At 40.6% G+C, this 71,226-nt stretch overlaps 4 protein-coding genes across 7 annotated transcripts in view; 3 read left to right on the top strand and 1 right to left on the bottom strand.

The window, feature by feature from the left end:
* The window catches only part of DBT (dihydrolipoamide branched chain transacylase E2), a 19,739-nt gene extending 11,104 nt beyond the window's left edge, over positions 1-8,635 (top strand). For both annotated transcript variants that reach the window (XM_045028147.1, XM_045028148.1), the window contains 7 exons: positions 2,034-2,161; positions 2,629-2,872; positions 4,026-4,192; positions 4,619-4,696; positions 5,846-6,037; positions 6,242-6,313; positions 7,957-8,635. In XM_045028147.1, coding sequence (XP_044884082.1) covers positions 2,034-2,161; positions 2,629-2,872; positions 4,026-4,192; positions 4,619-4,696; positions 5,846-6,037; positions 6,242-6,313; positions 7,957-8,124 — 1,049 coding nt within the window. In that variant the 3' untranslated portion in view covers positions 8,125-8,635. The remainder of the gene's footprint in view (positions 1-2,033; positions 2,162-2,628; positions 2,873-4,025; positions 4,193-4,618; positions 4,697-5,845; positions 6,038-6,241; positions 6,314-7,956) is intronic.
* A 6,571-nt stretch (positions 8,636-15,206) lies between these two features.
* On the top strand, positions 15,207-26,496 carry LRRC39 (leucine rich repeat containing 39). Its single transcript, XM_045027370.1, has 8 exons — positions 15,207-15,346; positions 16,297-16,402; positions 19,206-19,362; positions 19,634-19,770; positions 21,701-21,846; positions 22,804-22,956; positions 24,489-24,628; positions 26,441-26,496. Exons 1-8 carry the CDS (start codon positions 15,222-15,224, stop codon positions 26,494-26,496), a joined length of 1,020 nt encoding a protein of 339 aa, XP_044883305.1. The 5' UTR covers positions 15,207-15,221.
* Positions 26,192-39,649, bottom strand: TRMT13 (tRNA methyltransferase 13 homolog). Of its 3 annotated transcripts, none has more exons than XM_045027368.1 (11): positions 39,449-39,649; positions 38,490-38,536; positions 38,342-38,408; positions 35,369-35,431; positions 35,213-35,282; positions 34,028-34,134; positions 32,421-32,588; positions 31,980-32,052; positions 29,753-29,827; positions 27,301-27,727; positions 26,192-26,998 (listed from the first exon to the last, which is right to left on the bottom strand). In XM_045027368.1, the coding sequence occupies exons 1-11, from the start codon at positions 39,590-39,592 to the stop codon at positions 26,803-26,805; spliced, it is 1,437 nt and encodes a 478-aa protein (XP_044883303.1). In that variant the 5' UTR covers positions 39,593-39,649; the 3' UTR covers positions 26,192-26,802. The 3 variants fall into 3 exon arrangements, with proteins under 3 accessions (XP_044883303.1, XP_044883302.1, XP_044883304.1); XM_045027367.1 differs by having other exon boundaries at positions 35,213-35,285; positions 39,449-39,647; XM_045027369.1 differs by lacking the exon at positions 35,369-35,431 and having other exon boundaries at positions 35,213-35,285; positions 39,449-39,648.
* Positions 39,350-70,454, top strand: SASS6 (SAS-6 centriolar assembly protein). Its single transcript, XM_045027366.1, has 17 exons — positions 39,350-39,710; positions 43,095-43,155; positions 44,757-44,836; positions 45,838-45,942; positions 46,606-46,777; positions 49,476-49,553; positions 50,701-50,820; positions 50,943-51,134; positions 51,401-51,595; positions 56,598-56,687; positions 56,780-56,959; positions 58,325-58,406; positions 60,654-60,787; positions 62,480-62,605; positions 64,824-64,918; positions 67,871-67,965; positions 68,082-70,454. Exons 1-17 carry the CDS (start codon positions 39,643-39,645, stop codon positions 68,189-68,191), a joined length of 1,983 nt encoding a protein of 660 aa, XP_044883301.1. The 5' UTR covers positions 39,350-39,642; the 3' UTR covers positions 68,192-70,454.
* Positions 70,455-71,226: the final 772 nt, after the last annotated feature.

Raw genomic sequence — 71,226 nt, 5'->3', positions numbered from 1 at the left:
TAAAAGCAGCAAAGAGTCCTGTGGCACCTTATAGACTAACAGGCTATTGGAGCATGAGCTTTCGTGGGATGCATCTGACGAAGTGGGTATTCACTCACGAAAGCTCATGCTCCAATACGTCTGTTAGTCTATAAGGTGCCACAGGACTCTTTGCTGCAATAAGTTCTGAGCAGAGCAATATTTCAGAGAAATGTAAACAACTGCACCTCTAAACTTCAACACTGGGGACAGTTTCAATTGTGGGAACTTTTGTTACCCGTCAGAACACACACACTTCTGAGCTATCTTTTAGGGAGTAAAATGTAAGGGACTAACTGGAATTTCAAATAAAATAATGACTGTTTAGTAATTTATTTAAATATCACATAGATACCTTAAATCTTTATTTGCAAATAAGCTTTTTTAACTTGATGTGGCATTAATCACTTTAATAATATTTAACACTGTTGTGTATTTTTCTGATCCACTTCTAAATGTATTAACATTAATTACATTTAAATTACTTCAGGTAAAGTGAAATACCCTAGTAGTAGTATTATTGCCAAAAGAAAAAAAAACGGTGTGTGTTTAAACACAATTTTATCTCCATAATCATTTAGTTTTTTACACTAGAGTGGGATTTTTTTTTACTGTTCATACAGTCAGAGATTAGAAAATCCATAATTTCTTGAGGTTAATTCTCTTCCTGACTGTGTTTAAAAAAAATGACAAAACTGCTTGATTTGATCTCGTGATTGTTTTTAAAAAGTCCCAAAATGGACAGTTTCTTATAAGGTTTCCTGTGATGTTTTGGGTTCCATCCAGACCAGTAAGGAGTTTTGTCACTGCCTACCTTGCAACTTGTGGGTGCCTTTGTACTGTGCAGCTATGGGTTCAATTCCCTGACACCAGCAGTCTGCCCACAAGCATAATGTCTTACCTTGGCTTTCACAAGTGTAGTTATTCTTTGCAGAGAAGATAACAACAGCCCTCCGGTCACAAGTCTCTCCAAATAAATCCTCCCTGAGTTCTGAATTACTAGGTGCTTGGACTGTTCCCCTCTGGTTCATCACCCTTGAAGCCATGAAACCATTCTTCCAGTTAGCTCACTATGGCATACACACTCCACACAGTTTGCACACCGGGCACCTGCTTGGGATGAAAATAAAGTTTATTCAATAGAAAAACCATAGATTCAGAGATGGAATAGTAAGGAACAGCAAACATATATACAAGTTATACAGAAAACAAACATAAAGAGACAACCTCAAGCTTTTTACTTTCATATCAGATAAAATCCCTTTTCTAATAAGAGTTACTTGTTGCCTTAAACCGTTTCCCAGCCTACCTGTAGGAGGGATCGAGACAGTCCTTCAAATTCTGGATGATCTTCAGTACAAACTCCTTCCATTTTAAAAGGGGTGGCAGTTTTTTTCTTCAGTCATTACAGATATTCAAAGTGGAGAAAACTCTCTTCTGTCTTAGTTTCTGAAGGCTGGGGTTTCTTTTCAGTTTCAAGCTGTTCCCATTTGCTTTGATGATTCCTCATTGTTTACTCCTGGGCTGGACAAGGGCCTGGTATATGCAGTGTAGTAGCCATGTCAGTCGCAGAGAGAGGATAAGGTGGATGAGGTAATATCTTTTATTGGACCAACTTCTGTTGGTGAGAGAGACAAGCTTTCAAACTACACAGAGCCCTGCCTCAGGTCTGAGAAAGGTAATCAGAATTGCACAGCTAAATACAAGATAAAACAGATCAAAATCTCTAGATCAAGACCATTCAAGGTGCTTGAAACCAGTCTCTTATGGTTGGGGAGATAGCCCCTTCCTTCATCACCCTGTTGTGAGGTGGTGCTGAAGTTGAACCAGAGTTACAATTACCGTTTATATTTCTATATCTCTGTATGTGTGTGTATAGATCTATATGTATATGTGTGTGTGTGTGTGTGTGTGTGTGTGTATATATATATATATATTCATTACCATAACCTGTTTTAATCAAAACCACTTTGAGCAATGTAGTAAAGTTAAAGCAGTTTTTATATTATTTTCAGATGTAGCCTCAGAAGAGGATGTTGTTGAGACACCTGCTGTGTCTCATGAAGAACACACACACCAAGAGATAAAAGGCCACAAAACACTGGCAACCCCTGCAGTCCGTCGCCTTGCCATGGAGAACAATGTAAGTTTGTGTTCTATTGACGCCAGCTCTGTTTTATATCCATTGCTTGTATATTAATCTGACTGTATCTGAGAAGGCAATAAAACTCTAATATTATTGAAAGCTGGTGGTGAATTGCCAGGGAACAACAATGAAAAAAGTTGTTGATAAATGGCTTGCTTCAAATGAATAGTGTTTCAGTGTTGAAGTTGTGAACTGCTTGTACATAATATTTCTCATCTAAGAAAAAAGTACCTTTTAAATAATCATTATTCTGCCTTAATATATATATGTAATTAAGGACACAGAGGGTCTTTCAGAAAGTTTAGATAGTGTTTGAGCAGATACTAAGTCACAAGAAGGTATTAACCTGAGGAATGTTACTCGAGTACCTGTAACATTTTCATATTTATAATCCAATTACAACATATAATTTCTCTACTTGTGCTATATAGCAAAAGTTCTATAGTGTGTTATATACTTTTCAGATTAAACTGAGTGAAGTTGTTGGAACAGGGAAAGATAACCGCATCCTTAAAGAAGATATTCTCAATTATTTGGCCAAGCAGACGGGAGCTATTTTACCTCCATCACCAAAACCTGAAATTATCCCACCATTACCAAAATCGGAGACTGCGCCAGCTGCTCCAAAGGACAAAGGAACTAAAATTCCTATACCCATTTCCAAGCCCATCGTGTTTGCAGGGAAAGATAAAACTGAGGCTGTGACAGGTAAAAACATAAATGCAATCATGAAGTAGCACTCATAGTTGATATAGCTTCTAAATAATTAGTCAGTGAATGATAACATTTAAATTGATTCTCCTGTTCCCATTGACGGCGAGCCAGCTTTTGTCTTGTAATCACACTAGTGTGGGGAGACAATGAGAATGAGAAAAGGTAAGTGTGCTTTGCAGAAAGGAGGAGTTTGAAATAATTTTTCAGATGGTGGTCAGACAGGGTTGTCAGTGTTCTTCTCTGGCACTGTGTGGTTTCATCATGTTCATGTTCTCTGCTAGTAGCATCGGACTGTGACTTGCACCTGTTCATTTTAAATTCTGTTTTTTTAACTGTGCATTATGAACATCTAAAAACATTTTGTGCAAAATTTTGGAAATAGGTACTCTGGAATTCTTCAAACAGTATTGCAAATACTATTCCTATAGAAATCATTATGTAATTTATTAGCAGGATCAATGAGTAGGATTGTTTATTTGTGATATAATCAGTCTTGCCATCTAGAGCTCCCAATCTAAGATGGACACAGATTAGACAAGATGCACTGGGAGAGCAAATTACATTTCTGTTTTCCTCAGTTACATAATATTTGGGCTAGAAAGGATGAAAAGATTGATGCAGCTTAATGTTTGTGGGCCTTGCACACAAGGTTAGCCTGTAGGAATGATCTAGAGGCAGATGCTAGGATACGGAAATAATTCCAAACATTTGGGACAGAATAAATTCTTTACTGAAGTTATCGGGTACCTGCTTCAGGTATATAACGAGTCTCCACATCAATATTTTCACACTCATGGTAAAATTCCTATTGTATACAAAGAGACAAGATGGGTGAGGTAGTGTCTTTTATTGGACCAGCTTCTGTTGGTGAGAGAGACAAGCTTTTGAGCTTACACGGAGCTACTCTTCTTCAGGTCCGGGAAAGGTACTCAGAGTGTCCAATTGTATCCAGTGCTATTTTAGTAGCTCTTGGTGTAGTACTAAAGTTACTTGGTGTCCAAGCAAGAATGATCATAAGTGGATTCTATCCCAACTTTTGAAATAAATATTTATAGTTTTTCAAACAAAACTGAACGTTAGAAACTGGCTAACTCTAAAGTTTCTAAAAGCTTTTTATTGGTAAAAGCACCCATTGAATATTTTTCAGGCTTTCACAAGGCAATGGTAAAGACCATGACTGCTGCACTGAAGATTCCTCACTTTGGTTATTGTGATGAGATTGACTTAACTCAGCTCGTTCAACTGAGAGAAGAATTGAAACCTCTAGCACAAGTTCGTGGAGTTAAACTCTCCTTTATGCCTTTCTTCATAAAGGTGAGTCATAGGTGCATTTCAGAACAGGATTCCTAATGGCATATACTGTTGACAGCAAAGGACATAGTGGGGAGGAAGGAAAAACTTGCTTTTCTTCTGCATTTTTTCATTTAGTTTCATCCAGCTCTTTTAATTGTCTTTTTATTTTATCCCTCTCATCATTACAATCATCAACACACAAAAACCCTCTTTAGGTCTACAGTGAGAACTCTTCTTGCTTACAGTAACCCATTCCCTTTACCTATCTAGGTACTTGTATGGATCTCCACAAAATAGAAATTAGAGTAACCTAGACAAACACTTGATTGCATTCTGGATATTACGAGCTGCCTGAGGTACACGCATCCTGCCCCTTCCTTTCTCCATTGGGTGATAAAAGTATTAAGAGAGCTCTTAGTGTTAATATTGTTTTTTTATGTTTAACAGGCAGCTTCTCTGGGATTACTGCATTATCCTATTCTTAATGCATCTGTGGATGAAAACTGTCAAAATATCACATACAAGGTTTGTGCAATTTTATGAAAATAGTCCTGTGCCAAAAAAGTAATGCTCCTCCAAGCATCTAATAATCAGGGCTCTTTTTCAGTACAAATAAATTAACTTTTTTTTAATGGAAAAGGTGGGGAAAAATTGAGCCCAAAGCAATTCTTAAGTACTGTGATGGAAAACGATCCATACACCACCACCTCTATCTAATATCAAAATGGAATGAATGGAGAGGGCTAGATTAATGCAATTGGTGCTATTTATATAGCACCTGCTAAGAAAGACATGCCACTGCTAGCCATATTAGCAACCCGCTCTCTTGCTCTTCTTTCTGACAAGGGGCTGAGCAGTCTCAAACCATAACCTATAAAAATTTAGGGGTAGAAATGTTTTGTTACTGTGGCAATGGTGACACTGTTCTATCAACCCTGATGTCTTAAATAAGTCACCTTTCTATTTAAAAAAAAAAAGGGGAGGGTGGATTTTCTTGGCATGACAGAAAGCAGAAGGCTTGACATGCAACATAGAAAACATAGGGAGTTTGTGGTCAGGGCTATGCAGAATACACGTTTTGCATGGATTTATGTTGCGCTTGTGAAAGATACTGGGTTGATGGTCCTGAGGACTGAACTCCTGTATTTACAGAAATGATGTAGCACAGTGGCAGCAATGCAAACTTCCCTTGCACTGTCTTACCCCACATCTCTGAGACTTACTCTTTCTGAATCACTTCAGAGGATGAAAGGGCAGTTCAGTCTCTGTTTCCTTTAAATTCATGGTCTCACTGCTGAGACTGACAGCATATTGTTACGATGTGTGCACAGATTTGTTAACAGAATAAAGAATTCATATTTCCAAGGGGATGTCGAACTCGGGATCCTAAATTTCCTAGATTTAAACTCCCCCAAAACAGTTTGGAGGTTGCCTTTACTGTTCCACAATTATATGGAGAGTACCAAAGAGACTTGTCTTTAAAAAATTCAAATCTGCGTAGAGTGTGGTTTATTCTGAACAGAAACTTCCTTAGTGGAAATACTGAAAACAATATTTTAGCACTTTAGTTTGAATAAAATAAAACTAATTCATATTTCCATTTTTTGCATTAACTTATATATAACGCATGGTTGGTTAGTGAAACTTACAGTATTGTAACTGAATATATTGTAGGCTTCTCACAACATTGGAGTTGCTATGGACACAGAACAAGGCTTGATTGTCCCTAATGTGAAAAATGTTCAGGTCTGTAGCGTGTTTGAGATTGCTTCTGAATTAAATCGCCTTCTGACCTTGGGCTCTGCAGGCCAGTTGGGAACAAATGACCTCACTGGGGGAACATTCACTCTCTCCAATATTGGCACAGTGAGTTAAAAAAAAAAAGTTTTTACATTGAAAAAATTGGTTTAAAAAATAACTACTACCTGTTACATTGATAAATATGTAATTGTTAGAAAAAAGTGTTTTCTATATCAAATATTACAGTACAGCATACAAGAAACATGTTGCTACTGCAAATGGGCACTCCTAGAATATTCTTGAGCTGATTTTCTTGGTTTCCCTTTTTAGATTGGTGGTACCTATGCCAAACCAGTGATACTACCTCCTGAAGTAGCTATTGGTGCTCTTGGAAAGATACAGGTACGTGTATGTTGATCCAACTACAAAGACACAGGTGTTTGTACTGTAGTAAGGCCATGTTCAATTAAAACTTTGCATTTCATCTACCTTCGATACAGTAGAACTTCAGAGTTACGAACACCTTGGAAATGGAGGTTGTTCGTAACTCTGAAATGTTCGTACCTCTGAACAAAACGTTATGGTTGTTCTTTCAAAAGTTTAGAGTTGAACATTGACTTAATACAGCTTTGAAACTTTACTATGCAGAAGAAAAATGCTGCTTTTAACTATCTTAAATGAAACAAGCACAGAACCAGTTTCCTTACATTGTCCATTTTTTAAAAAAAAAAACTTTCCCTTTATTTTTTTAGTAGTTTACATTTAACACAGTACTGAATTTTATTTGTTTTTGGGGTGGGGTGTTCGTCTCTACTGCTGCCTGATTGCATACTTCTGGTTCCAAACGAGATTGGTGGTTGACTGGTCAGTTTGTAGCTCTGGTGTTGCAACTCTGAGGTACATTGTTCTTACTGAAAGCATTTTTTCTACAAGATGTGGAAGAAGGACACCATGTAAACTTTGTAAATGAAATCTTACAATGTTTTTATAAGACTTAAAAGGCTGAGCACAGACAAAAAATATAAACAATCTTTTGTCTCTGGCTCGGGATTGTCTACCAGAAGCCCATTATATTCACCTCATGATGTTTTTATTTAACTTGTTGGCTTCTAGGTATAAAAGAAAAAAAATAGATTATATTCTGATATTTGTAGGGGTTTTATAATACCATCTTTGTTCAGAAAGAATACTTGCAGTGTTTCAAACCAGGAGAAGACTTGAAACAAATTGCTTCTGATATTTAAGTTTTGTTATGTGATCCAGAGATTTAAATCTAAGAACTTTGTACGGTCAGATAAATACATTTGTTAGTATAAAAGAGCAAAAAACCAAAACAGACCCTCCCCCTACATTTCTTAGTGGATAATACTTTTCCTATATTTCCCCTATGCCTTTTTGAGCTTCTAGGGAAGGTTTGGGAGGCATGTGTCACCTCAGCACCAAAGGTTCAGTCAACTTCTCTAGCACAGTGATCCCCAAACTTTTCAGAGTCATACCTCCCTTATCCCTGTCCGCACCTCCTGAGGCTGGGGGTGGGACTGCAGCTCCCCTGAGGGGCTGAAGGGGATGCGGATGAGGGTAAGGGGGCCAAGGCTTGGGCTGTAGCTCAGGGCAGATCTGGGGCCAGGACCAGGGCTAGGTGTCATGGCCAGGGGCTAAGGCTGGAGGAAGGGCCAGAGCAGAGCACGGAGTGGGGCTGGGTGGTGTTCCTTCCCTGCCCCACATGGGGGCTGGCCCAGACCCAGCCACACCCCCCAAATGTTCCTTCTTGATCCTGTAGGAAGCGCGCCCCACAGTTTGGGGACCTCTGGTCTAGCAGGATAATTTGGAGTCAGGGAGGAATTATGATAAACTCAGCAGGGTTGCTTAGGAGTGGTAGGTGCTAATTCTGTTTGAGACCCACTACATAAACAATTGGGGGAAAATCTGTATTCTCTTAATTGAAATATTGCTCTATATCTACTCTAGCAATTGTTAAGACAAGAATCATGTTTGTATTGTTTCTTTCATCAGCTTCCTATTTTCTTCCCTTCTCTTCTTTCTAGGTTCTTCCCCGATTTAATGGTAATGGGAAAGTATTTAAAGCACAGATAATGAATGTGAGCTGGTCAGCTGACCACAGAATTATTGATGGAGCTACAATGGCCCGTTTTTCTAACTTGTGGAAATCCTATTTGGAGAACCCTGCTTCCATGCTGCTAGATCTTAAATAAAGAACACTAATGCCAGAACACATCCTTAAACTTTGGGGGAATAAACTCAATAATTATAAAAGCTAGCTATGCTAGCATATGTCCGTTAGTACTTTTCTTATTATACAATTATATTATGTGGTTGAAAGGTCTCAAGAGCCTATATCAGTCTATTGATAACCTGTTCCATTCTTTTCAATTAAAATGGGTAGTTTTGTAGTTTATTCTATGGGAGGCTGTCATACTTAATAGGTCATGGTGTGACTTCTAAATGTGATGGGGGAAGTATTTAGTGCCTGACTCTGATAATATGTGCTGACTGCCACTGGCTGACATTACTGAAAGACAGATATCTACATGTCTGCAGTACTTTTAAACTGCTTATTCTGGATAGAAGGGAAGTTACGTCACAGTTATTCCTGGTTGAAAACAGGAATTTATTTTAACAAATCTAATGGAATATTTCCAAGTTCCTGAAAGAAATTATGCAGAAATAATGTACAAATAAAATGTCTTTACGATTATCTTTAAAGATGTCCAGTGGACTTTTTATTGTTTAATGGTGCTAATGTTTCCTCTAGTCCTTTTATACATAGAAAGTTCTTAGCACAGGTACTCAGTATCAGGTGACAATGGAAGATGACAATATCCCCCAAAATTTACTTCCTGCACAGTTTCAGAATATTTACTGGTATCCAACAACTCTTTGTAATAACAGTGTAGAACTGTCTTGCACCAAACTCTGATAGGCTGAAAGTATGTAGGATTGTTTACATACTCTTAGGCCTGGTCTACACTAAGGGGGGGGGGGTCGAACTAAGGTACGCGAATTCAGCTATGCGAATAGCGTAGCTGAAGTCGAAGTACCTTAGTTCGGGCTACTCACCCGTCCAGATGCCGCGGGAACGAAGTCCGCGGCTCCCCCGTCGACTCCGCCACCGCCGTTCGCGGTGGTGGAGTTCCGGAGTTGACGGGAGCGCGTCCGGAGTTCGAACTCCGAGAAGTCGAACGCCGCCCGTCGACCCGGCAGGTAAGTGTAGACCTACCCTTAGAGTTTTCTTCTAGGAAGCAACAGCCTGCAAAAGGATGCCATGACTAGGTTTTCCATTACTAAACAAATAACTGCGTACCACCATTGTTTATCATTACCATAACCTAGCAAACAGCTACTGTGCTCGAAAAGACTCTTCAGATACCAGGGTGTAACATCAATATTTGATATGAAATAGAATCTGTGTAAACAGAGCATAAGAATTAGATAAATCCTCTCTAAACTCATATGCAAGGCAGACAGTCAATAGGATTTAGGTTAGCACCCCCAGGACAAATAGCATATATGTTGTTTTAGGCTAAAACAATGGACAGTGGGAAGCTGGTTTGCAAATAAGATGCAAAGAAAAAACCATTGTGCGCATACACATTCCAGAGAACGCTGAGTTGCAAAACACTACAGGATCATTGTAATGTAACCAAACAATTTGGGGAAGACAGGCCCTATGGTGAGTAGATATAAGTAACCTGAAAGGTGTAACTGAGGGACCATGAGAAGGAAGGGAGGAAGATGCAAGACACTTGAGACTAGAGACCCAATCCCTGATGTGCTAACTGCTTAAGGGGTGAGGAAGAAACTCTCAAGCTGTGGGGAGAGGATATACACCAGAAATATAAGCTGCTACTCATGTTCCTATGAACAATGGTTTCTATCTGTATTAGCTTTTGCAATGTAAGACAAGATTCGTTTTAATCTGATTTTTCTATTAATAAAACTTATGACAAGCTTTGTGCTTTGGATCTTTTTATTTGGGAATTTCATGCAGACAATCCTGAACAGGAGAATAAATCTTCTACTTCCTATTTGAGATCACAAAGAAGGGGTGCTTGGAGTCTGCCTCTCATGACTTAGCAAAAGGACACGGACTAAAGGCCACTCACCTATCATTTGTGTTCCTGTAAGGGCTGCAATCCAAATGATGCATGTGAAAACCTTATGACCGTGGATGAGAACCAAATTGAAGGGCTGAAGGAATGATACAACATGATAGGTGCCTTAAATACCTTAGATAGATTAAACTACTCTGCCAGCAAAGGGAGCCAGATTTCTATTTTTGTCTGTCAAATCCTTAACAAAATGGGCAGTCTATCTTCTGCAATCATCTCTACTTATCTGAGTAGTTAATTAAATCAGGAAGGAAATTGGGTATTTGAGAAGTTTTCAATAACTAGATCAGAAAAAACTCAGATTGAAAAGTGAGTACAGTTGGTATCTATAAATGGATGTGGGAGGAACTAACATGGATCAGGGGGTTAGTGATGGATTATGGAGCCTTTTACCTTCACATGGAACCAGTTCTAATCTGGCCCAGGTTGGTAGTGACAGGAAATCATTGCCATTTGATGAGGATTTGACATAGTAGTTATGAATCCACATTACAAAAAACGTCTTCACAAGCAGCACTCTTGGGCAATGTCATAAAGAAGGACACAGTTTTACTGATTCTCTTTCAAGCAGTGATCTGTGATTTCTGTCCTGTTCTTCAGACAGCCCTCTCTTGGGATCCAATGTGCTGTTAGCAAGATCGGCATTGCTGGGGACTGGTTGCACAATTCCCTTAAACCCATTGGGAATCAGTGCAGGGGTTAGACTTCACAGGAGGTCCCAGGGATGCCTGAGGTTGGGACTGCTTTCAGGGAGCTCAAGGAGGTGGTCCCGTGAGCCAGTGCAGGGGCACAGAATCTCGGGGGATAGAGTTCTCCAGAAGCCATGGCTGAGATGTGCTCAGATCTTGGAGGATCCATGGGGTTGTGGCCTGTTTCTTTTTTGGGGTAGAGAGACAAACCCCACTTACCTAAAAGTTCACCTTTAATATTTATCAGATGGAATTGTCATGCAGAGAGGAGCCCAGACAAGTACTGCTTGGGTGGGAGTGTAGAAGGGAGGGCAGCAGCATCTCCTATGCAAGTTCCCCTTTCTCCTGATCCTGTGGAAACCTCTGTGCAAGTGCTCTGAGATGTTGGGATTTCTGACTGAAAAGGGAGTGGAGAGGGAGACCAGTCCCCAAAGCATCACATCCCTTTATTTCCACTGGGATTGTGAAGCCTAATATAGCGATGATCTTGGCATACTGGTTGTACACTGGTTTTCTCTTAACAATGACATCCCTATTTCCAGAGAGTGAGACCCCGTGGTCCCAGAGAATAGCAAAACTCTCCTGAGAGAACTATACTGCCTTGGGAAAAGCAGATAGTCATCAGAGAGCTGTGTGTCCTGTGATTCACACTGATTTCAACAAAGCCAGCATTTTAGAGGACCAAACTGCCTGTTCTAATGCAAGCTCCCATGATGGATCATACCTGCAAGATAAAACTCAGTTTCCTGTGCAGGTTTTTCCTGCATGGAGGACAATAGGGCCCTTTATAAAAGTTATTTACATTAAGATTCTGAAGAAGAAAAAAAAAACCCCACCAGCAAAAACAAAACATCTCAAATTCTTCCTTCTGCAGCCAGAAGCACTGAGTGAACTACTTCTTGGTTCATTACTATTGCTGTTCAGCTGGTACCCTGGACTTGATTGTGAAGAGAAAGAACTGCATAGCAGAGTGTCTGGGAATTTCACAAATGTTTAAATTTACTACAAGTGTTGCTGAGCAGAACAATACAAAGCAACTCTTTTCCAAAGACAGTGCATTTTAGGGTTTATTTTTGCTTTATAATACTTTTCACAGTAGGCAAATATTTAATATTTTTCTAAAACTGTTATTTGCAGCAAAACATTGCCAGTGTAAAGCAAACAATTGTCATTCTAAACTCTAATCTAGTTTGTGGTGTTTGGCATAGCAAATATATTAACTGGTTCTTTTTTATCACAAGTATTGATTTGTGTTTATTCCATAAACAGTTTACACAGGTTGTGTTCCAAAAAATGGCAAGACATTCAGTGGTAAATGCTCTGTGGCTTTGCAAAGTAGTCCCATGTGATATCCCAGCAATGTCATAGATTAAAATTAGAACTGGGCTGGCATTACATTTCACTTAATTGGAGTCTGTATCAGAGACAGACATTAGTAACACGGACAAGATTCATAACCTCGCTCTGCTCTTGCACAGAAATCAATGAGTCGTGGAAAATCTGTGAATACATCAAATGATTTAGGTAAGTTCTAAAATGCTTCCATATGTCTGGAAGTGAATCTGGGGAGGAAATCAAGGGCAGGAGCTCTGGTTACAAGATAGAACATTTGCAGTTATTTTACAGCTAAAATTGGGAATGCACTTCTGAATGGCTGGCAGTTCATGATTGCTATTGTATTATCCTGTCTACGAGAGAGAAGTATAAGGGGTGGGGTCACAATTTTCTACTTTCAGCTTTTCATAGTTTTCTCATTACATAGTTACATCTGTTTAAAACAAAAGCCTATACTTGGGGCCTCATGTGTTCCATGATTTCTGTAGCTGTGCAATTTACTGAAGAATTCACCCTCTGCCACAAAACAGTGGTCCAAAACCTAAGTTTTAATTTTAAAATAGATGGCCAACAAACCTTCAAATTTTTAGTATTACAAGTAGCATTAGAAACCCCAGTCAGGGGTTGAAGGTCCCATTATGTTAGGTATCATAGACACATAGCAAATACAGTTCCTGACATGACAAGCTTATAAAACAGGAATTTGAACTGAATGTCAACTGCTGGAATGTTGTTTTCCCAGTCTCCAAACCACCTAAAATAATAGCTATGAGAAGCAGGAACTGACTGAGCTGTCTCAATGAGAGTTAACTCTGAAGCCTACTAATAACAATTTAAATTCAGTTATGAATCATTTAACAGAAACCTTTAGCTAATGTGTTTAGTCATGTTGGGTGCAAAGGCAGATATTGGGATGAGGAGCAGTGCGTGGCTGGTTACTGGTAAGGGCTATAGGGGTGGGGAATTAATGCCTGAATATACATCAAGACGTTTGTGTTCATACCCACATGGGGCTGGGAGGGAGAAGAAGATGCATCCATTCTCCATTGCAAAAAAGCCTTAACCACTTTTTGGGAGCTCCAAAACGAAAGTACCTCTCATACCTTCCTGGGCACCAACAGCCCCAGCTGTCAAAACCTCCATCTTCCCCCTCAATAGCTTCTATTCTTACAGCATAGTTAAGAATTAGCAATGCAAAAATAGTTGGGCCAAATTCTCCTTTTTTACCTCAGCGTAGCTCCAGAGGAACGCCATTCTCCAGTCTATACTGTCTTTCCAATGAGGAGCCATGTTCAGTGTTCCTTTCTTCATACTTTTTCTACCTTTTTGTATTCTTCTAGATTGCTTTGATGTAAGTCCCCATATGCAATCTGGCTATTGGATACACCACTGCAATAATAAGAGAAAGGGAAAACATAGTAGGAATACTTATCAGCTTGGATGCAGAAATATCTAGCAAGTAGCCATCAAATACCAAATAGCCATCGTAGTGCAGCAGCTGGTTTGGCTCTGCCACATTTAAAAGGCCAGCTAAAAGAAAAGCATGCTGGGAAAGATGCCTTCAAACAAGTGACTCTACACTGGCCATTGGAAGAAAGATGCTTACAGGGAAAAGGTTGACATTCCACTTCCATTGTTGGAAAGCAAGCTGTCTGGCTGGCTGAAAAAACATTCTCAGATTGGAGCTGGGTGTTTGAGACAGTATTCCTTCTCTCTCTTCCACCAAGTAGTAGGCATTTATAATAAAAAATTTGATGCAATGTTTAATGTGGTCTTAGCATTACTACGTAGCCCTGCAAACCTATATGCCGACCCTGAACTCCAATCTAACCCTGCCCCAAACTTTGGGAGAGTTCAGCACCAGATCTGAACTTCACAGTTCTAGCCTATTGCTAGAATACAAAAACCCAGTACAAGAGTGGCTGAGAGGAGGCCTTCCAGACAGGAGCACAGGAATGACCAAGTGCCCTGCCTGCTGGGCACTAGTACCAGAATGTTCAGGAAGCCTTTGAACAGGCTATTATTAGTAGCCAGCCTATAGGGCAGCTTTCTTCCTAACCCCAGGCAATTAATGACTGACTGATCCCCTGATGCATAAAGGTTAACCCTTATATTTTTTATCTTGTTTTATGTCACTGTGGATGTTTTCACACTCTGTATTAGACTCTGACCTTTTTTGAATCCTACCAAGCTCTTAGACTCAATGATAGCTCATGGCAGTGAATTCCACAGGCTAATTCTGTGCTGAGTAGAATGTATGATCTTCTAGCTGTTTTTACCTTTTAACTTAATTGAATATTGGAATTGGAAAAGGGTCAGAAAATGTCAACAAAAATTATTAGGCGTATGGAATGGCTTCTGTATGAGGAGAGATTAATAAAACTGGGACTTTTCAGCTTGGAAAAGAGATGACTAAGGGGGGATATGCTAGAAGTCTATAAAATCATGACTGGTGTGGAGAAAGTAAATAAGGAAGTGTTATTTATACCTTCTCATAACACAAGAACTAGGGATCACCAAATGACATTAATAGGCAGCAGGTTTAAAACAAACAAAAGGAAGTATTTTTCCACACAACGCACAGTCAACCTGTGGACTCTTTGCCAGAGGCTGTTGTGAAGGCCAAGACTATAACAGGGTTCAAAAAAGAACTAGATAAGTTCATGGAAGATCAATCCATCAATGGCTATTAGCCAGGATGAGCAGGAATGGTGTCCCTAGCCGCTGTTTGCCAGAACCTGGGAATGGGCGGCAGAGGATGGAGTACTTGATGATCACCCATTCTGTTCATTCCCTCTGAGGCACCTGGCATTGGCCACTGTCGGAAGACAGGATACTGGGCTAGATGGACCTTTGGTCTGACCCAGTATGGCTGTTCTTAGGTCTTATCTCCTTATTCTAGTATTATGCGACGAGGTAACTAGGAACACATTATTAACTATTCTATATTTGTGACAGGAGTCAGTTGATGTGAGTCCCATCACAGCTCTGCTCACTGATTGATTGTGTTTAATTAATCAAACAGGCATATCATTTTTTTTACATTGATGTCTCCTTCTGGCATGTCCAGCTCATGTGTGGGATTATAATGATGATGGCAATCAGTGTGCTATTCAAAAGCAGTTACCTATGGCTGAACCCGAATGTGTAAGAACCATGACTGAAACTGCACCATGCATTGGATCGTTCTCTGCTGTTAAGACACTTTGGGAAGTGAGAATTCAGAAAATAAATGAAGAACTACGGAAGGAAAAGGAATTCAGACAGAGGGCTGTAGGCAGGTATGTCCCTAATCAGTTAGGAAGAAATGTGAAGCTAAACACAGGAGATATGGTTGGTCATTTCTGGAACATGCAAGATCCAATCCTGCAATCATTGCTCAGGTAAAATTCCCACTGAAAGAAATCTGATTGTAGACTCAGCTCTACCAGAGAATTATGTTCAACTGTAAACAGAAATTAGTGCATCCGCTGATTCTACTGGCATATATATCAAACTACAACAGCTTCAACTGTCTTCATAGCACTGCTATAGTGTAAAAGAAATTCTTCATGTTTTTATAGCACAAGTTAAGTGCCCTCCATTTAGAAACAGTCTCCACTTAATATTATTTTGATCTCTTATATTCACTGATTAGTCTATGATGACTTGCATGAACTTTATTTGAATTCAAGCTGACTTCATACATATGGATGTAAAGAAGTCAGTTCTCTTTTGTCTGTGACCAGATTGCTGTCTCTGGATGGATAATCTATGTTATAGCATCTAGAGGCTGTGGAAGTGAAAAGATTAAGGAAGTTTAGTGCTTCTCCCACCCATAAAAAAGCTAAATGTTTTCCTTAAAATGAATGGTCTTTGGGACAGTCCCCTTACATTATTTTTCCCACTGTTGTTCTTGGTGAAACATTATAAAACTCGATGGAAGTAGTTAGTTTATCTCTATAAAATAACTTACTTCATACAGATTTTAAAATATGATCTCACAGAATTACAAAACATTTGTACATTACTCAAAACATTAGAATGCCTGTAAATTCTCTAAGCTAATGAACTGCTACATTTCCAGCCCTCCCAAAGTGTATCTAGCATCCCATTAAGATAAATACTTGTCTGACCTCCATGAAGGCTTCTCCCCAAAAAGTTGCCTCTTTGCTATGTCAGACAATCAAAATAGGATAGTAAATGTTGTTCAGCATAGCTGCACAACTAAAAGGAGTTCTTTGTCTTGTAGACTGACGCTTGTCTGGGAGGAAAGAGTTAGTTTAGCCAAGCTCAAAGAAAAAGTTATCACTGAAGATGGAAGAGCTATATTAAGGATAGAACAAGAAGAATGGAAGGTAATATTAACAGGAAATTGTTTGGGTTACATGGTTAGTGAATTACAGAGTTAAGCTATTTTACATCTTTAGCCCAGCTACTAGTATTACTTTTCATCTAAGTGCCCACATTATGCTCAGCACTGTACACAGATGATCAGGGATGGAGAGTTGAATTATTGCTGTGAATGTAAATAAAACCTGATTGTATTGAAATTAAACTTGCTCACTCTAACAGTAGAATATTGAATGCTAAGTAATTTCACCACTAACCCACAGCCCAGAAAGTCTTCCCACATGAACAGGAAAACTTAATGGTATTTTATGTCTTATGCATTTAATTCAAGAAGTATTAATTTTGCTAACTACACAGACATAGATTGTAATGTGAAAGTCACATGTTGTAACTGTAACCCTTTGCCAGGCTGAATTGATAGCAGCAAGGGCCGGGTTCAATACATAGGGGTCCCTTCCCTACAATGTAATGCAAAACCAGCTCGAGCCCCCACCCAGTGACCTGGGAAAATCTTACACACACCCCTGGGCGCCTCGAAGAGGCAATACTTCCCCTCTCGCAAGAACAGAGTCTCGGTGTAGCAGAAAAGGTTTAATTACATGAGATAAACAAGCATTTAATTGGGAAAACACCTCAACTAGAGTTCATAGACCAAACCGTGAGCAAAGACCCACCCCAGGAAATTGGGCCGTGTCCTTTTCCCTGGGCTCTTGAGTCCAGCAACCCCCAAATCACCCCAAGAGTTCAAAGTCCAATACCCCAAATGTCCCTAGAGTCCAGCAACCCAAAGATCACCCACAGTCCCAAAAGTCCCACAATCCAAAAGTCTCTGTCCCAGGTCAGTGCAGCCCCAGAGTTCGAGAGTCTCTCTGCAGAGGTTCCCCCCCACCCCGGGTAGAAAGGGGCACCTTACGTGGTCCGGGGCCAACTGCCCTGCCTCTCCGTGGGGTTCTGCTTCTGCCTTCTCCACGAACTGCTCCGCTTTACCAGCCATTCCACTCTGCTCCTCCAGCCGTCCTCACAAACTGCTCCGCTCCGCCAGCTGCTCTGCTCCACCAGCCATCCCGTGATCCGCTCCAGCTGTCCCCACAAACTGCTCGGCTCCGCTCGCTGCTCCACCTGTCCCACAGCTGCTCCACTCTGCCAGCTGCTCTGCTCCACCAGCTGTCCCGTGATCCGCTCCAGCCGTCCCCACAAACTGCTCAGCTCCACTCACTCCGTGGCTCCACAAACTGCTCCACTCCGCTCTGCCAGCTGCTCTGCTGTACAGCTTCAGACTCCCCCACTAGTTAGCACAGTACTCAGTGCTCTCAGCTCAGCAGTTCCAGCTCTTTAGTGATTTCAGCTGACAGTAGGGAAGCCCCAGTGCTAGTGCACCATTAGCCCATAGTGAGTTCAGCTCAGTAACCTGTATCTAGATTCTTAAAGGAATAAAAAATCAACTCTGATGTTCCACAGTGGAGAGAGAGAAGTAGGTGGAACTGGTGCTTTTGGCTCACACAAGGCACCTACACCACCAGGTACAGATACCTGTCCCCAGCCTCTCTCAATTCACTGGGTTTTGGAACCCATGTCTAGCAAGTGCTATTTAGTTGATAGTGAAACCCTTTATCATAAAACAGTTTCATAGTTCCTCATTTACTTAATCAGGGTGACAACACTTTATTCCTCCTGCCCCAATAACAAAGAAATTGGGGATCCCACAGCTGTGAAAGTAACCATTTTAGGCTGCCGTGGGCTATGCTAGGCAGAGTGGGTGTGCCTATGCAAACACGATCAGCCTCTGAAATTCTTTTCCACACTCGCCATAATTCACCACCAGATGTCAGGGTAGAGCTCATCCTGACTCTGCTTACATAAACAAAATGAAAAGATTTCTTGGGGTTATTTATCTTCTCTTTCTAAGGGTGAAATTCATCCAATGGCATAGAGGCTCTCAGAACAGTGGGACCACTGTGGTTGCAGTGCATGGAAGGGGGGCAGCTGCAGAGTACATGGCAGGGTGGACCCTGCCAGTCCCTGCAGGTTGCAGAACTGGCTTTATGTTAGTTCCAGTGTCCACCATGAAGGAGAAGTTGAAGACAAGATGCCTGAGCCAATTTTAGTTTTAAGTCATTGGAAATCTTTCTATTGGCATTGATGGGAGTTGGATCAGGTACAGGCTGGTGAAAGTGTGACTTCAGCTTACACTGTAACAGCCATGGTGCCTACTCCAGTCCAGGGAGGTGATGTGTCTTACACAAGAGTTTGGGGAAGATTTAATTCCCTACAAACTGCAGTCCCTCCATCCCACACAAACCCTGTGTAACCACTCAGAGCAATGAATTTCAAACCAAATTACTAAATCTATTCTAGAATTATTTTATAGCAAGAAATTGTTTAGAAATGTTGTACAATCTTGGAAGTTATAGGTGGTCCTTTTTTAATATAAAACATATAAATACATTCTACAGTGCAGTTACGTAACATTGTCATTTTGTTTTGAACAGATGTTATAAAATCCACATGACAGACACTAAACATCATTTACGTTCAAACATTTTTGTTTGTTTTGGTTCTGGGATCTTGCATTGCTGAGTCTTGGCAGTGCAGGTGCCTAAGTTCTGGATGCAAACAAAAGGGCTGGTTATTCTTGAGGTGTAATGGGAATTAATTTCTGCATGTTGTATAGCTAGTGATGTTTCCTTCCTCTCTAACGTAATTCTGAATGTCCATGTTCCCAAAATCTTCCTACACTAACAATTAGTCCATTTTCATTCCATAAAATAAGTGGAATTTCCTTCTAATTTTATTTTTTATTATTTTTAGATGTTACCTTCTTGCTTACTGAAACTGAACCACCTCCACGAATGGCAGCTTCACAGAATTAGTTTGGTGAAAATTCCTGAATTCATTGGAAGGTTTCAAAATCTCATTGTGCTGGACCTATCCCGAAATGCCATTGAAAAGCTACCTAAAGAGATTGGTAAGTGGTATTTAAACACAACAACAAAAACAAGCCATTCTGTGTTACTCAGTTGGACCACTGCTTCTGGATTAAGCAGCCATCACACCAAATCCCATAATTTTCATTAACTGCATCTTTATTTCAATAAGCAGACCAAGAGCACTCACACAACACTAATGAGCCAATGCAATAAAGTAAGGTTTAACCTCAGTACTTCACAGCTGAAAGGTTTAATTTATTCCTCAGACCCAATATTCAGGTGGATTCTCTTTGATCATTGCCTTTGCAGGCCAGCTGCCTAACCTCCAAGAGCTCCTCCTCAGTTATAATAAAATTAAATCTGTTCCGAAAGAGCTAAGTAACTGCATCAGCCTCGGAAGACTGGAACTGGCTGTGAACAGGGATATCTGTGACCTTCCACTTCAGGTTTGAGAAAAACAAATCCTTTTATCTATAGGTCTATATTAAATGTTTTCACTAGCTAAAAAAATTATTCTCAGGAAAAAAATTTAACTTCTGGTTTCTTCTAGACTGTAAAATGACATAGTACATTTCCACTGGAAGGTCTTGCATGAACTGCCTAATAGATGGGTTGTTTTCACTTTATTTTTAAGACATTGATTTTACAAATATTTAAGAATATGCATAATCTTTGTTTATATGACTAGTTTCATGGGAGCCAGTGGGACTAATCACATGAGTAACAAAGTATTTGCAGGAACTGAGCCTAATTTTGCCCAGGCTTATAGGGGAGTATATAAATAATGGCTGGCTGTTTACGTGGTGTAAACTGGCATCAGGCCATTGATTTTAATTAAACCATGCTGTTTTACACCAGCTGAGGATCTGGCCCACTGGCTCAACTATGACCTTAGAGAAGTCACCTTTAAGGGTGAGAACATAGTTCAGGGTGGCCAAACTGAGGCTCATGAATCATATATGGCTCTTTTACAGTTAAAGTGTGGCTTGCAGACCCCCCCTTCTCTTCCCCCATTCTCTGCCTACCAGACTGGAGGGGGTGAGCTTGGGGCTTCTGCCCTGCGGCAGGGTGGTGGGGCTATGGGCTTCTGCCTCGGGCATGCCTGCCAGCGCTTGGGGCTTCCGCAGAAGCGGGGCTGAAGCCCTGAGCCCCAGCAGGCGCATCCCATCTCTCGAACTTCTGAAAATTGTCATATGCGGCTTGGAGGGTGAGTAAGTTTGGCCACTCTGGCATAGTTCATTACCTCCCCATTCAGCTAGCGGTCTCTCTACAAAGACTGCTGCTTCTGGTAGTGATTTGTGTGATGCAGCCAACTGCATGTGCACAAGGAAGTGAATTAACTCCTTTGACAGAGGACACAGAACAACTGAGTGTAATAACTTTTGCTCTCTACTTACCTGGGCTGAATCGTAACTGATGACGTACATGTGAAAAGGATCCATATCTCCATCAGTCCCTTGGCTACAAAGCAACCAAATACTTCTGATATTTATTTGTATTTGCTACAGAAATTACAGCCCTGACAGATATTAAAGTAACCTCAATCCTCACAGACTTTACAGGAGACTGAGGATAACAGCGCTGCAACTTTCTCACTCAGGGGTGTGAAAACACACCTCCCTGAGCGCAGCAAGTTTCAGCGCTGTAAAGCGCCAGAGTAAACAGTGCCCCAGCTCTGGGAGCCGCGCCCCTCAGCAAGGTGGGTTTTTTAGAGCTCTCTCCCAGCGTTCCGCTGCAACCACACAAGGCATGTAGACTAGCCCTTACGGTGCTCAGTGCCTTGCAGAATTAAGTCCAAACATTAAGTCTGTAAAACCCAACAAACTGGGCAGCTTTTAAATAAATAAATAAATACAGTATATTAACTGAATACCAGAAGTTACCAAATGTATCTGGCTGTTGTTTGACCAGCAAAGTTAGCAATATTTTATCATAGGGTGATCAGATGTCCTGATTTTATAGGGACAGTCCCGATATTTGGGGTTTTGTGTTACATAGGTTCCTATTACCCCCTCACTCCCTGTCCCAATTTTTCACACTTGCTGTCTGGTCACCCTCTTTTATGAGGTCAAGTGAATGTTTCCTGACAAAAATAATTTTTTAAGACTCTAGACCAGATTCTTACTTATACTGAAGTCCCTTTACATCAATGGAGCAATAGTGGAAATGAGATTCTGGCCCTCTGTCTTATCTCATACAACCCAGAATCACTTGTCTGGCATGGATTCCAGAACATGTTGTAGTATTTTTTGAATTTTTCTGTCTTTGTGGCCAAGATGGTTAAATAGCAGCTGTGATGGAACATCACTTACTGCACAGTCTGTACAAATGTGCATTAAGAAATCCATATTAATGAGTCTTCCCTTTTCTATTTAGCTCAGTGAGCTAAAGAAGCTTTACCATGTAGATCTGAGTATGAACCAATTTACTACCATCCCTTCAGCTCTCCTGAACATGCCAAGTCTAGAATGGTTAGACATGGGGAGCAACAAACTTCAGCAACTCCCTGATACGGTTGACAGGTAAAAAAAACATTCTTAGTTTTAATTCCATTGCATTGAAAATTTAGTTATGCAACTCTGTTCTAAAATATTAACAAGTATCAAAGTTGACTTTATAACAAAATAAAGCAAGCTACTTAACATTGTGCTGCTTATTCTAAAATGGCATCATCTACTTATACGGTTAAAGTAACTGGAATATCTCAAAGCAGATTATTTCCTTACGAGAACTCATTTTTTTTGTTCAGAAGGAAAATTCCTTGCAACTGAGTTGATACTTAATAAGACATTAAATTCCTGTTGTCAAGTTAAATCTTCTTGCTGTAGAAATTTTCAACTTATAATTTTGGCTACTATCTGCAACCTGTGTTTCCTAAGATTAATATCCTTTTTTATGCAATCAATGCATCTCTGTTAAAATATAATTTAAAAAGTTGATTTTTTTTGAATATATATCTACATAATCATTCTAGGTTTGCCGTATTTGTGTCTGAGAAGAAAAGGCTTTCAAATGTATCACATTGTATTATCACAATTTCCACCAACCAGTGTGGAGCCGGGGAGGGCAGCACATCCCCTCTGCTATGCTACACCACTGAACATGTGCATGAGCCAAAGATGCAGATGCCAATGTCTGCATCCCCTTAAAACTTAGTCATCCCACTAGTTAGCCTAGCTCTATGTTAAACTGTACAAAGTACGTTTGGCATAGGAACCATTTTAAGAAGTGATATAAATAATGTTCAGATTAAATAACTGAAATTATGATTCTGTAGATTTTATGAATCAAATGACACCTCCCTTACCTTTGTCATTAACTTGCCCACAGAATTACACATGCTCCCAGACTGTTCAGCGTTACTGCATTCTTTATATCAGATACATGACTGTTGAAGTGAATCAACTTCTTTAAATTAATGGTTAATCATCAAGTATTCCTTAATGCTGGATTAACTGTAGAAACCTCTACTTCTACAGAATGGAGAACCTCCATACTTTATGGCTCCAACGGAATGAAATAACCCATTTACCGGAAACCATCAGTAATATGAAAAATCTGAGTACTCTTGTCCTCAGTAACAACAAACTCCGGGATATTCCTGCTTGCATGCAACAAATGACAAATCTCAGGTAAAATATCAACAATACTGCAGGTACCTGAAGGCTGCCTTTTAAAATTCCCCTACGGTGCAGACTGCTGCATAACAAATAGATAGGGAGCCATATCCTCAGCTGGCATGAACTGGTGTAGCTCCATTGAGATCAGTGGAACTACAGATTTATGCCAGGTGAGAATCTGGCCCAGAAAGTTTTGTGACAGTATTGAGTTCCTTCATTTCACCAAATGGATTTATTGCAAATGTAAACACAGTATTTAGAGTCCCAAAGGTTAAGGGAATCTTTAGGCACTTCTTGATCTGTGAGGGTTGTGGATGCTGGCTTTCAGTGGAACAGTTGGGCATCACTATTTTAGCCTCTCATAACACAAGAACAAGGGTCAAAAATTGAAACGCAACAATTAAAAACTGATAAAAGGAGAATGTTTTATAAAACATATATTTCACCTGGGGAATTCACTGCCACAAGGTATCAGTGAGGTCAAAAACCTAAAACCCTTCAAAAAAGGATTAGATATTAAGATATGAATAATGAGAATATCTATTTATATTTGGGGATAAAAATGTGAGCTATAAATCTTAATGCTTCAAGATATAAGCTAACCAGGAACTGACAGGAAAACTTCTTTCAAATCCTTATGGGCAGATTGGTTTTTTTTTTTATTCACTATGGCAGGGTTCTTGATGCTTTTTCTTAAGTACTTGGTATTCACCATTCTCAGAGACAGGATACCAGACTAAGGCTATGTCTCCACTTGAAGCTGAGAGTGTAATTCCCAGCTTGCGCACACGTACCTGTGCAAGCGCTGCTTGAACTACTATGGTAAAAATTGCAGTGCAGCCAGGTAGCACAAGCGGGGGCTCAGGATAGCCAGTCGAGTTCATACCCATCTGGTCTGATGTAGTACGGCAATTCCTATGTTTTCAAGTTATTTGGGGATGCTACTATATCTAGAAATGCATAAACTCTGCAGCAGGTTTTTATTATCAAAAATAAAAATTCTCATGTGCAATAGATCTAATTTAAATATTTTGTTCTGGTTTCAGAGTAACCTGATGTCAAAATATTACGAAAATGTATAAAGTTATCTTACTGAGCAGTACAAACATGTACTTAAATAAACATAGGGATAGTAAGAACACCTGAATTTGTTCACTGGAGACCCTAGATTTGCTTGAATTGGCCTTGGTACTGACCACAGGTACTAATGCCTACATTTTCAAGTGTGTGCACAACATATTAAACATGATAGGGATTCCTTGTTAAACTGTACAAACTACAAGTTTGGCATAGAAACCATTTTAAGAAATGATGTAAATAATGTTCAGATGAAGACTATTTCTAAATCAGTTAAGATAAATCACATACCACACTACCATTAAGTAGAAAAACTACTTGAAAGATAATGTCCTGAGAAATTGCCCTTAATTACATTTTCTTTTGCTGAAGCACTGTTCAGTGCAGCCTAATTTAGTTTTCAAACAGTTGTTCTTGGTCGGGGAGGAAAGGACCTCCAAGAGTCATGTTTTCTGATGAATTACCAGATTTGTCAACTTCAGAGACAACCCACTGGAGCTGCAGGTAACACTTCCCCCATGTGAGAATACTGAAGAAGAGGAGGAACGGGAATTGTTTGGTATTCAGTTCATGCATATGTATATTCAAGAGTCACTCAGCAGAGCAGGTATGAGATTTGTATTGTCTGTAACTAGAGTATGAATAAAAAAAAATATTAGAAAACATTAAAATGCAGTCAAGCAGAATTAGGGTGTCTCTACACTGGTGTGAATTCCAGCTTGAGGAGACATACATGCGTTAACATGCTAAGAACAGAAATGTAGTTACCTCTGAATATGATCCTGGTACATACTTAACTAACAAGCCTCTCCTGCCATGTGTTCCACTGTGGTGACACTTCTATTTTTACCTCACTAGCTCAATCACAGCTAGCACAGATATGTCTCCTTGAGCTGGAAGTTACACTGAAGAGGGAGTAGCAGGAGAAGCTGATGCTTTTGTCATGGAGTTTCTGGAGTTCCCAGCATTTCCTGCCAGCAGGTGGAAAAGCACCAACATGTGATGGGGAAATATGAGGTGTTTCTAGGAAGATCTAGTCACCTAAGTGAAATAAATTACTATATATACTCGATCATTAGTTGGTTCGTTTATAAGCCGACCCCCCCACCAAGATTGATAAGTAAAAATGGAAAATTTTTATGACCCGTTCATAAGCCGACCCTATAATTCAGGGGTCAGCAAACTTTGGCTCCTGGGCCATGAGGATAAGCTGCTGACGGGCCGAGATGGTTTGTTTACATCGAGCATCCACAGGCACGGAGGTAAACCTACGTAAATAAAGTGTCCCGGCCTGTCAGCTGCTTACCTGATGGGCCAGAACAGCAACTAGTGGGGAAATTTATTTTGGGGGAGAAGATGGGAATTAGGGGAGTAACCCCTGTGACCAACCCCCACATGACCCCACCCTTAGCCTGAGGACCCCCACTCTCCCCCCATCCAATCTCCTCCCACCTTATCTGGGGAGGGCCTGGGGAGGATGTTTCTGGCCTAGCTGGAGATGCTCTGACAGGCTGGGCAGCGCAGCCGCAGCCTGCTCTGGCGGGCCAGACCAGGTGGCGCAGCCGCAGCATGTTCCAGTGGGCTGGGCCGGGTGGCATGGCTGCAGCCTGCTCTGGGGGGATGGGGCCGAGCCGCATGGCTGCAGCCTGCCAGCCCTGGAGCTGCAGCTGCTTTGGAGACTGGGGGGAGAGCAGCGTGGCCAGAAGCGGAGAGACTCTGGCCCCGTCTCTTCCCTTCTGGCTGTGCTGACTCTCCTTGCTCCCTCTGTTGAGGGGAGGGGCTGTGTCCCACCTCTCCCTCTCTATACCCATTCATAAGCCTTCTCTGGTGCTTCCCTTTTTTACTAAAAAAAACTCGTCTTATGAACGAGTATATACGGCTATTTCACCCCGCTTCCTCATGGAAAAGTAGCCATATGACAAAGCACATCAACTAGCACTGTCTGCTGAGAGATAAGGCCTGGACAATGAATTACCCACAGAGGCTGTAAATGAAGGTCAGGATTAAGTTACATTAGCAGAGCATCATGAGCCAGTGCCCTTTGCTATATCTATTATGTGAACAGCGAATTTCACTGACGCAAGGTATCAATATTTCATCTCATTAAGTTCACCCAGATATTATGAAAGCTTAAAACAAATCGCTAAAATAATGAGGTTAACTCGAGAGATCATGTCAATTTCAGCTTTTATTCCACTCCATAGCAAAGCTTTATAGCCTGGGAATGTAATTACTAAAACAATGACGTGGCATTTCATTTCCAACTAAATGTTTTTCTTTACCCAACTCCACATATAGTCAGAACTCATAAAATAAAATTCTAGGCATAAAGAACAAGATAAAAACCCTCATGAAGATCAAAATGGAGACAGGTTATTAAGCATATCCATTTCTTACATTTTAACCTATTGATTTTCAGAAAACCTGGACAACTGTATACCTGTTGCTTCTGCCACCATTAATGATAATAAATAAAAAATTAAACAACCTGCCAAACTGAACTTTTGAACTTGGAGGAAAATATAAATTCTACTTCTTCTGAACAGAGAAAACAGCAATATTGCAGTGTGCTGAGAAAAAATGCCTTATGACTTTCATACTGCTAGGAGTCAGCTGGAATCTTCTTGTGATTCCAAAAGAAATTTAAGTTCAAAGCTTTTGTAGGTACCGAAAGACTACAAAATGTTTTCTAAAAGTACTAAATCTGTGAATAAGGTTTTTAAAAAATCCAGAGAAGTTTTGTCGAGTTCTGTGTCCTGCCCATTCCAAATCTGTCTCCCATTATGCAGTTGGCTGAAGTACTGAAGATTGACTTGGTACAGCTGTCAAGAGCACATTCTCCAAGGAAACAGAAGAATCTGTATAGTATTGTAATGCAGCATTGTACCCTCTCTGTTGTAAATATTTGATCCGTCCCTGGTCGATCAAGAGTTTACAAAGACGACCTATCTGCTTTCGTTCTTCAACAGTAAGTAGCCTAGCTCCAAAAAGAAAAAACATGAATTAGTCAACACAAATGGTTCAAGATCAGAAAAGCTGTAAAAACTAACTGATGCACTTCAATGCAGATAAAGTGTGACTGTTTTGGAATAAAATTTTGAAGACTTATGTCACTTAAATGTGCATGTTTTTCATTTAAGTACTTCAGATGGATATGTTTCTGTAAAATGAGCTATTCTGACATTCAAAAATGCTTAATCATTCAGCCATAAATGACTGTCTAATCCATTATTTCTACCTTCCTGGAGACGTCTACATGCTACAAAAAAAATCACCTACCCTTGCAGACTATCAGAACTGCACTCAATTCTGTTGCGTACTTGGTCATGTTCTTCTGTATCACTGCTTTGGTCTTTGCTCTTTGCATCAATGGTAGAAGCTTCAGTGATGGTTTCTCGCATGCCACAAGTGGCCCAGCTAGTCATTCTCTGAAAATAATTAAATTCCACTGGCCCAAGTCCCACTGTTCTAAAGAACTCTCGGCCTACATAATGCTTCCATTGACACCTGTGGTGGCAACACAGTGCAATAACAATTCCAGCCACAGGCTTCCAGTTTTCTGAAACATTCTTTCCACTCCTTTCATCAGCAGAATTGTTAAAAGCTATGTCTGTTTTATCACTCTTGAAACGTTTAGGTGAAGGTTCTTCATTTCTTTCATCATATTGGGTTGAGTAACTTTCAACCAAACATCTCAGAGCAAGATCTGTGAACAAACAACTATGTTTTAAAAAACTCTCAAACAGTGTGCTGCATTTATACTCAAAGATAGGAAAGGAACTTTCCTCAAAAATAAGAGGAGGATAAAAGCATTTTAAAAAGTAATCCCAAAAGCAACAAGTTGACAAGGTTTACTTAAATACTGTCAGCTACTTTAAGATGAAATGAAATTATATATTTCAAGTTCAGTTTACCAAATATTAATATATTTACAAAATCACAAGACGACCACTTTGACACTCTGTACCTCAAATAGCACCCTGGAGCCCTCATTCACCACTGCAATACAATTATGACAAATTTTGTACAATGCATGTCTTGTGAAGCATCATCTTAAAAGTCTTGATCTGTTGAACACTGATATCCTGTTTGGATTGTATGTACTATCATTTAACATGAAGTATTGCTATATGTGCTACTGAAATATGTTGTGAGGTTGGGAGATGCCCACAGCTGGCCTCTCAGTATGGACAAAGGAGCAACAATCATTGGCCAGACAAGCATTAACAGCTCATCAAGAACAATCCAATATCCCAGAGGCTTCTCAGAGAAGGCATATATGCAATGCAGACTGCCTGACCATCAGCAAGGATCGTTCTTGCAGCTGGAAGAAGGTACAAAAAGAGACACAGTGACATCATCACTTGACCTTTTTCCCCCCAACTCCAAATCTCAACATCTGGAAGACAAAGCCTTTGAACTAGAGAGATTGGTCCCAGGCTGGAAGGCAGTCCAGTCTGTGCATTGAGGAACTGTAAGCTGCGAAACTGCTTGATTCAAATCTCACTTAGTTTGTTGAAGTAAGAATTTAGACTGTGTTTCTATTTATATTTCTTAGGTAACCAACTTTGCTTTCTATGCCTGCTACTTAGTCACTTGAAATGTATCTTTCTGTAGTTAATAAATCTGTTTTATATTTTATCTAAGACTGTGTGGTTTTGGTTTAAGTCCTTGGGGAAGCTCAGCCGTTGCACATCCACTATCCTATTTTCGGAGTGGCGAACTTATTAATTAGCTTTCACTGTCCAAGGGAATCTTGAGCAATGTAAGATATTTCTGAGGTGCAAGGCTGGGGCCATTGACTGGTGCCTCTCTCTGTATGATTCATGAATGGATCAGGGAGCATAATATAGCTGGGTGTGAGGCTCCAGATGCTGATGGTTGAGAGATCACAGTGCCTGGAAGGGTGTTACTGCTTGTCACTGACATAGCTTTGTGAGAGACAACCCAGGCTAGAAGTGGCCCCGTGGTTCCAGGTTGTACCTCGGGGATTCTGTCACAACCATCTGACTTGCTAGTGATCAATACTCTTGAATACTTTTTCTACAGATCATTGGGAAAACTTCAGTTCCTTGGCCTTTTTATTACAAGAGGAGGTTTTTGTAGAAGTTTGACGGAGAATTAAAGCACACAAATCCATTTACTTAAGAATTGTAAATACCATTACAAAGACATCATGGTTAACAGTGTCCCAATAGAATGTATATAATACATTCACACAGTATGTCATACCTGAAACACCTTTCCCCACATACCTGGGATGTAAAGCTGAAAAAAAAATAATTGGTTGAAAACGTCTTGGACAAGTTGAAAATGATCTTACTATATTTACAGTATTCAAGTTGTCCAGGACATTTTTAATCAAGTTAAGTTTTTCCAACATTGTTGTCCAAGCCTAAGACAGTGGGAAGAAAAGTACTATGAAAAACATGCTTCTGTCAGTTTAAGAATAAAATTACATAAAACATTCATTCTTCATTTTGCTGTACACAAGCATTAATGTTTATTTCCATCTGGATTAACCCCTTTGTTGCTTGCCATCATCCAAGTAGTGTTCCTCTGAAATCAGTGGATATTTAGAACACAACTGGTACAGTAGACAGCGGTCAAGGAATCAGACAGAAAAAAATAGTACAAAAGAACTGTTAGAAGCATCGTATTATTCAAGAGGATTAAATCAGCATTCCACTTTGTAGCTGCACTTACACCAATACATTTGTATAGATCATACCTGTTGCAGCACCGCATAAATGCTTTCCAATTCCTACCACAGGAAGCTTTTCTTTCTCAAGAATAGGTACTTTATCTGAAAGAAACAGAACCTGGATTACTGCAGCTGGACATCATCTTGCTGGGTAATATCATTCCAGCACACATAACTGAAACAATAGGTCAGAAAACTCGTAAAATTCCTCCCTCAACTATTATAACAAAACTTCAATTGTCTGCATCTCCAAAGGGTAGCTAGTGTTATGTCACACTAAAAGATAAGATGGAAACATAATACAGTATAATTTTCATGAACAGAAAAGAATAGCTATTCAGTATGTTTAAATAGCATGTTTAATTTTTTCTTCCTTATTTTTAAACAACTTCAAATTGTACAAAGGGAACAAGTTTAACTTATGTTCCCTTCTAGTCTACGAACATTATGTTATGTTCCTAGTGCAGCAAAAGTCAATACTTCTTTTTGTACATCAATACAAAAGCAGAAAAGTACAAAACTCTGAAAATAGTTCTTGCTTACGGTGGGGAGTTCAAGCTATTTGTGGTATGTCTCCTCAATAAATAAATGAATCATTCCAATCAATCAAGACTTTATTTACTAATAGATAATTTCCTAATAGACAGCAATTCAAAATCTGTCAAATACTTTAAAAAACCCAATACTCCAGAAGACACCGTTCATACATGGCAGGCCAACTTGATCCATATATTGAATAGTAGTAATACTCTATATCTATAGAGCCTTCCAGCTATAGATCTCAATGCAGTTTATCAACATCAATTGATTTAGACTCACCATATGCCTCAAAAATGGGCAGAAATTAAAACCGTGACTTGTTCCCATTAAAAACTTTGGGAGCAGGACTGGGCACCAAGCAACTTGCCTAAAATCACAGTGACAGCCTGTGGCAGAGTTGGTAATAAATTTCAGGTTTTTGTATTCTTAGTCTTGTGCTTTAATAAATTCATCTGTCCTATCCATGGTGGATTAATATTCTCATGTAACTTTCTAATATTAATTTACAGTAAACCAAGTGAATGTACAGTTTAGAGAAGACAAATACAAGATTAATATAAATTACTTTAACATGCTACAATGTACCATGTTCCTTCCGTGTGCACACATTAGCAAACATTCTTGCTCATTATTTATAAAATGTTATTCTCTGTATTCTTTTGTCCTTCTACATATACCATTCATAATTTAGGTTTCAACCATCTGTATGGCCCAAACATACATGATCTAGTCATGAAAGATATACCTATAAGGAATTAAGTGACTTTGTGGTACCAAAACAAGTACAATATATATTACTACTGAGGTACACCAGATGGGAACAGAACTTGCATTAGTTAAATGGATCCAGTTAAGTTATAACCAGGGGCGGCTCTAGGTATTTTGCCGCCCCAAGCATGGCAGGCAGGCTGCCTTTGGTGGCTTGCCTGCAGGAGGTCCCCGGTCCCGCGGATTTGGTGGTTCACCTGCGGGAGGTCTGCCAAAGCCACAGGACCAGTGGACCCTCCGCAGGCATGCCACCGAAGGCAACCTGCCTGCCGCCCTCGTGGCAACCGGCAGAGCGCCTCCCCGTGGCTTGCCTCCCCAGGCACGTGCTTGGCGTGCTGGTGCCTGGAGCCGCCCCTGGTTATAACAACATAAGGAAAGGCATGGAGATAAGTATATATTTTGCATGAAATACAGGATCTGAATCATGCTGGCAATGCATTGGATTACATTGGTTAAGTAATGTGGTAATCACTTTTATCCATTTAACTAATGCAAGTTCTGTTCATCACCATAAACCACCCACTAAATTTAACGCAACTTCTTTTGAAGGTGGTATTCCAGAATCCCCTTGTGTTCATCGTTAATAAGGACATGTGAGACTTGCCTCACTCAGTAATGATACTTGTATCAAAATACAGCACAGCTAAAATACACAAGTGAAAGCATCTAACCCTGAAACTGTTTGGTGATTCTGACTCAAAATAAAGTCTTATAAATTCAAGATAATTTGTACACATTGTTAGAAATTATATAATACCCATCTAGTAACTGAAAAACAAAAGTACAACATAAAAATGACCAAAACACTGAGAACAGTCTTCTAAACATTATATTAATTAACCTATACTAAGTGTAAAATTTTCCTGCACTCTGGTACTACACAATCAAGTTTTTAAGGAACCATCTTAGTATTGCTAATAGTTATACAAGCCAAGTAGCAACTTACTTAAACATAAGTGCTGGATATCAACTTGAAGCCTTTCAAATATGTAGTCTCTTTTTCTGTGTTTACCATCTACCTGTGTGAATAGGATATCACATTATTAAAAAGTGTTGGGCACCTAACTAATACATAATTACAAGAATGTACTAAGGTTATTAATTTTTTAAAAACAAAACAAGCCCCTTTCAAATGAACACTAACATTTTCAGTATCAGCCAGCAGGCATCTTGTACCCCAATTGTGTTACTGGCATGCCTTAAAACTACAATAAGGATTAATTAAATTTTTCAAAGCCCTTAACTTTTCAAAGCCCTTATCTGACAAATAGATAGTCTGGTTACCTTTTAAAAGAAAGATGAAAACATATATGAGAAAAAGGCACATTTACCAAGAACAACAATTCAAAAAATGAGACTTGGCCAACTCTACAATAGACTATCTTACCTTGAATCGTGTAGTTGCCCTTTCAACAAGCAGAAAGTGAACATTTTCAGCGTCTTGTAAGGCAATATCAACCCAGTGAGACAGCTTTCCTCGTCCAGCTCCAAACTCAATAAAACATCTTCCTGGCCCAAGCAAACATAACTTTTCCATATTACCTAAAATGGAAGCCTACAAACTTCAAAAGATTATTTATGAACCAAGCCATCTGATGATTTCTCTGGGAAAAATGCTAACTTAACTCACAATCAGCAGTCTCTCCCATAGCTCGTACTGATTAAATAACCATGCTGCAGAATGTCAACACCTCTTTCATGAATGCAGGGGTAGAGATGTTGTGAATCCAGAGCGCAGAGGATCCATGGCATCATCTTTTCCTTTTTCTAGCACCCACAGAATCTTATCCACTGTGTTTTGGGGGTATAGTTAGGGACCAAGCATACATTGGTGTATTGTTCTCAGCTAATCCTTGGAAAAGTCACATGGATGTTCCAGTGGACTTTTGTGAGGCATCACTTCCGGCAGAGCCCTCTCTGCAGCTACTGCAGTTGTACTCATAGAGTTGTGCTGAAAGGCACCAACATGGCGGTGCTTAGAGCATTAGCCTAGCACTTGGGAGATCTAGGTTCAAGTCTCTGCTGTGCCAGTAGGCAAGTCACTTAGCTTCTCTGCACCTCAGTTCTCCATCTGCAAAAGGGAGATAATAGTACTTCCCTACCTTACAGGAGTGTTATGGGGATAAATTCATTAAAAACACTGTGAAGCACATTGAGATCAGGTGGTGGAAGCACTATATAAAAGAGATAGGAATTACTAATATTCCCATGGACCCTTTTGTCCTTATCATTCTCTGGCTTCCCTTTCCCAAGAATTCAAAGGATTTGCTGTGTTGGAAGTTCTCACCGCCCACTCACTCTGTATCCCATAAAAGTTCCTCCTTCTCAAGAGCACAATTCCCTGAAAATATCATAAGGCAAATCTCATTTTTTTATAACCTCTCTCATACATTTTCTATGAGAGGGGATAATCTAGGCTCATGAATGAGGAGAAGACAAGCTTGTTAGGTATTTCAGGATCAAAATAAACTTCTGTTACTAACACTTACAATTTCAAAGCAGTTATGGACAACGTAGGGGGTCGATATAGTCCAGATAACTGGGATTTTTGGATAAAGAGAACTGAATCCACACTGTGTCCTCCATGTAGCCCTAAGTTAGTTAATAGCACTTCTGTTTATCTGAATGCCGTTTTATCTGAAACTTTCTAATGCCCCCCCCGTGCATTTGAATAAACAGGAGCGTACTATCAATAGACATACTTAAACTGGTAGCATGGGTACAATCTGGAACTCTTACGAGTTCCGTTTCTTTTCTCATGAGTCTGACAAAGTGGGTATTCACCCACGAAAGCTCATGCTCCAATACTTCTGTTAGTCTATACGGTGCCACAGGACTTTTTGTCGCTTTTTACAGATCCAGACTAACACGGCTACCCCTCTGATACTTGAAGTTTCTTTTACGTGAAATAACTGTAGTATGGATTAGCTGGAATACATAAGGAGAAAACTACAGTAAAGACCACAACAGCTATTAGTAAGGAAATGGCCATACCTGTTGTTTCAAGTGCTTGAAAGCAGACTCTCCATTCTTTGGGTCATTTAAGGCTTCTTGTAAGGCCTGATGGGACAGCATTTGATCCTTAAGTATTGGCTTTATACCTGCATCAAATGTAGAAGTACTCTTCACAGATTCCATTAAAAAGGCCACCTAACATCAATCTAGCTCCCACCTGCATATTGAAGTGACTGCACACAGTACTTAGCATGCAAACTATTTGACTCTGAAGACTCTTTACAGAGCTAGCATACTGACTACTGGAAACAAGTAAAAGGGACACTATCAAATAGTTTAAGCCCACAAATTGACACCTAAAAATTGTGATAATCTTATAGGTAATGTTCTTCAAACTCCAAACATGTATTTTTGTTTTTAATCCAACACATGAAAATGTCTCTATCTTCTGCCATCAACAAAATAATCTACAACAGAGGTTCTCAACCTTTTTCTTTCTGAGGTGCCCCCAACATGTTATAAAAACTCAATGGCCCAGCTGTGCCGCAACAACTTTTTTCTGCATATAAAAACCAGAGCCGGCATTAGGGGGTAGCAAGAAAGGCTATTGCCCATGACCCCACACCACAGGGGGCCCTGAAAAACTAAGTTGCTCAGGCTTTAACTTCAGCCCCAGGTGTCAGGGTTCAGGACTCCGGGCTTCAGCCCCATGTGGCGGGGCTTCAGCTTTCTGCCCTGGGCCCCAGTGAGTTTAACACTGGCCCTGCTTGGCGGACCCCCTGAAACCTGTTCACAGCCCCCCAGGGGTCTTGGACCCCTGGTTGAGAACCACTGATCTACAACACAAGCGTAATTGCTCTCTAATGGGTCAGAAGCAAGAGTTTTCTAATAAATGCTTTTCCCAGAGCTGTAATGTCATCATCTAATCATGGTGCAAAAAGAAGAATGTAAAACAAAAGTCATTAATTTCATCAAACAAAATTAACTTTTATTCAAAAGAACAAACAAGACTGAGATGAGGAAAAAATACTAACAGTGTCATGTAGGCAGTTCTTTAACCATTACAAGATTTCAATTTCAGATCAAGACAAGTGACAAAAATAAGTACTCCTATTAATCTCCCTTTTTTAATCCTGGAAGATATTTAACACTAAAATAGCCATGAAGTATTTGATCAATTCTGGAGAAAGCCATTTAAAATATTTTAAAATTAAGCAGACTCACCATTACTTGCTTTTTTCAGCTTTTTAATCAAGTCCTCTAACTCTTCTTTAGACAGGGAAGAAATTGGTAACTGCTGGAAAAAAAATACAAAAAACAAAAAGGTTCTCCTTGTATTTTATCTATTTGTCCCTTAAAATAACAGAGAAATGGACTCACCTGTTCGTCAAGTATTTCTGTTGCATCTTTTAATCCTGCATTAATATCTTGAACAAAGTAGGCCTTAATAAAAATAAAAACAGCATGAAAACCAAGGAGATTCTAATAAAGACAGAACAGCATGTAAAGCAAAAGAATGCTTCACAGTGCATTGATAGTAATTCACCTAGGAAAAGTCAAATAATTACAAATAAAGAAAGTAGTTCTGAGAAAAAGATTCTCTCTCTCACTGCTTTAGGGCCCAATTCTGCAAAAACTCTCCAATGGGTGTAGTGCTTACTAGGGTGATTAGTCTGATAGATTTCAATGGGACTAAGCACCGTAGCAAGCACTACAGTAGTAATGCTTTTGCAAGGCCGAGTCCTGTCTTGTACTAGCACTTTGCGCCTTATTTGATTGTTGATTCTTATAGTACAGAGGAATTTCTCTTTCAAGCAGTTATTCTTTAAGCTTCCTGATTATTGACATTTCATATATACAGGCATATTTTAAGCTTTATATAGTCAAACAGATGCATTGGCAGCACAGTATTCATCAGAAAGAAGTACACTGGCATTTGGATCACTGAATATATGTATGAAGCCAGTTCTCAAACACGGGCAAAAGCCATGTACATCATGTAGCTATACAAGGAAATCAAGCAAGGCTTTTAACATATGGAGACTCTTTCGTTAAAAAAAAAAAAACAAGCTGCCCTCTTAGCACATACCAGAAAGGAAGATATTTAATTTCCTGACAGGGTATGGGGGGGAATGCCTCAGTCAACATTATTATTCAGGGATAATAAATATAAGAGTAGAGCTGACTTAATATTTTTGGTTGTTGTATGTGCATCAAGTTCAGCTAACATAATCTGAAAGGGGACACATCAACCCCAATACTCAACAGAATATACAAGATCTGTTCACAGCAGAAGTCATAAATCATTAATTCTAGGGGCCTGGTGGGGCAATGCTCCCCAGGAACATTTTTGGGGAAAGCTAGTTCAATGTGAGTGCCTGGACAGCACTTCCATTCCTGGCTGAAAAATTATCCTAAAGTAAGATCCCAAATTTACATACAGCACTGGAAGCATGCATACAGCATCAGGCATCAATTCATTTAATCCAGCACTTAGAGAGCTTCAGTTTCTCCCCATTATTAGGCTCTCTATAAGGACTATTACTCTCTGATTTGAGTCAGTGATAAATTCTCTATACCACTGGTCCCATGTCTCCTTGAGCTTTGGAGTCTCCCCTCTCTCTTACCCACACAGTGCATAAGCCAGTGACGCCAAGAGTTGAGCTTTTGGAGGATTCCCCTGAGCACTGCCATACAGGAACAGACTCCCCATGCACCAGGTCTTAACACCATTTGGCCCTGTTGTCCCCCTGTCTGTACAGTGTGTCAGCGGTGTTGCAACCATACAGCCAGAGCAACATCCAGGCTGCTCCAGCGGCAGCCATACTGATCTAGTACGGGACTAGTCCCTGGAAAAATCATGGAACAGGTCCTCAAGGAATCAATTCTGAACCACTTAAAGGAGGGGAAAGTGATCAGGAACAGTCAGCATGGATTCACCAAGGGCAAGTCATGCCTGACTAACCTAATTGCCTTCTATGACGAGATAACCGGCTCTGTGGATGAGGGGAAAGCAGTGGATGTGCTATTTCTTGACTTTAGCAAAGCTTTTGATACAGTCTCCCACAGTATTCTTGCCAGCAAGTTAAAGAAGTATGGGCTGGATGAATGGATGGTAAGGTGGATAGAAAACTGGCTAGATGGTCGGGCTCAACGGGTAGTGATCAATGGTTCCATGTCTAGTTGGCAGCCGGTATCAAGTGGAGTGCCCCAAGGGTCGGTGCTGGGGCCGGTTTTGTTCAATATCTTCATTAACGATCTGGAGGATGGTGTGGACTGCACCCTTAGCAAGTTTGCAGATGACACTAAACTGGGAGGAGTGGCTGATATGCTGGAGAGTAGGGATAGGATACAGAGGGACCTAGACAAATTAGAGGATTGGGCCAAAAGAAATATGATGAGGTTCAATAAGGACAAGTGCAGAGTCCTGCACTTAGGATGGAAGAATCCCATGCACTGCTACAGACTAGGGACCGAATGGCTGGGCAGCAGTTCTGCAGAAAAGGACCGAGGGGTTACGGTGGACGAAAAGCTGAATATGAATCAACAGTGTGTCCTTGTTGCCAAGAAGGCTAATGGCATTTTGGGTTGTATAAGTAGGGGCATTTCCAGCAGATCGAGGGACGTGATCATTCCCCTCTATTCAGCACTGGTGAGGCCTCATTTGGAGTACTGTGTCCAGTTTTGGGCCCCACACTACAAGAAGGATGTGGATAAATTGGAGAGAGTCCAGCGGAGGGCAACAAAAATGATTAGGGGGCTGGAGCACATGACTTATGAGGAGAGGCTGAGGGAACTGAGATTGTTTAGCCTGCAGAAGAGAAGAATGAGGGGGGATTTGATAGCTGCTTTCAACTACCTGAAAGGGGGTTCCAAAGAGGATGGATCTAGACTGTTCTCAGTGGTAGAAGATGACAGAACAAGGAGTAATGGTCTCAAGTTGCAGAGGGGGAGGTTTAGGTTGGACATTAGGAAAAACTTTTTCACTAGTAGGGTGGTGAAGAACTGGAATTGGTTACCTAGGGAGGTGGTGGAATCTCCTTCCTTAGAGGTTTTTAAGGTCAGGCTTGACAAAGCCCTGGCTGGGATGATTTAGTTGGGTTTGGTCCTGCTTTAAGCAGGGGGTTGGACTAGATGACCTCCTGAGGTCCCTTCCAACCCTGAGATTCTATGATTCTATGACTGCTTAAAAGTTATCAGGGCATTGCCCCCTGGCTCTGCAGCCTATGGAACTTTGAGCAAATGTAAAAGCCATGGGTGTTTGACCCTCCTCCACTCCAATTTGTGCCACACTGCTTAGTTTATACTGCTCTAATATACAGTTATATGACATTTAATTTACATCACACTTACAGGCTTTGGCTTCTCTCTTGAATTACACTTTTTTAAATGCTTTTGTAATTGATCTTCATATACTGTGCTAAAATCAGAGAAAGAGAAATAAGCAATGACAGTCACAATTTTAACAATGAACATACGAATGTATTTAAAACACACTTACTGTTTTGGGTCAAGAGGGCATGGAATTCTTTTCCTGTCATTTTCTTCCTAATGGGAAAGAAAATGTTTATATTGTTAGCACAAAATTATGGTGCGGTCAATGTCCTAATTTTAGAAAATCTGTCTAGAAATGTGTCTGTGGGTCACAAAAATAAAAATCTACTCTCGATTTATTGGAATTAGATCAAATGGAGAAATACAATGTGTTTCAGTTGGATAAACCACCCAATTTCACTGGGCGATGGATGGAGGAATATTGTGCAAGTGAAGGCATTAATACATCACCAAGCCCAGAGAAGCACAGGTGTTCCTGGTCCCTTGTGACAGGCAGTAATTATTCTACCTACACCTTCTGGGGTTCTAGCTCGCTGTCAGGCTCTGCAGAGGCCAGCAGTGATTTCTTAGTAAGGTTTCCAAGAAGGGGATGTCACCTGAGGATCCTGAAGCGAAGAGTAACTAACAGCATAGCAGATTTAGCAAGAAATTCAAAGCACAGAAAAGTAGGCAGAGGAGATGGGGGACAACAGCCCTCTCCTCCCCCGGCTTGGAAGGAGCTGGGTGAGAGGCTGGGGAGCTGGGTGAGAGGCTGACACCCCACCAGCGATCACTGCACGCAGACTCTGACTCCAGCAGCCCGGGGCCCGGCGGAGCAGCGGGGGGTTGCGTTGGCTTTGCCGTCGCCAGGCCTAGTAGGGCACAGGGCGGTCAGCCCAATGGGTCGGGCTGGGCACGGGCCCCACCACCCCGCGGGGAAGCTTGGCGAGTATGGCCCGTCTATGGGGCTCGCTCTGGGGATCCGTGCCAGCCCCTCCCCCAAGCGAGTCCATGGGGGCTATAAAAGAGCCCGCAGGAGAGGGACTCCTCACCCCTTCCTAAAGCCCCAAAGGTGAGGGGCCCAACCAGCCACCCCTCCGTGACCGGGTCCGCCTGGCAGGCGGGCAGTGCCCGGCGCCCCGGTACCTCCTGGTGTCCGTGCTCCCCGCAGAAGCGTCTCCCCTGAGCCGGGATCATCCTGCAGAACCGCTTCTTCCGCTCCACGAAGTAACCGCACCGTCCGGGCACAGGAGCCCGGAGCCCCGCGGCCGCAGCCGGCTCGGCCGCCATCTTGGTGCCCCGCCCCCCGCGGGAGCCGAGCGCCAAACTCAAAGCGCAAGATGGCGGCGGAGAGTTTGTTCGGCCGGTTGGTGCCGGTGCAGGTGAAGTGCCAGGGCTGCGAGGACAGGTGAGAGGCGGCTCGGGGAGGCGCGGCCACAGCGAGACCGTCTGTACTGGGCTGGGGCTCGGCCCTGCGGGACCCCGGAGCAGGGCCCTAGGCCATCTCCTCCCCCTGCAGCCAGCCGCCCTGAGCGGGGGTGAGAGGCCGGCGGGGCTGAGCGTCCATCCCATCTCTGTAACATGGGCGGCCTCTGGCCTTGCCGCTGCTCGAGGGACCCGTCAAGGGGTGGGCCCCGAGCAGCTGAGGGTACCCTGGGTGGCTCCGCAAACAGCATCCGCCGTAAGGGGCAGGGGGAGCCCTGCAGCGTTTCTCTGCAGCCCGGGCACCGTGGCACAGTCCTGGGGAAATCCCGGGTCTCTGCGAGTTTATCCATGGCCTGCAGCAGGGCCAGGAGCTCATCGCCACTCAGCGGCTCAATGCGCGGGGAGTTTCCGGGATTGCCATGGAGTCTCTCGGACATGCAAACAGTAGAGGCGGCTAGTGCAGTATGGGCAACCCTGTGCGCTCGCTGTAGGAGCGCGCACCGCTGCATTGGCATTTCCAGGATGTCCCAGTGTGTGCTGAGTGCTTGGTTTGCAGACGTGTAAGGCGTTTACAATCAGAAGCCCAGAGCAGACCACCTGTAAACTGTTCTTATTAACTCTAGATCTGTGGTTTTCAAACCCTTTTCATTTGCAGACCCCTAAAAAATTTCAAATGGAGGTGCTGACCTAATGGGAAATATTAGACATAGTCTGCAGACCCCCAGGGGTCCATGGATCACAGGTTGAAAACCACTGTTGTAGGCAGATCCTCTGCAAACTTGTCTCCCTGTTCACTGGAGAATCATATCCTTCCACTCAAACCAGAACAACTACTTAAAGCTCCTAACAGAAGTGTTGTGGTAACATAGTATTAACTGTTTTTCTCTGTTTCCATGCACACTGGTATCTGGGGAGGTGATGAGGGAATTTATTCTCCCCAGAGCTTTTCCATCCTAAAATCCTCAATTCTGAGGCCTCCCCAACCAGATGTCTCTGAATGCACCAGTTGGGAACCAAATCCATTAGCTAGAACTTAGGATGTAGCAAGTGAGTTGCCAAATAATATGTTTGGCTGATGGTGTTTGGGAAAGTCAGGTTAAAGCTTCAACCTTAAGGAAACACTGTCAATTTGAAATATACTCAATTTCAGAAACTTAGGCCCAGTCTAGAGAACCTATATTTTTGTGTATAATTTCCTAAGTTAAAAACAACAACCTGAAAGCAGAAATTTTTCACAATGTGGAATCACATTGACACCCATATGGTTCATGAGCAGGGTTAGAAACTATAAATTCACATTACAGTCTTGTTTCACTTGAGCTAACAGTAGTAACTTACAAAAGTAGTAGGTTGTCATGAGAGGGTTAATGAGAGACACTTTGCCAGTGGGTTTCATAGATATTTGCTAACAGCAGAAGAATGCTGAGACTCAGGCATCTTGAGTTTCATCCAGGTTCTAGAGAAGAGTATACTCTAGTGGTCATAGACCCTTCTGCCTATGTCCTTGGCTTGTCTTCCTGCCCCATCCTTGCTACTGTAGCTCCTTGGCTTTCTCTCCTTCTCCAACTTCTAGCCAGTCCCAGTCTTTCCCCTATTTTGGCTCCCAGTCTCCCTGCCTGGAGTCCTCATGCCAGTCTCCCACCAGGCTCCTTGTCCCAAACTCACATTCCCCCAAGGACCTCCTCTAATCTCAGGTTCCCCTCTCCTCACGTATTCCCAGCTCCTATGGTTGTCAGGTGTCTGATTTCTGACTGAAACTTTTGGTTGAAAAGGGACCCTGGCAGCTCTGATCAGCATCGCTGACCGGGACGTTAAAAGTCCAGTTGGCTGCTCAGTGGGGCTAAGGCAGGCTCCCAGTCTGTCCTGACTTGGCTGCTTCCAGAAACCACACAGGCATGTCCAGCTCCTTGGCGCAGGGGCAGCCATGGGGGGCTCCATGCACTGCCCTTGCCCTGAGTGCTGGCTCCGTAGCTCCTATTGGCTGTGAACCATGGCCAATGGGAGCTCCGGGAGCGGCACCTTGGGGCGGGGGGAGTGTGCATAGTTGCCTGGCTGCGCCTCTGCCTAGGAGCCAGACATGCTGGCCAATTCCAGGAGCCGCCTAGGGTAAGTGGTACCCAGCTGGAGCCCACGCTCCTTGCCCCCTTCCACACCCAGACTCCTTCCCAGAGCCCTCACACCACCCTCCCGCACCCAAACCACTGCCCTGAGCCCACACCACACCCCCAGCTGGAGATCACACCCCCTCCTGAACCCCAATCCTGAGCCTCCTCCCACATCCCAAACCCCTTGGCCAGAGCCCCCTCCTGCACCCCAAACCACTCATCCCTGGCCTTACCCCCAGAGCCTTCACCCCAGCCAGACCACTCACCCCCTCCTGCACCCCAACCCCCTGCCCCAGACTGGGGAAAATGTGTGAGGGTGGGAGAGAGCAAGTGACAGAGGGAAGGGGGATGGAGTGAGTGATGGTGGGGCAGGGGCAGGGCAAAGGTGTTCAGTTTTGTGTGATTAGAAAGTTGGCAACCCTACCAGCTTTTTGTCCCAGACTATTACTTCCACTGTCCCGCCGTGGTCCAGCTCTAGTCCCCTCTGCATCTGAATGAGGCAGCTTCCTTCTCCATGCTGCCTGGGCACCAGTATAGGGAGCACTGGGAACACCTGAATCTTCCTCCTCTCTGTTCTTGTGCTTGTCACCACTGGGACCCACAGAAATTGCAAAGAAAGTCCAGCTCATCGTGTATAGCAATTTTGGAGACTCTAATGAGTCTCTGTTGAGCATGTACAAATTGAAATTTTTCAGAGGCTTATAACTTGATCAATTTGGGGTAGTTTTTCATAGGTATGGCAAAAGGTACATCCCTGTCAAATTTCAAGCCCTTGCTCCAAAGCATGGGCACACTAAAACTTCTCAATGCGATTGGTGTAAGAATTTTTTTAATATGAGCAAAACAATATACTTTCCCCCAATCACTTACTTGAAAATGGCTTCTACATTTTTGTTAAAACTATAAAATAAATAAAATCAGTCTTTAGGCAAGTGTCTGGCATGGGAAATTTCAGCCTGAATCGTTAAAGTCAGGTAAAGTTATAAACAACTAAAACCAGGGTGTTATAATGTGAAGTATTGGGTAACCTTAATTATAGATGTTGCTACCAGCTCCAACTATAATAATTAAAGTTAAAGTGCTTCCAATATTTCACTTGGGATGGTATTCTACAGTCTTTTACTCCTCATTGTTAGGAATGGTTTCTTGACATTTGATCTAAATTTTCCTTTTAAACTACATTACCTTTATTTAAATAATTGTTTGAGGAACGAGTTCTTGATTTGATGATAGTACTTTACAGTTGCATATTTTTTACATAGGAGGATAAATGTTCGAGTAAGGATTGAGCTACAATCAACATCTAATCCTGTTCATAAAAAGGTGTGTGGTGTTTTCTTTGCTCTTCCTTAAGTATTTTAAATATCTTCTTACTGATATGTAAAGAGAAAGCAACATGAAGTTTTACTACATTTGTCATTTAGCAGGTTAGGGTCTTAAAAAATCTTGTGTTTTATTAGTATTCAGGTTTGTTGTCACGTGTTTGGTTAGGTTTTTTTCTTTGCCTTATTAGCCCTTTATCTCAGTTTTACACTTTTTTGTAACATATGATGCATTTGAGGTTTGATAACCACAACAGTTTAGAGAGCCCATGGCTAGCAACAGAGGTTTTTTTTTTTTTTCCCAGCACTGACCCATCTTCATTATGTTTGACTCTTAATTCTTAATTTAGAATTCTAAACTGTTGATTTTAAAGATGTTGTCTGAATGTCACACAATTCCCTTTCCTATTTAATTAAAAGAAGCACTTCTTCATGATATGGTGAATGCAATACATTGTACTGTAATTTTATAGATAGCTGTGCTAGATATTTTGAACATATGTAGCCCATCATCACAGCATCATTCTACCTATTGCAAGACAAAGGCCTCATAATGTTTAGAAATAACATCTTGGACATGCTAAAAAAACAATCTCGGGGTGAGACTCTCACCCTTTTTCCAGCCCTTTACATGGCTGTGGCCTTTTTACCCAGCATAAAGGGACTTTAAAAGCCCTGGTCCCAAGTGGGGGAGAATTCCCACAGTGCAGGAACTGAGGAAGACAGCAGTCACAGGCTGCTGAGGGCTGTCTTTCAGGTCCTCATGTAAGTGTAAAGCTGCAGCATGCAGTGGAGAGTCTGGGTTGTACTGCTGCATGTAGGAATGTGGGACAAGCTGCCATATTTTAGAGACAGGCCCCCAGGGCTATGTAACTTATTCTGGGGTGCAAGCAGCCCAAAATTGAGGATGCAAAGGTGGTTTAAAGCAGTGATTCTCAGCCTGTGGTCCGCAGACGCCTAGGGGTCTGCAGACTATGTCTAAGAGGTCCATGAAAGACTTAGACTGAAAACTGACTGAACAGAATTCTTCTATATGCACAGACAATAGATTTCCAAAGGAATCCGCACCTCCATTCAAAATTTTCAGAGGTCCTCACCACCATTTGAAAATTTTTAGGGGTCCGCAAAAGAAAAAAGGTTGAGAACCACTGGTTTACCCCTAACCCTCTCCCTCAGGCCTGTGAGTTCTGTGCTATACCTCTAAGAGCTGCAGCATGCTAGTTGGCCTTTCTGTAGTTACCATTCATTGGTTTCTGTTCTGTTTTTAATGCAGTCCATTTTTATCATTTGTACTTGGAGCAGTCAAATATAATCCAATAAATACCTTTGCTTTGGAAATCTTTGCTGTTGAAAGTTAACACGGCTTTGCTTTAAGAATACAATCTCTTTGTGGGAGGTAGTTTTTTCTCTTTTTTGTAATATTTTAAAATAGAAATTGTCCTAAAATGCAATACAACTGATGTTCTTTTTCCCTCTTATTAATGGTCATAGGAGTCTTATTTGCTGTAGAAAGTTAAAACATTTTTGGGTACTGCCTGAGTATATTAATATAACTAGTTTATAATGTTTAAAATAATAATCTTTAAAAATGTTTATTTTTAGGACTTAGTTGTGCAGTTGACTGATGATACTGACCCCTTTTTCCTTTATAACCTGGTTATATCTGAGGAAGATTTTCAAAGGTAAGATGTCAAGTTAATGTGCTTCTTATGAAACATTAAGAAATGGTAATAAAAATGGATATTTTTTAATTTAAAAAAGTTCTGCTTGACAGTGAAATAGAACTTGGCTCTTATTGCATTTTTCTGCCATAGATTGACACTATCTTCTTCGATAGAGCACTAAGCATTCTCCTCCATGTATAGATGGGAAAACTGAGGCATAGAGAGGTGAAGTGACTTGTCCGAAGTCATCCAGGGCAAAGATGGAACCCTGGTTTCTTAAGTTTCAGTCCAGTGCCATAACCACTATACTACACTGCCTCCTATTTTTGTACATCTAAAACCTTTTCTGGGTGTTTGTGAACATTTCGCAAGGATTTTAGTTGGAATACTCTCAAAAGGATTATTTCTAGGAGCAAGGGTTCACAGAATTGGGCCATTCAATTAAAGATATATTTTGGATCATGACATTGTTGGGTCTCAATTTAATAGTAATCACTCAGGAAAAAGACCTCAGTGTGGACAGCTCAATGAAAATCTCTGATCAATATGTAGTGGCAGTTAAAAAGGAGAAATAAAACCCCAAACTTATTTGTATTACAGTAGTTTTGAGAGGTCACAATCATATCTGCTCCATTATGCTAGGCTTAATGTACATATACACTAAAAGGAAGTTCCTGCCTCAAGGAGTTTGCATTGTTAAATCCCCTATTTAGTACGTGTATCCAAGTAATTGTTAATCCTATACAATATAGTGTGCTCAAAGAAGATTTTAATTTGAAAGATACATATTTGTTCCCACATAATTTTGTTTAGTGAAAGCTAATTTGCAAAACATTCAAAATTAAAATACCACACCTCTTGTGATTGATTAGCTATTTGACAGTGTTTCTTTTGTACTCTAGATTAAAAATTGAAATGATAGGTGTTAAACTTCTAATGAATTAGTAAAATATTTATTTAGTGCAAACAAAAATATTTGATAGGAATGTAACTTGTATTTCCCCTCTTTCTTTATGTAGTTTAAAATGCCAGCAGGGTCTTTTGGTAGATTTCTCTGCTTTTCCACAAAGATTTGTAGATCTACTTCAACAGTGTATTCAGGAACAAAACAAAGATACCCCAAGGTAAATAATATTTTGGTACCACATTACTAACTTTTTAAAAAAATTCTTAAACAAAATACACACACAATAAGCCAAGCACTCCAAGAAGCAATATAAGACCAAGGAAAGTCAATAGGACTTAGGCTTCAAGTGCCTAAGTCACTTTTGAAAATGAGAATTTTCACTTCAGTGCCTTTGAAAATGTTACCCCTTATCCAGTGTGTTTACTTTTACAAAGTTCTTTTAAAGTGCATGCATCTTTAGAGGGCTTTTTATTTGCAATTTCAAATATAAGATGAGTGACTCACTTTTATAAAATCTCAGAAAAAGCAAAACTACATATTCACTGGCTGTATTTATTTATTTATTATGCATACAGGAATCTTTTTGGTGCTAGCATTATACAATATTTATGTGAAGATACTGTTGTAGTATCGGATTCCCTTTTATATTAACATAACATTAATTTGGTAAAGATTTAGGCCCTGATCCTGCAACTGAATCCAAGCAGATGGGGCTTCTGGAACTATACAGATCCAGTTGTGTGATAAGTGCCTTAATGATGATTATTTTATAAAGGCGGGGGGGGGGGCGGAAAACCCTGAAATTTACAGATATCTTTGTTTACAAAGATATGTTATGTACTAAATGTGGTTCTATTTCATTTGTTGTTTTTTTTTTAAGGTTTTTGCTGCAATTAGTTTCTTCAGCATCTGTTTTAGATCACACACCTGCTTTTTTAAATGTAGTGGAGACAAATCCATTTAAACATCTTACACATCTCTCACTAAAATTTCTGCCAGGAAATGATGCAGAAATAAAGAAGTTTTTAGCAATCTGTTTGAAATGTATTAAGGTAAGATTATAGATTTGTAATATCTGTAATTAGGTCCTGATCCTCCAAACACTTAATGTTGTGGGTTTTATTTTAATTTTTGTTTTGGTTAATTTTAGTTCATGTTGTGGCTTTGCAAATAGTTATAGATATATATATTGTAATTAAATCAATACACTCTCTCTAAGAATAAAAATATCAAAGGCATGTGTATGTTTAAAATAGCTATCAAATTATAAGAAAAATCGCAATTTGAGATTAAAAAAGTCACTATTAATCACACTAAATAATAGAATACCAATTTAAATTTATTATGAATATTTTGGGATTTTTTCTACATATTCAAATATATTGGTTTCAATTGCAACACAATACAAAGTATACAGTGCTCACTTTGCAGATATTTGTAATAAAAAATATAATCTACAAGTCAAAGCATGAAGGGGCATATGAATGTTTAGCGTCTCTGGTACATAAATACCTTGCAATGCCAGCTACAATAGTGCCATACGAATGCCTGTACTTACTTTCAGGTGACATTCTAAATAAGAAGCCAGGTAGCTTTATCTCCCGTAAATGTAAACAAACTTATTTGGCTGAATAAGAATGTTTTGTTTTTGAGTGCAGTTATGAAAAAAAAATCATGATAGATAGCACTACTACTGTACTTGTATGCGGTGAATTGAAAAATACTATTTCTTTTGTTTTTTTACAGTGCAAATATTTGTAATAAAAATAATATAAAGTGAGCACTGTACACTTTGTATTGTGTTGCAATTGACATCAATATGTTTGAAAATGTAGAAAAACATTCACAAATATTTATAATAAATTTAAATTGGTATTTTGTTAACAGGGTGATTAAAATGTCAGTTAATCGCTACTATTTTTTAAATCTAGTTAATTTGTTTTGCATTAATCTCTTGAGTTAACTGCAATTAATAATGGCCTTAATTTAAAACAAAATCTGGTCATCTGAATTGGCAGAAATTAGACACTTTAGATATGTGATGAATGTGGCAATGCAATTGTTGAGTTAATTGAGCCTCTCAGTATTGGTTGCTTCCTGGCTTTGTGCTGACCCGCTGTACAAATGCAAGAGTAAAATACTGTAAAGTTATGGATTTCGATCCTGCTGTTGGATCTGCACGTGCATACCCATGCGTAAGTACAGAGCCTTCTTTAATTCAGTGTGGTTTCGTTTGCCATTTATAGATTGGAATGTGAAATTGATGTGCTTGGTAGCATATCAGGTTTAAATAATGTTAGGAAATGAACAATGATCTGAGTTTGAAAAATCCTCAGCCTACAGTCCACATCTCACTAATTTCTTCACACGTAATTTTTGTCTCCTTTTAGTTTAGTGTAATGTAAATGTAAACTGCCTCTGTAACAAACTGTTTTTAAAAGAAAAGGGTCACAAAGATTTGTCCCCTTAACCTCTAGGTTAGGGTCTAAGTTCCCTCTAAGCAGTGCGGCTTTGCAGCAGGCTATCAAGGGCCACGCAGGCATGCAGCAGGGAGAGGTGCCTCTCCTCCAGCCCTGGTCTTGGAGCTGCTGCGGGTGGGGAGAGGGCTGGTGGGGGAGTCCTTTCTCCCTGCTGCAGCCTGGGACAGGCTGTACCCCAAATCCCATTCCCAGCCTCCCCCAGAGCCCACACAACCAGCCAGAACCCTTAACCCCCCGCACCTCAACCCTCTGCCCTGGCCCCCCTCCCACACTCCGAACCCCTCGCCCCCACCACATATCACCTCTGTAGTGGTGCATATAACCAAATTAATTCCGCACATGGATATAAAAAATTAGAGGGAACATTGTTCAGGGTTCTCAAATTCTTTTGCTGGGACCCCCTTTGAAAATATTTCAGGCTTTGAAGATCCTGCCATACCCTGTCCTTCCCTACTTCTGTGCTGTTGCTGGGGGCAGTGCTGCCTTCAGAGCTGGGCACCTGGCCAGCAGCTGCTGCTCTTTACTCACCCAGATCTGAAGGGCTTGGGCTGGCAGCTGGAGCCCCAGCATGCATGGGGGCTGGCAGCTTGCAACACTCCCATAATAACCTCACGACCCCCAGTTTGAGAACCCCTCATCATCTAGGTCAGGGGTCGGCAACCTTTGGCATGTGGCTTGTCAGGGTAAGCACCCTGGCGGGCTGGGCCAGTTTGTTTACCTGCCACGTCCGCAGGTTTGGCCAGTCGTGGCTCCCACTGGCCGTGATCAGCACATCCCTCAACCCGTGCTGCTTCCTGCAGCCCCCATTGGCCTGGGACTGCAAACCGCAGCCAGTGGGAGCCGCGATCGGCCAAACCTGCAGACGCGGCAGGTAAACAAACTGGTCCAGCCCGCCAAGGTGCTTACCCTAGCGAGCTGTGTGCCAAAGGTTGCCGACCTCTGATCTAGGTGTTAATGCAACTCTTTTTCAAACAATAGTTTAAAGTGCAAAAATCCTGATTTCTTGGGGAAATTTTAAGGAAAACAAACTTGATTCAGATTTGTCTGCATTTGTACTGAATTATTTTTTTACAATGGAAAAAAGGTTTTGACTTTAGGATTCATGAAATATATATAATTTAGTATTTAGGCTGTCTTGATAAGAATTTATTAGCGTAATGGACATGTATTTTTGGACTTCACATGTAGAAATAATGGAATATGGATGCTAAATAATGTTTTTAAATTGGAAAATAAGATTGTATTGATTTAAAATGTCAATTATATGTAGGAAGAAAAGTCGTTGTTGGAACAAAAGCTTAAAAAAACTGAAGATGACCTTACCAGACAGCTGAGCTACACACAACAGGTAATTGATGTTAGGCCTTCCTGCCTTTGGTATAATAAGTGTTCAGTCTTCTGAATTTTCTGTATATCGTACCACATGTAAAGGTATATTACAAATTGCAGAATTTCAGTAGGGTCCAGTTAATATTTTACAAAGTGGTCTATAATCTGTTCTTATTTTGTATCTAATCTTATATCTGTGCATTTATTTTGAATTTTGTGGCCTAGGGAGCATTTACTGCTGGTGGCTAATAGAGGTCTGGTTGGTTACATGGTGCTGAGAAACAACCAATTTTGTCAGGGCAGAAGGAGGTGAAGTGAAGTTCAAAAGTAGCCAGTGTGATGAATTGTTCTGAAGAAAGGTCAAAACATCACACTAAACACAACTAAAACCACTTTACTTTTCCCCGTAAGCACCTGCTGTGGTTGCCATAGAAATATTATGTGGTCAGATATAAGAGAATAAGTAGTTCACAAGACTGTCTCTATATTGAAATGTGTCACACAATGGAGATATTTCGGAACCCTTTACTTTGTGTTATGTATGAAGCAAAGAAAAATAGAATTAAAATTGTTGGTATTTATGTTCTAAAATTTCATTTAAGATGGATGGTGGGCCCTGATGTGGTTTCACTCCTTTTTAGAGGATGACAGCTCTGGGTCATACAGTAAAGCTACACAGACTGCACTTTGGTCACTCTTAAATTATCGAGCCTTAATGTTCGTTTTTTTCCCCTTCTGTGAGCTTGTCAGACAGCTGACATTTTAAAAACACATTTTTTTTTAATTTTTATAGAATTGGAACTACTGTATACTTCTGTCATGCAAATTTAAAAGAAAAATGCTACCAAGAAGTATATTTTTCATACTGAAAAGTTGGTTTTTACAGTGCTGTGGCCTGGTTGTTGAGTGTATTCACTCTTTCTTTTACTGTGGTTACAGCATAAGATTGGAAATTATGATTCTTTTACCAGCTTTGTCATTGTTTGATGACCTTCTGTTTCCCATCTGTAAAGCTGAGATGTATGTCACTTGGTGGTGTGAGGATTCAGTTCATTCTGTAAAGCACTTTGAGCTCCTTGGATGAAAATCACAATATAGTGTAAAGTATTGTTCAGTATAATATGATACATTTTTCAAGATTCTTTATGCTGTCTCAACAAACACAGAGCTTGTCAGAAAAGAGCCGGGAATTAGATAAGTTGAGAAGTGAATGGACGTCACATACAACAATGCTAACAAATAAGCACACTCAGGAATTGACAAATGAGAAGGAAAAAGCTCTCCAGGTATGAGAACTGAAGGAAAAACGAACCAAAAATATTGGTATACATTTAGTAGTTTCTTAGTTTAAGATTAGGTTCACTGAAGCACTTCTTCCTTTGTTTTCCAACTTCTCTTTTCATTATAGGTGCAGACTCAGTACCAACAACAACATGAACAACAGAAAAAGGAATTGGAAAGCTTGCATCAGAAAAGTATCCAACAGCTACAGAATCGACTGTCAGAACTAGAGATTGCCAACAAGGACCTAACAGAAAGGAGATACAAAGGAGACTCCACAATTAGAGAACTTAAAGCAAAACTCTCTGGGATAGAAGATGTATGGAATGTTCATTTGTATTTTCAAATCAATATTTGTATAGGGATAACATAATCAATACACTCTCACAAGATACAGTGTAATCTGTGAAAATACAGCAAATGTTCAGGTTGTGAGAATCCATACTTCAGGTTCTGAAGTATTTATTTTTACAACCTATTTCTATTGTCTTATTGATATCCTTGGTTAAGAGTTAGATATGTTTATTCAAACTTAAGTTATTGCAGTGTGTTTGGTTTTTTTAATATTTTTTCCAAATGTTCTAGGAGTGCCAGAGAGCAAAGCAAGAAGTACTGTCGTTGCGTCGGGAGAATACTACGCTGGATGCTGAATGCCATGAAAAAGAGAAACACATTAATCAGCTACAAACACGAGTTGCAGTTTTGGAACAAGAGATCAAAGATAAGGACCAGCTAATTATTAGGACAAAAGAAGTATTAGATGCAACGCAACAACAAAAGGTTCTGTTACTTTCTAAATATACTGTTTCTAAAGTACTGTAGAACCATGCTTAATTGCTATTCACAACTGGGCAATTGTGGATTACCAGATTTTGTGAACTTTATAAATAGATCAACCATGATTTAAAGAATTAAGATTACAGCATTGAAAAATATATTTGACTCATTTTAACAAATGTAGTTCAGTTACAATTATAATACTTTGTAGTCCAACAGTAAATGTACACTACTTTTATTATACTTTACTATTTATACTACAAAATATATTAATCTCTTACTATTAGATCTTTGCTGACATGAGACTGGATTTTTCTGTTTATTTAAAAACTGGATTAGTGATGTGAAAATTAGTGAGGTGTTTCTTCTAGTAGTGTCTCTAGGGGTGCTCCACTTCAACTGTGCATGTGCCCAATGCATCTTCTATCAGAGATTTTAGGTAGCAGTGCCCATTTGTCCCTTACATGCATTCTACTCTGCCTTCAGTTGTTTTTCTCAGCAGCCTTGGGCTAAGATGGAGCCTTAGAAGTGTCTGAGTTGAGCTTATTTCAACTAGGTTTTTTTCATAGTTTTTCATAGCTAGCTAGTTGTAGTGATAGTAGTTAGTCAATAAATAATAATAATTAATTACTGTTGTCCTTTCAGGGGTTTTTCCCTGCAGGGAATTTTAGGTTGCTGAAAGAGTATGCCCAGCTCTTCAGGTTTTAAACATTGGCTTTCACGCCGGGAGGCTATCCTGGTGAGCGATGGGCACTCCCAGTACATCCATTGCCTTGGGAAGTCACACATCCCCCAGAAGTGTAATTTTTGCCTGGCATTAAAATCAAGAGCCAGAAAAAACCTGAAGATTAAATTGCGTTGCCTTGTGATGGAGAGCTGTGTCCATCCAGTTTCTGAACCAGGCTAGGAGACCCCCTCCATACACTGGTCTCCAAGCAAGTTGAGCTCTTCAACCACTTTGGCGTAACACTGCCTTAGAGCTTCTAGGAGAGAAAACTCAAGAATCCTCTCAAAAAGACTCTAGGAAAAGGAGCTCGGGTTCCCCAGATAGGGAATCTTCTTCAAAGAAGCACTGGTCACCAATTGAGACAACTACTTTTGCACCTGCTGGTTCCTGACTCAGTACCCACGAGACTGCAGGTTCCTCAGGTACTGTTACCACCACTAAACCCGAAGAATCTAAGGGTTCCAGCACATCATTGGTACTATCAGGAGATTGAGATGACAAGGAGAAGACTCTCTCTTCTAAGTTAGTACTCAAAGAATCAGCCAGGTTCTTGGTACCTCCCATTTCATTACTGCAGAAGACCAGACTGTCGTCTAGTGGCCGTTCATTGGAGTGCATAAAGCCTACAGTACTGTTTACTCCCTCTACCATAATCACCTCTGCTCAGGCTGCAGCCTCAGTACTGACTACCATGTTGATACTGCAGGAGGTTAAATTTTCACAACACCTCACAGTGACAGAGATGCCTGACTCCCCTTTTGTTCCGTACTGAGGACCGCTAAGTCTCCAGATATTCACCCAGTACTGACAGTCACCACCTTTTTCTACTGGTGCTGCCACCTACAAAGTGATGTTGAAGATGATGATATTGGGGATTTCTCATTGGTTTCTCAAATTCTGGTTCACATTTCCCCTTCTCACTATCAGAGGAGTATTTTTCTGGAGACTGCTAGGGAGATGGAACATATTTGAGACACCCCCTCAAGCTCCATCCCAGTGGTATTAGCATTTGTAGATGCCCCCACCTATACCGGATGGGCCCACTCAATCGCTGTAATGGGATCAATTGGTGGCATATTGCCACAAATTCTCTAGGACCCCTAGCATCAGTCATCACCATGATAAGGCTAAACAATCTCCCCCATCCTCTCTTGAAGCCCTGAATCACAAGGAGAGACTTTTGAGGAGCAGGAGGGCAAGAGCAGGCAATGAGGTACCCAGCGGTCCGGAAGGGGGCCTGGGGCCTGGCTTCATCGGCCCAGTTTAGCTGGTCCACCTGTGCTGGGGGGGCCAAACATTTTTTTTCACTGGGGCCCGAACCCGCTCTCGGCAGCCCTGACTGCCTTACTCACTTCTGACAAACTTAAGAGTGTATCACTACAGGGTTTTAGAGATCATATCAGAAGGATACTCCATCCACTTTACTTCCCTTCCCCCATCCCTTTTCAGATACCCCTTTCACGAGCATCTTCTAATACAGGAAATAGACTTCCTTCTGAACTTAGATGCTACAGAAACAGTTTTGTACAACACACAAAGGTTCTATTCCAGGTACTTTCTGGTTTCTCAACAGGTTTGTGAAATACAAAAATTCAAAATAAACCAGTCAGGTGCATATTTCCATATAGTGCTTCACTCTTCCTACAGGTCAAAACCATTTTCAATACAGAGTGCTTCCATTTGGTTTCTCTTCGACTTCCAGAGTGTGTTTGAAGGTTCTGTCAGTGATAGCGGCTTACCTTTGCAGAAGGGGAATCCTAATATTCCTATATCTCAACAATTGGCTGCTAAAGGGGCACTCCTACCACGGTGGCCATTCAAAAGGCCATAGCACTGTTTCTTGGCCTGAAACTGCACTTAGATGTTCAGAAGTCCACCTTGATACAGGTGCAAAGATTGGAGTTCATAGTAGCTTATCTCTAGGCAGTAGCAGCCAACGCCTACCTCTCAACGCATAGGTTTACACCCCTATCTAGTTAAGTTACTATAGTCCAAATCAATCCCCAGCCGTCTGTCAAAAACAGTCTGCAGTTGTTGGGGCATATGGCAGCTGGTACATTTGTAATAAGCCATGCAAGTTTGCACATGTGCTGCCTCCCTGGGTGGCACAGAACTGTTTATTTGCTGAGTAAACACAGTTTGAACAAACTATTCTTGGTTCCCACTGCTGTGAAGAAGTCCTTTGGCCGGTAGAAAGACTTTTACAACATTTGTGTCGAAGTCATCTTTGCTCAACTATCTTCAACAGTCATAATAAGAACAGATGCATCCCTGTTGGGACTGGGGGAGCACATCTTAATAGAAACTGCTCAGGACAATCAAAAATGCTTATCTCCATTCTATGCTGTTGAGTGGGGCAAATATGTGAAGATCATGATAGACAATATGTCATGCATGTTTTATATCGACTATCAAGGGAGAGCGAAAGCAGTGAGATTCTGGAATTGGTGTGTGTGAAGTCACATCAGCATCTCAACAGCTTACCTTCCCAGCATTCAAAACGTCACTGCAGATAGCCTCAGCAGATGCTTCTCTTGGGATCATGAGTGGGGGAGAGAGATCCTGTTGTACTCCACTGCATATTTCAATGTTGGGGCATTCCATAGATAGACCTGTTTGTCATGGTCAGAAACAGGAAGTGCTTGCAGTTCTACTTGAGGGGGAGACTGGGCCACAACTCCTTGGGAGATACCTTTCTCCTTTGCTGGATGTCGGGTCTGTTGTATGTGTTTCATCCAAATCCTCCAATATCCAAGGTGTTGATCAAGATAAGGAAAGACAAGGCCAGAGTTATTCTGGTGGTTCCAACGTTGCCAAGACAGACATGGTTTCGTTGGCTGCCTGTCAATCAGTCAAGCCTCCGGACCATCCCTCATCTTCTCTCAGGATGTCAGTCAGATTTTCACCTCAGCCTTGGGGTTCTTCACCTAAAAGCATGGCTGATCACTGGTTCACTGGGCTAGAAACAATCTATTCTGAGGAAGTGAGAAGAGTATCACATAGTAGGGAGCAGTCTATCTGTAATAGTTAACTACAAAAGTAGATGAGATTTAGTCTCTGGTGTGACCTAAGACACCATTTACTTGCATCCTTTTTGCTGTCAGATCTACTAAATTACATCCTAAACTGAAAACAAGTTTGTTTTTTTAAGTTCCATTAGGGTACCTTGGGCAGCTGTTACAGGCTTTTCAGTGTACACACATCTGATGACTGCAAGTCAAACGTCCACAAGTCAAATATCCTGCCCCTGTTTGGGACCTCAGCTTAATCTTACATGCTTTACAAGACCTGTCCTTGAGCCAATGGCAACCTGTTCTCTACTGATCTATGAAAACAACCTTCCAGGTAATCATTACTTCTGCTCAAAGAGTTGAGGAGATAGAGACTCTGATGGCATATCCCTACTTTGCTGTATTTTTCAAGGATGAGGTCACATTGTAACCACATCCCAAATTCTAAAGCTATCATCTGACTTGCACATTTACCAATCTATTCATCTTCCAGTTTGCTTTCCTAATCCACACCTGAATAAGGAGGATGCGGTATTATGTACATTTTGATGTCAGGAGGGCACTAGCCTTATACTTGGACAGGACTAAGCCATTTAGAAAATCTCCTTAAAGTTCCTGTTGCTGAGATATGTAAAGCCACAACTTGGACCTCCATACATAGCTTTTCTGAACATTATGCAGTAATTCATGACTCAGCTTCTGATGCTGTGTTTGGCTCTACTGTACTGTCTTCGATTTTGGATTAGACTCCAAAGCCCTTCCCCTTCTTAGACGATACTGCTCGGTAGTCACCTGAAGTGGAGCACCCATAGGGACACTGTTTAAAGGAGGAGAGGTTACACACCCTGTTCAGTAACTAGTTCTTTGAGATGTGTCCCCCTATGGGTGCTTCACTACTCCACGTCCTTGCCCTCTGCTTCAGATTTCTCTGCTGTGGATCTTTGCGATAGAGAAGAAATTGAGTGGGTTGCCTGCACAGATCTATTTAGCCATGTTGCGGAGTACTAGGCTTAGTAGAGCGCATGCATGGGCCAAACATACACTGCTAGCTTAAAATCTCCAATTCGGAGGTGCATGGGCGCATCCCTCTGAAATGGAGCGTTCACAGGGACCACATCTTGAATTACAGTGATTGCACAGGGGGGTTAACCTCTCCCTTCTAACGCAAATTTTAACAAGCTTGATCTAAATCAGATTTAAGTATTGTGCTTTTTTTTTTTAAGAAGCACAAAACCTTGCTAATGGGAAAACTTTTTGATTTTTGAAGGTGATACTGGAAGAAAATACAGAGAAGAAACAAGTTCATATAGGAAAACTTGAAGCAACAATAAAGTCATTATCAGCTGAACTTCTTAAGGTTTGTTTAAACATGAAATTGTCCTTATGGGATTTCTTTTAATTTTATGCATTGTTGTTTAATTTAGAAAAGACTCTGATGTTGTTTAATAGGCTAACGAAATTATCAAGAAGTTACAAGGAGATTTGAAAACTCTAATGAGTAAATTGAAATTGAAAAATACAGTAACAATTCAGCAAGAAAAACTCTTGGGTGAAAAAGAAGAGAAACTACAGAAAGAGCAAAGGGAACTGCACGAGACAGGACAATCTCTTAGAGTAAAAGAGCAAGAGGTAACTTAATGCATTATCTTAAGCTTTAGCGCTGTAACCACTTACGTATGTGTTGCATGTGTTTAAGTGTTTGCAGGATTAGCCTTGAATTGCTGTCTGTAAAACTGTCAAAGGTTTTTTTGCTGACACAGTTCATCTTAATTAATTAGCCTCTTAGAGTTGGTTGGGCAACTCCCACCTTTTCATGTTCTCTGTATGTGTGTATATATATATCTCCTCACTATATGTTCCATTCTATGCATCCGATGAAGTGGGCTGTAGCCCACGAAAGCTTGTGCTCAAATAAATTTTAGTCTCTAAGGTGCCACAAGTACTCCTGTTCTTTGTATAAAACTGAATGACTTTATCCATTTATTAAATGGTTTATTGAAACATAGAATTCTGCCAAATGTTAGTGTAGTGTATTTTTCTGGTTGATTATAGCATAGAGGGACTAGAGAGCCCAGTTGAAGCAAAACTCAAATTTTAGTAACCGCGCTAAATTTGACAAATTGTGAAGTCCAATTAAAATAGCTAAAATAATTACAAACAATGGTTGGATCAATATGCTTTTGACCTAAAGAGACATTCAAATTAAAAAATAGTTTATTTTTTTAAAGAGAGATTTTTCTTGTATTACTTTGATAAAATATGAAAGACTTTAAAAAAAAAATCTAAGTTTCACCCACTATTTATACCAAATGCAAACAAAGTATAAAGCATTTTATTCAGTTTTGAGCATGAAAACACACTGGTCAGTTCAGGTTTGATTCTCTTGCATGTTTAAAATAATAATAAAAAAAACCCACCACAAACACTTCATGAATGTGGTTTGGAACTGCAAACTTCATATCTGGACAGAACTTCCAGCAAAGACAGCCGGGGTTCAGGGCCATATCAGATTTCAGTTACTATTCGAGTTAGCTTTTGTTAAAAGATTTGCTAACTCCTACAATGAAAACTCTTTACCTGGTTACCCCTTTAAATACAAATAGAGAGAGGATCCTATATTTGTACAAGGCTAGAATTCACCGAGTACAAAACATTCAGTGAATACAACAGAGTGTATTCACTCAGTGAATCAACATACTTCTGAAGGGCAGAAACAGGCAAAAATTGAGAGAGATTTTCAAAGGCATAAATAGTTGCCCAATGCCAACTGACACTTGTGCCTTTGAAATCAATGCCAAGAATAAAAGGATCTTTTCACTGTGTAGTCACACCCTTTTTGTACTATGAGTAATTTTGAATCTAAATAATTTTTCAGTGTTGCTTTAAGCTCAACTGTACTTCTAAATCCTTGATATTTACTTACACTTATTTTCTTCAGTTTTTAATTGACATTTCTTGATTATGCTTGACGTAATTAGTATGCAAATATTTCAGGTCTGCAAGTTGCAAGAACAGTTAGAATCTACAGTACAAAAACTGGAAGAAAGCAAGCAACTGCTAACAACCAATGAAAATGGTAGGTTTACAGGATTCCTTCTTTAGGTCTCTCTGGTTTTTGTTACTCGTGGGGGAATTCTGCACCACTGTGCATGTGCAGAATTTATGATCCCCCCCCCCCCCCTCAGATTTCTTTGCTTCCCTGCAGAAAAATGACTGATTGGGAAGCCACAAGAGTGGTCATGCCACCCTCCCCAGCAGTATGTTTTGGGTGCTCAGGGCAGCCAGCAGAGAGATGAATCACTCTGGGGCAGGACTGGGGAAGACCTGGCACTGGGCTCAGCTGCTAGTCCCAGCTGTGCTGGGGAGGATGAGACTTCCTCTTCCCCTGCACAGCATCTGGGACCTTGTCAGACCCACCCCCAGATTTCTCCCCTGGCTGGTAGGAAGCTCTGCATCCCCCCCCCCACACACACACACTTCCTGTACCCATAGCTCCTCAGCTGCAGGGGAAGGGATCATGGTACAGGGAGCTGCTCCCTCATCCGCCCAACCCCTCGTGCATCCAGACCCCCTCATACCCAGACCCTCCTGCCAAGCATCACCCCCTCCCCCCCTGCACCCAACCCCCACAACCAGCCCCACTCCCCCTGCGCCTGGATCACCCCGTTGAACCACCCGCACCTGGATTCCCCTGTAGAGTCCTATTACCGTTGCACCCAGATCCCCCACTGAGCTGCCTGCACCCAGATTGGCCCCCACTAAGCCCCTCCACACTTGGATCCTGCTTTGCTGAGCCTGCCTGGCCCACACCTGGTGCACCTGGGGTGTTTCTGTTCTTGTGCTGTCAGGGTTGGGTGCAGCCTCATCACTGAGGAAGGATGGGGAAGCTGCACCCAACCCTCTGGGGAAGCTGCACAATGATCTCCCACCTCTGTGCAGCCAGTGGTCTGTGCTCCCCAATGCCATGCTGGAGCCTCCACATTCATTTGAGAAATAAAATTTGCTGAATTTTAAAATACTGTGCGCAGGATTTTTAATTTTTTTTGGCACAGAATGCTCTCAGGAGTAGACATTTGTATTAAAAACATTTTATTTCGTTTTGAAGCTAGAAAGATTTCCTCATTTCTATCACGGCATACTTGTGATTTCCTGCTGTTCCCCTTCGCTCCTGCCACCCCACAGCCCACAAGGATCAAACAATTTAGTAACCTTTGAGTTCATGTTTCCCATGTATTATAGTAGCCCTAATTTTGTTTGGTGTGGTTCTTCACATAAAACAGAATTTCCCTTACAAAGTGTTACAGTTTAGAATTTGAGAAAGTTTACATGTGATTCTAAATTTAAGCTATATGCCCGCATCAGTTAAAACAAAAATTGCACAGCTAAGTTACAAATTGATGCTTTGAAAACATAGGCTCCAATCATGCATCCTACTAATACACATGCTTAACTTTAAGCAGGTAAACAGTTTAATGTGGCCTGCATCTTGCAGGAGGTCAGACTAGATGATCATAATGGTCCCTTCTGATCTTGAATTCTAATTGAAGTCTGTGGGAAAGCTTACATGCTTAAAGTTAGTATGTTTTTAGATGTCTTACTCCTTCTGGGGCATAATCCAAAGTATATTGAACTCCATGAACTTAAATCCAGCTCCGGCGTCTCTAATTATTAAATGTTTACCTCCCTATAGTTTGTCGGTTCTAATTAATACTTACTCTATTGCTGTTCTATGAAAGATTAACAGGTTATAATAATGGAAATTTAAAAGATGACTATGTTCTTTAAGGTGACCTGATTTTTTTTTTTTTTTTAAAGCCATCTTTAGATGTTGAAGGGGAAAGTTAATCAGACCTGGCATCTTTGAGAGATGGGACTTTGTGGTGGGGTGGGCAGCAGGGGTCATGCATGACTTTCCTTGCAATCCTCCTGGTTGCTGCAAGCCACTGTGATGTCAGACACAAGAACTAAGAGCACAGAGACTGTCAGTACTCCCATTGTTGTTTGTGATCCTGCTGCCTGACTTGAATGCAGATGGTATGAGCTGTTCCTGCAGCAGAGGGAGCAGATCGGGACAGGACAAGGAGCCTGGTACTGAAACTAGGGGGAAAATGTTTGGGGGAAGGGGACAGATCAGATGAGAAGCCCAGAGGGAAAGGGGTAAAGAGACTGGGATGTCAAAATTATGTTTTGTTCGCTAATATAACATGAAATAGAATCATTCACATGATTTCTTGATGTAATTTGTGTTTGATTTATAGTACTAATAAAAGGGATGGAAAACAAAATGCTTGAAAATTAGAGTTTTACTCCTTTTTCTATATAGTAATCACATGGTTAAATAAGCAACTGAATGAAATTCAGATGGCAAGAAAGCAAGAGATATTGGGAACTTCTACCATTCCACTTACACATTCAAGCAATGGCACTATTAGAACTGGCACTTCACCTCACAATATGGTAAGCTACCCACTTATAAAACTTGGTACTTTCTGTAAATTTTTAGAAATAAAGGTACACACCAAGTAAAGTGCTTATAGTACCTAGGAGAAATGCTTTGGTATTCCTTTTGCCCCATAATTGAATTTTTCTCATGATGTTGTACACTGTTGTTAATGGATGCAACAAAACTACTAGTATCATAAATAAGAACTTCCTAAATTCTCATTGTCTTTAATAAGCAATAAAAACTGTTAAAATGCACAGATGTGTAATGCGTTTGGGCTAGTGAAATAGCATATGCTTGTAAGTGCATGCATCTACACGTCTAATATTCTTCAGATCCTTCTCTAAAATGAGTCAAGAATGTCCTTCTCAAACAGTCCATTACACTGCACTTACACCAGAAACTGTATGTGAACAGAAAGATAGGCTATATAACACATGCTGCCAAGCAGAGGTCAAAGTATTCTGGGTTGCTCTTTATATAACTACCAGTTATTTACCAGGTGGAAGGGGATGTAGAGGTATTTTTCCTCTGCCTGGAATGTCCCTTTCACTTTTGAATTTAACATGAAATTAGAATTTAAAAATCTGCAAATACACGGAAAAGAAAGCTATTACAACACTAACAAATTGCATAAGAAAAAGTGGGGGTGTGTCTTGCTGCTAGGCATCTTCATACTTCTAGAAATGGTTACTAACAAATGTTCCAGATAGTCATTAATTTTTACATGAACATAGTTTAACTTAGGGCTAGTGAGGTATTTTGAAGAGCACAAGGGAAGTGAGGAGTAAAAACTTCTCATAAAATGTTCTTGTTTAAAGAGACTAAATTAAAGTAGGCCTGCTGGCTCTTGAGATGTGTGGCGATGCTTTCAAGGAGTCGTCAAATCTATCAATCAGTGTTTATTTGGTTGTTTCATTATTTTTTGGTTCCATGTATTTAGCACGTGCCCATTTTACCTCGGCTAGCAGGTTTTACTTATCTATTGTTCTGTTCCCCTTCCAGTAACTAAGGCCTGTAGATCTGCAGCCTTTTAATCTTAAAAAAACCCAACCTGTTTGCATTGCTACATTTCTCTTTGATGCACAGAGCCTTGTGTCACTTACTCTTGACTATACTCTTATTACAAATATATGTATTAGTCAAACCTTGTGGTTTGTTGTTAGAGGAAAAGTGCTAGTAAAATAATGCTTACCTTGTCTAGTATCCATTCACTTTCTGCAAGTATTGCTTTTAAGAATATAAGCATAGGAAAACAAGCTTTTTCCTGTACTTTAATCACAATGTATAAACATTAATTTGTAGTAATTTGTGATTACAAAGTTTTAAATTTTTACATCTATGCTCAGTGAAATTAAATGTCATTGAAACCTGCCAGTCATGATTACCGGTAAGAATATGAATATCTAGCTCTTTTATAGCACTTTTCATCAGTGGATCTCTCATTTTACAGTTGGGGAAACTGAGATACCCAAGAGGGGAAGTGACCTTCCTAAGGACACCCAGCAAACCAGTGGCAGAGCTAGGAAGAAAACCTAGGTCCCCTGAGTCCCAGTTCAGTGCTCTTAAATGTCTGGGTTCTACTTTAAGTGAACCACTAGTAAAAAGAAAAATAGATTGCTGAACTAGAGATGCATAGATTTTGATTTTCTACTGTTGCACTGCTGTTTCCTCCTTTTTCTACATTTTATTTTTCTCTCTTACAGCTTGACAACAGACTCCGTTTTACTAGCTCAGGAATCAGTTACCCCATCTCTCCAGTATGCGCTTTCCAAAACTTTCCAGAAACAGCACCTGTGAAAAGTGCCAACCAGCAGGTTTCAGGACCAAAGGCAGGCATTTACATTTACTCTTATTTTGTGCTCAAGACACATTTCTAATAATATATTTCTGAACAGTTTGACTTAATTGGATATTTCCAAAAGTTATTAACACACTATGCTATATGATATGGTTTTTGTGTTAAACGACAGCAAGAATTTGGCTATAACCACTACATTATTATAATGGTAATAGTACCTGGCATTTTCAAAGCAGTTTACAAACCCTAATTTTCATGACTCTCCTGTAAGATATTTTCCATCTTGTCATGAATTTTCCTGTGAACAAAAGCTATACAGCAAATTAGTTGTAGCATTAAACCTAGAACACGAGAATTCCTGGCAGTTACCTCTGGTTTTTAGTCTAATATACCACACTGCCTCCCAAAAGTAACTTCCCTAGTTTCTATTTTATTATAGTAAACGTCCTACTGTAAACTAGTGAGACAAGTTCTCGAAGTCAGCAAGGTTACCTTTTCAGTTATTCCTTTGTATATCTTCGTGTTTCTTTATTCCTTACAGAAGTAGTTTGTAGTACACAAAAACACTTCATATATTCTGCAATTTGGGATTGAAATTACTATGGCTCAGTGTCATAGCATCATTATTTCAGAGTATCCTGATGGCATGGGATGGCCCTGCAGGCATCCCACTCTTTGATTCCTCTTCTCAGGGTTCCTCAAGAATACTTCTCCAACACTGTCTTAGGCTAATATCCATGACAAAAACTTTAGCTTTAGTTATTTGTAGTAAAGGTCATGGGCAATAAAGAAAAATTCATGTAAACCCATGACCTGTTCCTGACTTCTTCTAAAAATATCCATGACAAAATGGGAAGTAGTTGCGGGGGTCTGGCTGGGAGCTCCATGCGTCCCCACCACACATGGGTGCCTGGAGCTGTGGGGGGCCCGCTGCCACCTGCAGGGTGGCGGGACCCTGCAGTTCCCAGCCACCGCAGGCTGAAGTCATGGAGGTCTTTGGAAATCACAGAATCCATGACTTCCGTGACAAAACCGTAGCCTTACTAATAACACCCATGTCATGGAGTAATATATTAATAGAGGCACGTCAAATCACAAACTCAAGTTCAATACCGTAACTCAAAAGGGTTGGGCTTTGCCACCGCCTTAGACTACAGGCTCTATTGTCCTTCAGACTAGAGGGTTCTCAGATTTAACTGTGGAATCCCCTCCTAGAGTTCAAATGCTCAGACCAAGCAATAATGCAAACAGTGGCTGCCCACGTTGGGCTTAATAAAAGTCCTATGTCCCTCCTGGATTCTATCTCAGCTCCCTGCCCTTGTACGTGAGTGGCAAAAGAGGTGTTTCCCTGGGTCTTCCTCTTGCTCCAGTATCTCCTTCTGCTACCCAGGCCCCTGGCTTCTGGCCTGTCTTCCTATTCCCAGAGAGGGCCTGCAAAACTTTCTGCTCCCTGCAGCCTCTTCCTGCTGCTCTTTATGGATAGGCTTGGAAGGATCAGATTTTCATCAGTAAATGTCAATTCCACCCCCTGCCCACAATAATTGTCTGATTTCCCCCATACTTTGAAAATTTAAATTGATTACATTTAAAAAAAAAAAAAAGCTTAAATGAACAATGTTATCCAGTTACATGTTTTTTAAAATGAATTCTGCTGAGTTTTGGGAGAACACCTGTCCCCCACTCAGCTGGATCAGGTTAAGGAACAGGATTGGCCCCATCCTATTAAAGAGGCAGACCACCCTATTACACTCAGCAAAAGGCTTATCTTACTAAAAACAATCAAACCTGATGTTTCAGAAGAAATACTGAAGACACCAAAACTTTAAACAAAGGCTTTCTTGGGAAATGTCAGTTATGCCAAAGGAAAGCTGATTTAAATCAGATACTAGTCAGCACTCTATTAGTGGGCTGTAAGCTGCTGTTCCACCCTAAATCTTAAATTTAACATTAACTGAAATAATTGAGAAGCAGCAACTATTTCCTGTTTTTATTGGATACCAAACCATGTTGCTACTTATCAGTAATTCACCCTGTGCTATCATTTATACACAGCAGACTTGTCATCTGAATTTCATCTTTGTTTTATATCTATACTATTTTGTTTGTTAAGCATTTGCTAAACAGGGTGTGGAATCTTATTGCCCTGAGGTGCTCACAGTCTGACACATGTCCTCAGTCTATACATTTTCTTGGTGCATAATATCTGGATCCAAAATGTTGAACGTGTGAAACCTTTGATCTTTTGGCAGGTTCAGTTTAACGTGCAGCTTTCAAAAACTAATAAAAGTTCAGACATTCAGCCAGGATTTCCTACTGCAACTGGTCATCTAACAAATACAGAAAAGTGAGTATCATAATTGTGCCCATATAAATTATTTTGAGGCCCAATTTTCAGAGACACCTCAGCCCAGCCTTTCTAAAATCATTGGACATTTTTTTATGCCCAAGTTTGTAAATACACATTTGTATTATGTTCAAGTGAGCATGCACAGACTTACATTCACAAAATAAACCTGTATTTTAGAGGCTGCTTTTGAAAATGTGGTCCTCTGTCCGAGTGTCTTTGGAAGAGTTCTGAAGAAGCCATATTGCATTTCTAGTGAAATATTAAATTGTCTTGTTTGCAGATTATCTCCACCAAAAAAAAAAAAAAGCTTGTTTGGCTGTGAGTCTTTTTAATGTAGTCTAATTTTTTCATTATTCAGTTCTCTTGGGATACACTACATAAACCAAACTTTGTCAGACAGCACTAATGACTTTACCTGACCCCGCATTGCGACAATTCTGTTCTTCAGTGGAGTTCCATAATAGCAATGATATTGGTATGTGGGAGTATCAGCTTAATGGGGGCCAGCTACTCTGGAAATGGATGTCATAGTGACCTGAAAAGTAGAGTGAGGGCAATGAATATTCATTTGTTGATATGCTGACTCCCTAGCAAGTCTGGCATTCAAACCTATTGCTTAAAGTGATGTGACTGTAATAATTCCATTTGCAGATGACATCTGGTTTCTTTATTCCAGTTTACCAGGGTGGTGCTGGAGTGTACCAATAGTGGGTGGTTTTAGAAATCATACAATGAAGGAGGTGTAGGCCCAGTGGGATGAGTAAGTGAAAACATTAAGCTCTTGCTGCACTGCATATTTTAACTGCATTTAACCAGTTAATTACATGGTTAATCCCAGTTATATCACTAGTGTCTTAGACTGGCAAATGTCTTCTTGAAACAAATTTTGCAAACTGTTTTTGTGGTGTAGATAGGACCTCCTCCAACTGTATCTATTATCTCACTTGGCTCTACTTTCCAGCTCTCCACTGCTCTGTGGGGGATGTCCCAGAATGCATTGCTCTGGCTGTGCCCTTTGGGAATGCTTTCTTCTTCTGAGTCATTGAGATAACTGCCCAAATTTTCTAGGAAAGCACCGATCCAAAGACCTCTTGGCACTGTTATAAATGTGGATGAACAAACCTGGTTGTCATGTGGCTTTGAGGTAGAATACGCTGTCATGCAGACAACTGTCATATTTGTTGTAACTGGGTTGGATGAGTGTCAGACTGGTTACAAAAACAGTAGTTTGCTGTGTAGACATGGCTGGAATATTGAACCTATATAAAACGTAAACACATTTTATGTAGTACATAAAAACCCTTCCTCCCCCAAAATCAAATCTTATCAGTAAGAAATATACACAGTTAAAACACATATTGCAGTTTAAAAACTACTAGTACGTTTCTTAAAGATGCCTCATTTTTCCACAGCTGTTGTAAAAACAGGTTTTGATGATGGAAGACTTCAAGAGTCTAATTCCAGTTGTATCTTCTCAACTAACATTGAGTCATTGTCCATGTAGGTCCCACACTAGGTATCTATGCATGCGAAATCAGAATCTTTGAACAGCAATGTCCATTGGAACTGTGCCTTCCCCATCTGAGGGCAGAGCAGTCCCATCTATCCCTCTTAGTGCTTGGCAGTTTGCATCACCGCCATTGCTGTTATAGTGGATTCAAAGCTCTCAGGCTTGAACTCCCTGTTCATTGTGCAATGGACTCATTCCCTGCAGAGACAGACATATAGCCATTGTTTATTCTGTTTAAGCAGAAGCCCCGTGTTTGACAGTTGTGCTATCTGCTTTTCAAGACTGAGAAAATCCAGGGTCAGTTGGCTAATACTACTTCTGGAGCAGTCTGAGGGGCACTTCAGACCCAGAACAGGTATGAGGCTCCAAAATAGGACCTTCCACCTCTGAGTCCCAGTCAGTCAGCACTTCTGTAAGCCAGAATGCAACTCTTAAGACCAGTAGAGATCTGACAGGCCATCCACAACTGCCAGAAATCAGCTTGGCACCAAAGGCTGGTACTGCCTCCAAGGTAAGATAGATTGAAACACTGAACCAAACATATTTCCAGGCATCTGTCTATATCTTGAGATCTAAATATCCTCACAGGTCTCATGAAGTCCCCCTTTAAACTCCTCTCTGAATGTTTTCTCACTACCTTACTCTGATTGCTTTTTTAGTGGCCATTACGTAAGCCAGGTGGGTGAGTGAACTTCTGTCCCTTGTGGCTCATCCCCCTCCCTTATTATATTGTTTCAGCGAGACACTGCTCTGTCCCCCAAACACTGCCTAGACCCAGCTTTGAGATCAATGCCAAATTGGGAAAGGTATTGTTTAGTGAGGAATACTCATTCCCACCTTCCAGTTGGGATACTGCTGGCCAGTGACCTAAAATGAGATCCACATGGACAAATAATTGAAGAAAGAACCGTTACTTAGTTGGCAGTAACTGTGGTTCTTATATGTTTTGTCTGAGTAGCTCCCACAAGCACCCTCCATTCTTGCTCCTTTGGAGTCTCCTCTAGATGAAAATCTAGATTAGTGAGAAACTGGAGGGATTGTTGTGGCTGCCCTGCCACTTGTACCCCCACTTGAGGGCACATATGCTGGGTACGGGCATGATCCCAACAGACACGGCTGTTCAGATTACAGTCTTGCATGCCTACGGTGGTATGCACCATGGATTACAATATCTCAAAGTACCAGAGTTACTGCAAGGTAAGTAACCATTACATTGCTATTGTTTTAGCACCTGCATTGATGTTTTTATGGTAAACAAGTATTTGAGATGTTTTAAGATGCTGCTCCTTCAGTCGGTCTTAATCTCTTTGAAGCGCCTTTATTTTAGGCCCTGAAGTATATTAAGAGTGAGCTTTACTGCATCAAAAACAAGCTTACAAAATTAGGTAAAAGTGTTAAGTTTTCCTATTTTAAGCATGATTCTATTTTCTTTTGGTTAGTGGTGAGAATTTGGGATTGGAATTGAAGTATTTAAAGAAAAGAGAAGACAGCATTCCTTTACGAGGTCTCAGCCAAAATACATTTAACTCCTCAGGTAGGAATGGCAGTAGTTCCATGAAAGTAAACAAATCTTATTTCAAAATGCTTTCTGCTTTAAGAAGGTGCTACTTGTACCCCCCAGAAGTTAATAGTATTTCCCCCTATTTGCAGAGTATCCGAAATCCTCCACATCAACAAAAACACCAACTTCATCAAAACCCGGAGTACAGTCTACAGCCTCTGCTTACTTCCCTGGATTGCAAACAACAATCATTAGATGAAATCTTTTATATTACCAACTATCGAAGATTTTGGATGGCTTTTAATTAAGATACTAAATACAATTACCCCTTAAAATGTCAGTCAAAATGTTATAGTAACCATGTAAAATGAGTTAACTTTACCTTACATTTGTATAATCTTTAGCTTTTGTGAAGAAAGCAAATTGATTTACATATCAGTATACCATTCCAGCCAGAAGAGTAAAAGATGGAGGGGAAAAATATTAACTACTTTAGTCACATGCTACAAAACAATTGTTTAGAAATGACTGTTTATAAAATGAGGCAAAGCCTTTAAAAAGGTTTATAAATGGTTACGGAGCACCAAGACTCACATACAAGTTTGTGTAGTAAACAACCTATTTTAATCTTTCCCCTTGCCAGAAATCCCCAAACTAATGATATTGCGAATAGTTCTGTCATTATGCTGAAACTCAGTCCTGCTTGGAGTTTCTCCTTAAAAATACCTAGTAACTTTAGGATCTTGCTCCTGGAAAGTGCACAGCAACCTCAGCAATCTCTGAAGTCAGTGGTAGTTGTGCTGGGCAGTTTCCTGGTATAGGAAACTTCTTTTCCCAAGTTATGCCTACATCTGTGTGGAGTTTGAATCTAAGTTTTGGTTTCTATACTGAAAGAAATGTTTGTATAGCATTTTGAACTTACTACTCTGGGCTCCTTAGCCCCTAAATCAACACTTGTGCCAGGGTACCAGTGTAATGACCCAGGTCAGCTAAGACCAGGAGGTGCATTATATTCTCCTTGTACAGGATTTTGGCAGTCTGGATTGACATCATTCCACCAGTCACACTCCATGTATGGATGAAATATACATTCTGGCATTCATCTCTGGAGAACATTTTTGTAAGATGCAGCAGGATGTGGAGTATCTTTCATTGGCCTGGCCACTGAGGTGACCTGCCACCTATGGAACACTGTTTCCTGTCAGGGTATGTCTATACTGCAATCTCAGGGTGCGGTTACAGTCCAAGTAGACATACCTGAACTTGCTTTACTGTACCTAGTTCAAATAAGAGCAGTGAAACTACTTCACTTTGGACTAGCTCTACAAGTAATTACTCAGGGTTCTGGGCAGGCCTGTACAGCCCACACTGAAGCACCTGCTGCTGCAGCACCTTCACTGCTCCAGTACCCAAACAGGCTAGATTGGAGATGTCTGCTTGAGTTATAATCACAACATGTAATTGCAAATATAGGCATATCTTCAGAAGCTCAGTTACAAGAATGTAAGGAGTGAGCACTTTGCTTCTGGCCTAGGACTCATGCTTCCAGTTTCAGAAAGTCACAGGTTAAATTTCATAAATGTAAGAGCTGAAGCATTGTGGGATCACTCATGTTCCTAATACAGAGACACTTCCTAGCTTTAAAATTATGCAGGACATTTATTTAATATAGGTTTCAGGTGGCTTCTTTCTTTGGAAATTGCTTTCTTACATATGTGAATGTGTGTGTGCAGATTTTTATCTGGTGGCTCAATAGTCAAATATTTAAATTAGCTACTTAATGAGATCCTAAATACTTACCTTAGTGAAAGCAAACAATTGAGTTATGGCTACAAATTTCACATCTTGTCACAGCCTCTGCTTATTTTTCTCTCTCCATAGCAGATGATTCCACATACAATGGGCTAGTTTGTAATACATTGGAAATTACAACCAAGTATCTGAACTGTCTTGTTCCAGTAATTTTATGAAGCATTAATTAGAACATCTGGAAACTATTCCATATTCTACTACTGTAATCAAAGATGCCTGCACTGATGACTACAGTGGTGTACAGAACATATCAAGTAAATTTAACTGTACTTACCACTTAGGTTGTAGCATGAGTCTACCAATGAGCCCAAGCCAAAGTCTGTTTTCTTCCACTGAGAGTCTCAGTGAAGATTGAGGAAGCCAGTTACATGGAATTGAAGTAAATTTTTCTCTGCATCTTATATGAACCATATTCTAATATCAAACTAGTAATTTAAAAATGACAGTACACTTGTAGGGAATTTTCCAATATTATCTTGGACTCAATTTATGCCCCTAGCTCTTACAATTCTGTAATATATTGTATCAATCTACTCCTCCTTTCCCTTAATGTTTGAGTGGCTAATCATCCTAAATTTTGCACATTATTGTCCAAATGTATATTAAATATTTTGGAGTGTAAAATTTGTATATAATCAATTTGTATTGTGTGTGTGTATATATAGTTGCTTTTGGACATGTATATGTTAATGGAAATTAAAATGGTTTCAGTAAAATGATGTTTCTGGTCAGCTACCATTAAGTAGAAACATTTGGGGGGAGAGAGGTTTCACTCACTCAAATATTTTAAAACCAGAAGTAGAGCAAAGTTATAACTTCACTACAGTCAAGACCAGTAAGTGGTACTATTTTGCCAGACAGCTTCATCGCCCACTTATCAAGTTGCATAGTCCAAAAATTTGGGATTTACAAAAGCTTCTCAGAACAGATAATTGAATATTTTTTATAAAATGACTAAATACACTTTCACACAATGCAGTAGTATTAGAAATCAGTATGAAACTTAAACTGGGGACTAGATCTTTCAAAGAAACTTAGATGGTGTGGCACCTTGCTGCCCAGTGGCATTCAGAGCCCAGCATCCACGCACCCTACACAATGCATGGTGAACATTCTATATCTTAAGCACCTGTCAGCTAAGCAAGATTAATTTACTGTCACTGTTTGGTGGTGGTATTTACTTGAAAGGGGGTGGTAACAGGATGGCCATGACAAATTCTCACATTATCCCACTCCAGTCTTTAAGACTTTAAAAAACCCAAAACACTTACCTGTTAGCAACTATGCAGGCATCTTGCTCCTAGGTCTACTTGTACAAAATAAATGCTCAAAGCAGCATAGGGCAATTTAAATGAGCAAACAGTACATTAGTAAAGTATTCTACTGGTGGCTTTTTCTTTTAAAAAGGTAGAAGGAACTTCTAGGGGAAAAAAAACTACATGCATAAAATCTGGCGGGCAGGGTGTTGTGATCATGCAGCCT

This window comes from Mauremys mutica, chromosome 8, assembly GCF_020497125.1.
Source record: "Mauremys mutica isolate MM-2020 ecotype Southern chromosome 8, ASM2049712v1, whole genome shotgun sequence".
NCBI lineage: Eukaryota > Metazoa > Chordata > Testudines > Geoemydidae > Mauremys > Mauremys mutica.
The sequence above is the reverse complement of the archived record's forward strand: the minus strand, read 5'-3'. Positions and strand labels throughout refer to the sequence as shown.

Excerpts from the sequence above, each read along its gene's own strand:
- LRRC39 (XM_045027370.1), top strand. The coding sequence starts at position 15,222 with ATGACTGAAACTGCACCATGCATTGGATCGTTCTCTGCTGTTAAGACA. Across the intron at positions 15,347-16,296 it reads AGACAGAGGGCTGTAGGCAG|ACTGACGCTTGTCTGGGAGG; the intron begins GTATGTCCCTAA and ends TTTGTCTTGTAG. Across the intron at positions 22,957-24,488 it reads CAACAAATGACAAATCTCAG|ATTTGTCAACTTCAGAGACA; the intron begins GTAAAATATCAA and ends ATGAATTACCAG.
- TRMT13 (XM_045027367.1), bottom strand. The coding sequence starts at position 39,592 with ATGGCGGCCGAGCCGGCTGCGGCCGCGGGGCTCCGGGCTCCTGTGCCC. Across the intron at positions 38,537-39,448 it reads GGGAGCACGGACACCAGGAG|GAAGAAAATGACAGGAAAAG; the intron begins GTACCGGGGCGC and ends CTTTCCCATTAG. Across the intron at positions 26,999-27,300 it reads AGTTCTGATAGTCTGCAAGG|GCTACTTACTGTTGAAGAAC; the intron begins GTAGGTGATTTT and ends TTTTGGAGCTAG.
- SASS6 (XM_045027366.1), top strand. The coding sequence starts at position 39,643 with ATGGCGGCGGAGAGTTTGTTCGGCCGGTTGGTGCCGGTGCAGGTGAAG. Across the intron at positions 45,943-46,605 it reads CAAAACAAAGATACCCCAAG|GTTTTTGCTGCAATTAGTTT; the intron begins GTAAATAATATT and ends TTTTTTTTTAAG. Across the intron at positions 56,960-58,324 it reads TTAGAGTAAAAGAGCAAGAG|GTCTGCAAGTTGCAAGAACA; the intron begins GTAACTTAATGC and ends CAAATATTTCAG.